Raw genomic sequence first — 60,948 nt, 5'->3', positions numbered from 1 at the left:
GGCCCGGACACTCCTGAGGGCTCGGCCCGGACACTCCTGAGGGCTCGGCCCGGACACTCCTGAGGGGCTCGGGCCGGACACTCCTGAGGGGCTGGGGCCGGACACTCCTGAGGGGCTGGGGCCGGACACTCCTGAGGGCTCGGCCCGGACACTCCTGAGGGGCTCGGGCGGGACACTCCTGAGGGGCTCGGCCCGGACACTCCTGAGGACTCGGGCCGGACACTCCTGAGGGGCTCGGCCCGGACACTCCTGAGGGCTTGGCCCGGACACTCCTGAGGGGCTCGGGCGGGACACTCCTGAGGGCTCGGCCCGGACGCTCCTGAGGGGCTCGGGCCGGACACTCCTGAGGGGCTCGGGCCGGACACTCCTGAGGGGCTGGGGCCGGACACTCCTGAGGGCTCGGGCCGGACACTCCTGAGGGGCTCGGGCGGGACACTCCTGAGGGGCTCGGGCCGGACACTCCTGAGGGGCTCGGGCCGGACACTCCTGAGGGGCTGGGGCCGGACACTCCTGAGGGGCTGGGGCCGGACACTCCTGAGGGCTCGGGCCGGACACTCCTGAGGGGCTGGGGCCGGACACTCCCAAGGGGCTCGGCCGGGACACTCCTGAGGGCTCGGGCCGGACACTCCTGAGGGGCTGGGGCCGGACACTCCTGAGGGCTCGGGCCGGACACTCCTGAGGGCTCGGCCCGGACGCTCCTGAGGGGCTCGGGCCGGACACTCCTGAGGGCTCGGCCCGGACGCTCCCGAGGGGCTCGGGCCGGACGCTCCTGAGGACTCGGCCCGGACGCTCCCGAGGGGCTCGGCCCGGACGCTCCCGAGGGGCTCGGCCCGGACGCTCCTCAGGGCTCCCGGCGGTGACTCGCAGCCGCCGCCCCCGCCATTTCCTGTGAGGGGCCGAGGAGGGGGCGGAGCCCGCGCGGTGGGCGGGGCCCGCGCTGGTCACGCGCCGGGCGGCAGCGGGCGTGGCGGGGCGCGCAGGCGCGGTGCGGGGCGCGCGCGGCGCGGAGCGGGCGGCGGGCGGGCGCTCCCCTCGCTGGCAGCGCTCGCTAAGATGGCGGATTTCCTGCCGTCCCGCTCCGCGCTATCCGGCTGCTTCCCCGGCTGCCTCCTCACCAGCGGCGAGGCCGAGCAGCAGCGCAAGTCCAAAGAGATCGACAAGTGCCTCAACCGCGAGAAGACCTACGTGAAGCGCCTCGTCAAGATCCTGCTGCTGGGCGCGGGCGAGAGCGGCAAGTCCACCTTCCTCAAGCAGATGCGGATCATCCACGGGCAGGACTGGGACCGCGCGGCCCGCGAGGAGTTCCGCGCCACCATCTACAGCAACGTGATCAAGGGTGGGTGAGGGCGGCGGGGCCGGGCCGGGGAGAGGACAGGAGAGGAGAGCAGAGCAGAGCAGAGCAGAGCAGAGCAGAGCAGAGGAGCGGCGGCTCGGGCGGGTCCCGCGGGCCGGGGCAGTCGCAGCGCCGCCGCCGCCTCCTCCCCTCGCTGTCCCGGCGCCTCATCCTCCCCCGGGGCCGGCGCTCAGCCCCTCCGCGCCCGCGGGGATGTCACCGCGCCGCTCGGGTGCGGCCCCGGCCCCGGGCAGCGCTTTGAGCCCGGGAGGTGCCGGCCTTTGCCGTTCGCCGCTGCGCTGGAGCGGGGCCAGAGAAGGGCAGCGGAGCTGGGGAAGGGGTTGGAGCACAAGGGGGTGGCTGGGGGAGAGCAGCTTGAAGAACAGGACGCTCAGGGGTGATCTTATCGCTCTCTACAACCGCTGAAAAAGGACTTTGTAGCCAGGTGGGGGTCGGGCTGTGCTCCCAGGGAACCGGCGATAGGATGAGGGGATGGTTTTAAGCTGCATCAGAGGAGGTATATGCTTGACATTAGGGAGAATCCCTTCACTGGAGGCACGGGAATGGGCTGCCCGGGGAGGAGGTGGAATCCCTGTCTCCGGAGGTGTTTCAGACTGGACGTGGCACTTGATGGCAGATGTGGTTGACAGGGTGGTGTTCGGTCATAGGTTGGACTGAATGATCTCAGAGGTCTTTTTCCAATCTAATTGATTCCGTGATCCTGCGATTTCCTGGTAATGCGGGTGCGGTACTGAGCGGTAATGGCTGGGGGGAAGATGCACCTGGAAGTGTGTGAGCAGGAGCCCAGCCCCGTGCTCTCAGCATTTCGCTGCCGTTGTGTTGGAAACTCGGCTGACACATCAATTAACAGCAACCCGCAGGCAGAGCCTCTCTCCATAGATGCGTTGCCAAAACCTCCACACATGGTTTGGGGGAGTAGTGGACGCTTGATTTCGCTGCTGTCATCCTGACTTCATTGGCCCGCCTCGCTCATTTTCTCTCTTATCTAAATTACTCACTGAATTTTCGGTTTGGACTGTGTAATAGTCGGACAAAATCTTAATGGAGTTTCTCAAAATAGCGAAGTGTTGCCAGTCTCAACCCCTGAAAATCCAGCCGTCCTCAAAGAGAATTGTTTTACAAACCTGCTGATGAATCAAGCCTGGAAAAACTATTGATAGCAGTAGAAATCATGAGCATGTGTGTCACACAGGTTAAAGTTTATTAATAAAGCTGTGACATACACTGTGAAAGTACACACATAGGAGCTGCACATCTGTGTGGGAGGTTGTTTTCATGCAGTCACAGGTAGATTTGACAGATACCTGCCTTTGGCAGAGAGGAAAGTCATGGAAAGGGAGTGAACCTTGACAGAACACTTTAGCACTGAACGAGTGTGTTGCTCTACAGTCATTTGTTGCCACATCTTAATTTCCTTAAATCTCTTCCAATGCCTTTACAGTTGCTTGTTCTTTCTGGAATTTTCTTTTTACTTTTCCATCAGTAAATTTAGTACTAGAAATCATTTCCCTGCATTTACCTTATCGATGTGAGCACAGTGGGTTTATATCCTTCAGAAGGACTTCAAAAATAAGTTTAAAATAATCCTTTTCTTATAGAGAATATTTACCAAAACAATCACAGAAGTGTAGGGAAGCCTTTAGGTGATACAACTCCTTCTGTACTTAACCTTTAGAAACATATTTTTATCAAGTGCAATGATTTTAATATGTGTCTTAGTCTCTCTGAAAATATTAAAGGCAATAATAGAAATACTCTTAGTGATAGAGATTCTTTGTATAATTTGATACAACTGGATACCAAGTTGATAAGAACACAAAAGCTAGAGAACCTTAAAGCAGGACATCAGGTGGTTTAACCACCTGATATTTTGAAATATTTGAATTCGAAATATTTTGAAATAAACTTTCATTTATTGAAACAAAAAGCATTAAAAATACTTTGTCATGTACTCATGCCTTGGTGGCACAGGCTGGATAAACTTAGTAATTAAAATTAACACTTTTTCAGGAGTTGAGCTTGCACTGTGGATATCATCCTGTTGATAGTGCTCACATCCTTGAGACAGCAAACCTGGCCTTTGATATTACCTGGAAATGCAGTGGTTTGAGTCAGTTTTTTGGGCGATTCCCTACTGTGGATGTTCCTATTGAGCTTTGTGCAGAGTGGGTGCATTGTTCGGCCTCTCCGCAGATCCACAGGCCGCTGAAACAGTAGAAAGCTGAGAAACTCCTCTCACAGTGCTCTTCCTTGTCCTCGCAGGCGTGCGAGTCCTCGTGGACGCCAGGGAGAAACTCCATATCCCCTGGGGAGATCCTGCCAACCAGAGCAACGGGGACAAGGTGATGGCTTTCGACACGCGCGCCGTCACCGTGGCGCAGGGCATGGTGGAGACCAGTGTTTTTTTAGACTACCTGCCTTCCATCCGAGCCCTGTGGGCAGACAGCGGCATCCAGCACGCCTACGACAGGCGCAGGGAGTTCCAGCTGGTAAGAGCTCGGCCCTTTCTGTGTCTCCGACTGCCCCGTGTGTGATTTTTGTTCCTGTGCTGCTGCTTTGTGAAACGCCCACCCAGCCGCTTCCTGACGTGGTTCACCCGTGCTCGGTGGTGTTGCACACAGCTGCTTTTAGCTACTTCCCCCCACCCCCTTTTTTTTTTTTAATAATAATAATAATAATAAAAGATTCTGACGTCATCGTCCTCATTTCGTATGTGGGAAAGCTGAGGTATTGAGGGCTTTTAAGTTTTGTAACAAAGCTGGGAGCTTCACAGGATTTTTAGCCTATGGTTATTATTACCCTTTTATTAACTGGTGCATCGACTTCAAAAACCAAGCCAAACAAAAAAAAAATGGTTTGCAATAGACAGGCTTAATAGTAATGTGATTTTTAAAGAAAAGATATGCATGGGTTAATGAGAAGAATTTAAAAACCACTCCCTTCTCTATTCCAGTTTGAGCAATCTAGCAAACATTCCCTCTGTATACTTCCTGTTTAGTTTTGAATGTCTGTGTTAATACTCATGTAATGAGATTTTTGTTACATTGAAGTTCTCAGCTGAAGATGGAATACACAATTTAATAGTGGGTAGAGACAGAGTATACAATTCAGTAGTGGGGTTGGAAAGGAAAAAGAAACTTCTTGATTCTTGAGCTGCAGCTCAAACTTTCTATGATAGCTGAGCTCCCTTTGCTCCATTCCCATGCAAATGCTGTAAAAAGAAATGAAAAATTCGAGTTAAATTTGATTGTTGGTTCACAGACTTGTGTATGCCAATGGCATGGAGTTTTATGGGGGTGGGGGTTGAGAACCTTAAAATAGATTAAATCTGTTCTTGTAGGTCTCTCAAACATAAGTGGCTTTGTGTTTTTATGTCTTAAAAATAACCTTTGTGTTAGTGTGAATCCAAACAATAGCTCCTGATGTCTCCTGTTGAGCCATTATGAATGGTTGTGTAATCATAGGCTGACTTAAAGAGGTTGTGTAAATATTCTATAAATATATATTGCCCTGATCATGGAATGTCTTCTGGAGATTGCAGAATGGGCAGGTGCTGCAGTGACCTATCACCTGCCCAGCCCTGGGCTGAGCTCTGTAAATAAGTTCCTAAGGAGACCTGTTGCTCCTTGAGTTTCACCTTCAAGTGATCATAAAAGAGTAATTGCTCTTGTGTAGTCAAGATTCTGGTGCAGATGTGACTTCTGTTGGTGTAATGGCTGTGCTGGAGGGATCTCCTTTAAAATCCCTTCAATAAAACAGTTTTGATTAAACACGTTTAGTGACTTGAGGCTGTGTAGCGAAGGGAAGGGAGCAATTACTGTTCTGTCATCTTTAGGCTCTGGGAAGTGGGTTCTTTCCATAACTGAAACATGTGCAGAGTTTCACTTTGAGTGGGTTGTGAAAAATTTGTTCTTCTGGACCTTACAGAAAAAAAGCTGTCGCTTTCTTCTATAAATCTCTAAATCTGTGCAATTATCTGTAAAATACATATTTATCACATTGTGCTTTAGGCAGAACTCAGGAGTATTTTTTAGGTGCTCTTAATAGTTGAATACTATCCTAATGATTTTTGAAAGCAAGGTAACTGCTTTATTTGTACTTATATTACTTTATTTCCTAAATCTTTTCAAAGTCTCAGCTGGACATATTTATGCCAAGTTATAAACATGAAGGGGGGGGGGGGGAAAAAGGCAGCAGAATGATGTCATTGTGTTGAGTGCAGGCAGTGTGATCTGTGCTGGCCAAGGATGAAGTCTCAGTTTTACCCCAATAACCTTCAGCTTAACTTCTGCCAGAGCTCCATGTGGGCAGCAGAGCAGAGGGAAGCTCCTGGAGCAGTGTGGTTTTGCTGTACCTGCTCCAGGCTTTGCAGGAGAGCGTTCAGGTCTGTGCTGTGACAAGAAAGGAGGACACAAATGGTTAAGGAGGGAGTGACAGGCGTGTCCCAGTCAGGAGGTAGAGCAGGAGGAAGTTGGGACAGACAGACAGTTCAGGCGTGTCAAGTACTGACTCTTGAAGTGAAGGCTCCAGACTAAAAACTTTTCCTCTTTTCCCCCATTCTACAGTGTCAAAATACTGCTCTGATTCCAGTTTGGCTGCTGGTGGCAAAAAAAATATGATGAGAGATAGCAGCAATCATTAGATGAGTAGGAGAAAGGGGAAAGTGGCACAAAAATAGTGTAAAGCACTGGGACTGACATGGTGGAGGAGCATTATTGGGCTGTTTTTTATCTGCTCTAACTTCTTTTCAGACTGTTGAGTGAGTTTCACTTTTCACTGGGCTGAAAAACATGGCTCCCACTAAGAGAGCCCAGGCAGGAACAGTGGGGACGTGTTTGCCATGGGAACAGGACACTTTGGGACAGAGGTGGAGGTGAGCAAATGGAAAACAGAGCAGTGATGGGTAAGGAGGGAAAAATCTTAAGATTTACATACAAATTCTGGAGGAAAGGCAACAAGAATATGTAGTGTAAAATCCATTTATAGCTTGGGCAGATAGGAGGAACAGACAAAAAGGGTTTAAGATTAAAGTTTCTGCAAGAGTCTGGTTAAAACTTCAATATATATGCACAGCATATATGTATGTTTGTGAGGGCTTGTTAAGCTGCTCTTGCTTTTTTCGTTTTTCTCCAGGATCTTTTTCTGATGATGTTGGGAGACTGAGGAAACAATGTGATCTTTTTATAGCAGCAAAAAAGAAAAACAAAAAAAGAACTTGGTTGTATTTTAATGGAATTAGGAATCAGCGTTTCCATGTCTAGTTCACTGGAGTGTCCTTCCTCATTTTGTTAACTCAAGTGGTCATGGGATAACCAATATGATTTATTTTCCTTGGTATAAAAATAGGGGCCTTCTGGCCACTAGCAGCAGCATTTATGAAAATTCATTAGGTCATGCTTGTGTAGCTCTTTAAAACTGAAAGGAGCTAATTACAGCTTGGTGCAATATGTGCCACTTCAGTGCTTCCCAGGTGGTTAATGTTATAATCCCTCACATTTTATTACAAACCAAACTCATTCAGGTGATTGTTCCAGTAGCACAGGTCCCTGCAGACTGTCCTGCCTCTGTAGCTGAGGCACTTCTGTAACTTACACTGGAGATTCTGGTCATCCTCAGGCTTCCTCTGCTTCGTTTCTCCTCTGGCCTCTCAGGTGGCTGACAAGGAACGAGTTCCAGATTTAATCTGAATCAGCCCAGCACCTTCTGACACCTCATTAACATCTCACATTTCCTGTCACTGCTTTTGGTTTCCGGTAAAAATCTCCTGAAATGACTGGGATAAACACAGCCATTCTGTTATTTCTGCAGCGTGCAAAGTGACTTACCTGGGCATTCCCTAGCTTTTCTGTTTGTGCTGGTGAGCTGCTCGGTGTGTTTGCTGTTCTCCCGGAGCTTTGCTCCAAGGCACTGGCAGCTGAGCAGTGTTTGGTGCTGTGGAGCACTGAGCAAGGCCCTTGTGAGTAAGAGCAGCCTTGTTCTCCCCTCTCAAATCAGTCATTTCTTGAACTTGCTGTGAGGGCTGTTAACAGAGAAGCATTTTGAAGTATTCTCCAGGAGTTCTCCTTGTTCTCTGAGAATGGAAGAGTGTGATGAGAGCCAAGTTGCTCAGATGCGTGATAAGCTTTGAATGTGTTCAGGGTTTGTTCTTGTTCAAGGTAACTGCTGGGTGGGTTCTGATCTTTGCTACCAGCAGTTGTTGATCTTCAGACAGATACCTTTTGCCCTACTTGCAAGTAAAACTGAATGTTGTTGGGAATTCTTAATGCAGAAAGCTGCAGAGGAAGAGATGACCCTTTATTTTTGTCCATATTTGCACAGAACTGCAGACACAGATGGTGCAGTAAGGATTATAGGATATGCACTCACCTCTGGATCACAAGTTTTTCTGTGACATGTCTGCAAGTGCTAGATCAGATTATAGAAGACAGGAAAAGGCGTGTTCTGCTTGAAGTTTCAGTGATAGCTTTGTAGCAGCTTCCATGGAGCATTTTTCTGTTGCAGACGAGTATTTTTGGCAAGGATTGTTCAGTTTGCTGGAAGACTGTATTGTATTTTGTCTTATTCTGCTTGGGCATTTCAGGGTTCTGCCTGAATGTTAGTGAGGGTGTTGTACACACAAGGACATTAATGAAGCTCTACTGAAAAGCTGAGTCCTGAAATGGATGCTGCAGAATATTAGGGAAGTTCATTGTTCTTTCAGGTGCACAAGCAGCACATCTTGAAATGTGCCTGATTATAGAGCACGATCCTGCAGAGGTCAGTTGTGTGTGAGGCTGGGCTAAGTTGCCAGATGTTGGAGGGTGGATTCCCATCCTGTGGGGCAGCTGTGAGCTCAGTGCACAAAGTCCCTCTGAAGTCACGAGTGCAGAGCCTGGGAAAGGAGTGTCTTACCTGTCATTCCTTAAAGTGACTACATTGTCTTGGTGACAGTGACTTTGAGAAGCCTTTGAGCAGTTTCTGCAGCGTGTTGATTTTCCTCCCAGTGTTCATCTCTTTAACCTCCCCACAGCCCTGCACTGGGAAGTAGGCATGGCTTTCCCCTTGGATCCCGTGGATGTGGGATTGGGTGTTCAGTTGTCCCACTCTGCTTGAAGATGGCAGGAATTACTTCTGTTGGGACATGACTGGATAAACTGTTGGGAGAAGGGTTCTGACACTGACAGGAAGATCTTAATTTACAGACATGAGATCCAGTCACCTAGCATTTCTCTAAACATTGACTATTTGGGCATTTAATCACATAACTCAGAATATAGTGTTGTAATTAACACTGACTATTGCCTAAATTTCTGTGTGGAAAACCAGAAAGCTGCTGCTTTCTATATGTTGAAATATGAACAGTTTTTTTCCCCTTTCCCCAGTCAATGCTTTGCCAAACATCAGGTCACAGAATGGCCCTTGTACAGTGAGCATGACTCCTTAAAGCCCTTGCAAAAGGCTACTTGCCATCTCTTGGTCTTAAGGTGAAAAGGATTTATCAAGGATTGTTGGAAAGAAAAGTGCTTTACAAATTTATATTTTAAAATGAGCCATTCGAATCCTCAGAAGAGACTTGGATTTTCTGAAGATTTCCTGGTTTTCCAGCCCCAGTGACAAGATAATGCTGCTTTTAAGTTGGTATTAATAGGACTCCTTATAGGGATTAACACTGGAGTCCAGCAGTAGAGGGTTGAATGTCTTTACTCCAGGTTTGCCAAAAACCCTTCAGTGTGTGCCAGTGCTTTGGTAGTGGGGATTGACTGCAATATTTCAGTCAAGCTGAATGATCTTCAGGTGAATTATACTAATTTAACACAAAGTGCCATTTTTTGTCATTTTCCAAGTTTGAGATTAGGATTTCTGTTTCAGCCCCTGAGAGCTGAGACGCTGTTTCTGGGACTGCCTTCTTCCCTTTCCACCACTTTTTCTTTTCCTGCCTGGTGACTTCTTGTTAGCAGCAAAATATTGAAGTACCTGGAGAGTGGACTGGTCTTTATTGCCACTTGGTGCTGGTCTGGTTTTGCTGGAGAACATCTTTGCCGTATTTTTTTCAGATTGTTGCTGTTTTTATTTTTTTTCTATTTTTATTTTTTGTTACTGTTAAGCACAGATGTGGTTCTGGAACTGAGAGGTCTTTCAGCAGGAGCTGTCATGATGTAGACATGTTGTGCCAGACCAAAGCAGGATGAGTTGTCTTCCAACCAGGAATGCTTTTGGAGTCCTGTGTGTTACACTTGGCTTGTAAAAGCCTATATTTTCTGCATGGTGTCAGTGCAATCTCTGAGGATGGAGTTCTTAATTCAAATTCAATCCAAATATTGAGTAACCTGGTCTCGTGGAAGGGGTCCCTGCCCATGGCAGCAGGTTGGAACAAGGGGATCTCTAAGGTCCCTTCCAACCCAGACCATTGTGGAATTTTGTGATCTGTTTCTGGGGAACCAATGCTTTTAAAATGCAGACTTGCACAATGCACTGTGGGAGCAGAGGTATGTGTTTTTGTGCATATTCTGTCTCCAGCAAGCTGTGTTGTGTTGATAGTCATGTGCTTTAGTTTCCTAAACATTTGGTTGCAGGAGAGTAGAAGGTGACCTACTTCTTGCAAAAAAGAAAAGGGAATTCTATAACCAAGCTGTGGTTAAATAAGTATAAAATACAAATGCCCTTCTGAACATGAATATTCACGTTTTGAGTGTGAGAATCTCTTCTCAGCAGGTTGTTTTAAATCTCTGCAAATGTGTTCGAGGAGCTTTTGCTGCCTCTGCTGTGCAGTGTAACATGAGCCCTTGGTACAGACATTCATTCCAGGCTCATTTCCATGCTCTCTACTCACCTGCAAGGTGTTACTTGTTGGTACCTGCAGAGCTGTCTCATGACAACCTTTGGAATTTGCACAGCTCTGCCTGCACCACTCTGTGTCCATTTAGAAATGGCTTCCTGCACACAAAACCCTGCTCACTCCCAGCACTCGTAGCTGTCAGCAAATCTCCGTGTGGTACAAATGCAGAGTCATCTTCCACCTCAGGCAAAGGATAGAGAGGGATCTTTTTCAGCTGTAAATGTGGGATCTTTCAGGACAAAGGTGCCACGCCAGAGGCAGTGTTGATTTGTGCTGCTGTTTCCTAATTTGAGTTTACAGTAACAGGGCTTCAGCCTTAGAGGCCGGTGGAGTCTGCTCTCACCAAGCACATATTATCCCTGGGTTGTACTGGGTGACTGTTTTGGCTCTTTATTGTCCCAGACTTCAGTGAGTGATGAATGCTTTGATATCTTCTGGGTTCAGGCCACACCTCTTACATGGAACTAGCAACGGGGGTAGGAAACTTCAGCTTCTAGTAGCTGAGGAAGTTGCTTATGAAAATGTGAGAAAACCCAAAGTGCAGCTGACCTCACTACATAAGAAAAGCAGCAGAATAACTGTAGTTGTGGGAAAGCAAGATAGTCTCTGTGCCAGCATTGTGTCTGCTGGCACTGTTCTTTGCTAAGGATCTGAATTATCAAATTCAGTTTTCAGTTGAGAGGGTGCAGAACCTGCCCTTTTACAGAATAACAAGCTGTGTGCTCACAGTGCTGATGGAGGCCGCTTGATACCAAGTAGTATCTTGTGTTACTCTGGAATATGAAGCCTTTATTTATATCTTAAAGACGAATAAATGAGTCATAAAACATGGTATTGGTTGACTTGGCAGCCTCAAACTGTAAATAAAGAGTATTTAGTTCAAATAAAAATCTGAATAATCCTGGAGACTAACGCTTATATTTTATCCTAGAGTTGCCTGATGGGTCGAATTTAAATAGTGATAAAGAAAATGTTTAAGAGCACATTAACAGCTAAAGGAGTCCTAAATTACTTCCAGTATCTTCTCTACTTGCATGTCTGCGTTAACAAGAAACATCAGGTAATAATAGAGCTGGAAAAGTTGAGGAATTTTAAATAGAGAAAACACCCTGAATTATCATCACAATAACTGACAGCAACTGCTTCAGAAAAGGAAAAATTTGAACAATAATAGGGAGTGAGCTGCCTTTTACAGCACACAGTTCACTGTACCATGTTGCACACCTCTCCACCATGGTCCTTCCTGCCTTAAATTTCTTTTCCTTCAGAGTCTTTTCAGTTAATAAATGAAAATTGAAGTGTTCATCTTCAAAGACTTAACCAAGGAACTGAAAATGCTTTTTAAAGAATCAAGGGTGCCAGGAATGTGTAATACTACATGAGCTTCTGTTTCTTTTTCCTTTGTTTAAAGATGCTGGGGAAATTATTTTAAACAAAATGCTGGGATCTCTGCAGCCAGCCTGGGAGCACTTCTCTTTTTGGGCACATGATGGTATTTTATCACCCACTGGTGACCAAATCAAGAGGATGCAGGATTTTCAGGGCTGGACACAGTGCACTGTTACTGTCTGTATTTCAAAATATCTACACAAAATTGTGGGGGGAAAAAAGTAATGCAGGGTGATTACTGAAATTTTGCATGTGGGTGGTATTGGGATCTTTAATTGGTTTCAGTAGCAAAGTTATATTGCTTCCCTAGTAATTAAGTTATATTTCTTTCTAGTTTTAGTTAATTTGTACTACCAAATTCTACAAGTGGCATGAAATATTTTCACTCTCTTGCTGCTTTTTAGGGAATCTTTTGTGCTTTGCTGTTCCTTTGAGCTCTTTTAGAAACAACTTCTAGTAATTTTTTAAAACACTAATATTCAGCTAATGATATGGGCAGATCTTTCACTAGACCCAGTAAATTATCACAGGATCTTGTCAGATAGCTTGGAACAAGAGCTGGTTTCTGAGTGCATCACTGGCTGCAAACAGAAATACCAGAACTTAATTGAAATGGATTCTTCTGATTGAGACAGAGGAAGGAACTAAAAAGCTTTTGGTCATCTGGATTTCTCATGAGGCTGAAATAGGAACCAAATGTACTTTAAAACTGAATCCTAGAGAAATGCATTGGGATCCAGTTCAGGGCTCTGATTTTGAAATGTTGTGATTTAGTGCAGAGTTTATGCAATAATGGACTTTTCAAGCATCTTCAAGTTCAGCATGGCCAGTTTTATGTGCTGATACATTTCCACATGCCAAATATTTGTCATGTTTTTGGGAGCCTTTGCTGGTCTTGTACAACTTGGAAGCAAGTGGAGCTCTAAATGATGGATGGCAGATTTGCAGACTCACCACTGCTCCAGCCTTAGATGAAATGCAGTTGGAGTTGCAAACACATGAAGTCATGGAGCCAGTGGGTCAGTGCTCTGAAAGAAGAGCAAATGTTTACAGTCTGGTTCCAGTCTGTTTTGTGTGCAAAACATCTGAGGTTTATAGAGATGCTGCCCAGAGTGTAAATAGGAACTGGGAGGTGGCAGTTTCTCCTTGGTCAGTGCGTGTTTTCGTAGGATTTCTAGGTCTGGATGTTCTGGGGCCTGGAGGATTGGTTTCATCAATGAAATTTGAAAATCTTCTGCAAAGTATTGATGTTTTTCCTCGAGTAAACTTAGTGGGAGAGGAGTTTGGATTGTAAATACCTAGGGAGGGAGTAAAAAGACCTTTGAAGAAACAAAGTGCACTTGATCCTTTGCTTTCATGGGTTAATTTCTGTTCAGGTTCTGGCAAACAGAAGCCTTCTGGCTGAGTGCTCTGGGTCTGTGGTGTGTCCCATGTGCCAGTTCCTGTGTTCCTCGGGCTGGCTCTGATCTCCAGAAAGGGCTGCAACAACCTTGAATTTGCCTCCTCTTTGAAAGCATGGTGATCCTGAGGAAGATCATGGAATCTCAGAATGGATTGGGATGGAGGAACCTCAAAGCTCATCTTGTTCCTCTCCCAACCTTCCACTATCCCAGAGTGCTCCAAGCTCTGTCCAGCCTGACCTTGGACATTCCAGGGATGGGCCAGCCACAACCTCCCTGGACAACCTGTGCCAGCACCTCATAGGGAAGAATTTATTCACTCCAGGATTAATGCTGTGGGCTCTGAGGGTTTTTAATTGTTGGAAGGAGTTCCTAGAATATGTCATGTTCTGGTTTTCAAGGAGTCTTGAAAATTAGAAATCCAATAGCAGGATGCCTGGTGTGGAGAAATTGTAGTTTTGCAGGCTTTAATGGAATGCTGTTTCCTACCTAGAAGCTGTAGTGAATTTGCATATTTTTGAGCAATTAAATTCCACCAGGAGAAGGGAGGGATACCTAACTAAGAAAACTGAGATGGATTTCTTCCCTCTTAGGAAAGTAATTGAAAACTGGAGCAGTTTGCTCTGTGGTATACTGGTATGCAGATTAACTCCTTTTTAGAGTTTAATCATGTCCTAATTAATTTAATTGGAGTGGCATGGTATATATGAAAGTGTGTAAATGCTCTGCTGATGGAAGACAGTCTGAGTTGTGTGGGTCTGGCACTTTGAAGGGAAAGCACTCCTGAACTGGGTGCAAGAAGGAGCAGCAGCTGATGCTGGAGCCTTGTTTGGAGCATTTAGTTGAGACTGGCTTGGTGACATCCTTCTGTCCCTCTCAGGGTATGGCAGATGTCCCCAGCTTGCAGGTGCTGCCAGCATGTCACAGTGCAGGCCCTCAGGTTGGCGTGCTCTGTCTCCCTCCATTTGTTATCCACATTTTGAGAATTATGGATTAATTGGATTACACGGTAAATGGGGGATAATAGATTAAAGGGATATTATTGGGTTAAACCCCTTCCTAAACCCCTTCACCTTCCTTTGTTAATACTGTTACGCAAGATAAAAATGTCAGTCATGAAATAAACTTGCGGTGACTCCTCCCTTGGTGCTTTTGGAGCTGAGCACCCTCCAGCCAAATTGATCCAGCTGTTGCAAACACAAATTCTGCTCTGCCAGCAGGTTTTACGAAAGATGGCTTCTGTGAGTCAGGACTTGAACCTTTCCTTTTTTTTCTGGGGGCAGATGCTCAGCTTGTGTGACCAAACACGGGGCAGGTTTCACTTCTCTACCCCATGTGACGCAGTTCTGACGGCTCTGAGAAGAGACAAATGGGGCTGGAGGTGCACACAGTGAGCACTGCAAAGGGGAAATGGCTCTGTGCTCCCAGGGCTGGCCTGAGCTCTGACGTATCTGTGATGTGTATTGATGAGGGGCAGCCTTATTTTGTCCTCCTCTATCAGCAGCTGCCTCTGAACTCTCCGTTCTTGCGAAGAAACAGGGATTAATCTCAACGTGCTGGATTTTATCTCTGGAAATGGGCAGATCGGGTTTAAACGACTATTCACATGGTGGAGCTGGGAGGTGTGAGGTGTCTTGACACACACTATCTGTGCTTGAGCCCTTTGAAGGCTGCTCCATTCATTTTCCAGCAGTTTGCCCTTGGGTTTTGGAGAGTTTGGGATTCGTTTCCCATGGAGCAGTAATGCTCCTGTGGGCATAAATGGGGACTGTGGGCCACAGTTAACAATTTGAGAAAGGAAACCTCTCTCAGAGAAATGTGCTTTGTGTTAGTGCACACTCAAATATTTTGACCCCAGTTTGCAGCTTGGGAAGTAAATGTCCTATTGCTTACCTGGGCCTTTTTCCCCAAATACCTTCAGCATCATTGTTAAAAATTAGTTGTTGTCTATTCTTATTGTAAACTTCCAGAATGCTGCTAATACTGCTCAAAGAGTGACTGTTAAATCAAGTATTAGAGCATGGAGTGGCAATTCAGAAATTAATTGTTTCCCCTCACCTTAGGAGCTACCAATCAAGTTGCTGGATTGCTGCTATAAAGCAGTGAAAGTATATTTTTAAAGTTTAGTTCCTTGAGTAAACATGTTATAGGTATGAATGTGGGGGCTATTTGGCTTAGTCTATTGACTTGGGCATGTCTGAAAGAAGAATCCTCTTCAAAAAGCACTGAGAGGAGTGACTGGAAAGAGAAATTGTAGAAACCTGAAAGCTGTGAGAGAACTCAGGTTGTTTCATTTACCTCCAAATCTGAGACCAGCAAAAGAGACCAAACCAGTTGAATGTCTCGACATGAGACTTGGTTAAACCTGCTGGTCTAACAATCAAGACAGTTGTGGATTTGAGCTCATTAATGTAATTAGGATATGCATTCATGGCATAAATATATCATCTGGATGATCTCCCTCCTTTGTGTCATGCTGCAGATATTCCCTGTTTGGGTGGAGGAGGTTGTGCCCTCTAATCTCCCTTCCTCTGGGGATCTGCATTGATTGATTTGATTGAAATGTTTCTCCATTCATTATCCCTCTGTTTATGACTGTCATTTCAGAAGGCATCTGCTAAAACTTCAGTGGCAGCAGTATTGATTTGTAGTCTTTTAAATCAGCTTAGGGTGGGGTGGCAAGAAAAAAAAAAAAGCTTGTTAAAGATTCTTTCCTTTGCCAAAATCCTCAGCTATGGATTTCCTTGGATTAAGCCCCTAACAGAAAAACACCCTGTACATAATGAAGTGTGTGCTGTAAGCATTACTAGGGTGCTGGAAAATGCAGATTTTTCAGACTCTGCTTATTTCTCTATCATCTTCCTTCAAGCTGATTCTCCAGTGTTATGGATGGTTTGGTTTGCATATTTAGGCATGTACACACCAGCCTAAAAACACTGCAGTTGCCTGTTCTTATTCTAAACTAGGCTTGTAAAAAAGCTTATTTATGGTGGTGTTTTTGTTTCTGGTGTTTTTGTGGGTTTTTAATTAAATAAAATAGGAAGTATTTATTTCCCTTCCTTGAGAAATTCAAGTAAGGTCAGGAAGATAAAATGTTTGGTGATTCTTAAAGTTGTAATATAGAGCTACTAAGTTATAGCTCCTGTTTTCTTAAAATATCTGATTTATTATTTCAGATACTTAATAAGCCTTGTCAGTTCAGTATGTTCCACTGAACTTGCAGCCAAACCTAGATGGTTTGATAAATTGTTTCTTTCTTTAAACCTTGTGATGACTAAATCTTTATTTGATGCTTTTTTCCTCTATCTCTTTTTTCTTTTTTAAGCAATTGCTGGTGGAAAAAATGCAGTGTCCCTGATCCCCTTGAAGAGCTAAAAAAGCCATTTGGCTATGCTAAGGTTTCAACAAACCATATTTACATCTCTGACATTGTTTTCATGGAAACCAAATAAATTGGTGCTTCCTGGGTTTAAAAGATGTGTTCATCTGGTGTGTATTTCATGTAGGTTTTTTTTTTCTTTCTTCCCTCCCTCAGAAATATTTTTATGGTTACTTTGCTTGAGGCAGTAAGCAGACAGTGATCTTTGTGCTGTGTTTTGCTCAGAAAAGATACCTGCTTGTAAAAGATGCTCTGGTTTACTGCAGCAGACATTGGCCTACATCTGACTGACCAACTCTGCTGTAACCACGTCTTTGTAAAAAAGAATGAATTATAAAACTGGAGATACTTCATTTGACAAGTAGTTAAATACAAAGTTGTAGGGGAAGCTGTTGTAATGTCAGGCACCTTGATAGGAGTAAGATGTCAGTGTTTTCTTGTACATTCATGCTGAAGTGGCTTGGCTCTCTGAGGGAGGATCACAAGGCTCCAGGAGGCACAGGCTGATTTGACTCAAACCTTTCTGAAAATGGAATAGTTGACAGTTATGAATAAAATTACTTAACAGTCGACTTCCTGTGGTTTGCATGCATTTCTGAATCAGGAGGAGGCTGAAGGGCCACAGCTGAGACATGTATATTCCATCTGAACAAAAAAGGGTGCCTTTCTCAAGCATTCAAAAGGGATTGCTTAAAAATCCGATATCCTGATAGAAATTAATCAAGTTTAAAGCAGCCAAAGCACCCTCCTGTAACACCAGAAGGTGCCTGAAGCTGATGTGTGGGTTGTTCATTCTGCTGTATTGGGGTGTGCTCCAGAGGTTTGCTTTATTGCAGTCGCTCAGTACTCATTTGAGATGTGTGCCCAAGCCTGGTTTTTTGGGTTTTGTCCTTGTATTGGCATCTTTGGGCTGTCCTTGAAGGGCAGGAGAGGACTTGGCCTCCGTGCCATGGTTGGTTCCTACAGTGTCACTGTTGGACCTCCAAACTGCTCAACTGCACTAATTACTTCAAAATCTGCATTTTAAAAAGAAGACTATCACACAGAACCGCAGAATGGTTTGGGGGACACCTGTCACTACCCCAGGCTGCACCAATCCCTGTCCAAGCTGGCCTTGAACATTCCCAGGGATGCATCATCCACAGCTCTGGGCAACCTGTGCCAGTGCCACAGAATCCTCAAAGTAAAGAATTTTGTCTTGATAACCAATCTAAACCTGCTTTCCATCAGTGTGAAGCCATTCCCCTCTTTTCCTCTCACTCCAGACCCTTGTAGACAGTTTTTCCACCTTTTCCTGTGTGCTCCCCTCAGGTACTGAAGGCCACAGATAGGTGACCCCAAAGTCTTCCCTTTTCCAGGCTGAACATTCCCAATTCTCTCAGCCTTTCCTGGTAGGAGAGGTGCTCCATCTCTGTCATCAGCTTGGTGGCCTCCTCTGGATTCCTTCCAGCAGGTCAAGGTCCTTCCTGTGCTGGGGGCATCACTGTATTTTTAGCTAATTTTAAATTTCCGTCCTATGTACTCACAGAACGTGGGTGTGAAGACAACAGGAGTGTAATGGAGAACTGTGGGGAGTTTAATGGGGGCAGATCCTTCAGTTTCTCATTTCTCTCTAGCTTTTGCCTTTGGTGTGGCTCCTTTGTGGCGTGACACCACAAACTGAGTGCTGAGCAGCCACGTGGCAGGGCTGGACATGGTGAGCCACACTGGCGTTGGTGGGACACAGTGGGGAAACCCAGTTTCTTTTTTCCAGTCATTTTGGGTAAACCAGAGAGTTGACAGTTTGTTAGAAGGGAAATTTTAGGTGACAGCTGTTGAATACAGCTATTTAAATCTGGTCACTGTCATGGATTTACCGAGTGGGAGCTGGTTCTCTATGTACCAGCCTAAAGCAGCCTAACACAGAAGCTGTCTTTAGGGCTATTGTTGTACAGGGATGTGAATGGATCCTTTTCTGACTGATTTTTTAAATATAGGTGTCATTAAGGCTTTCTTCAGTTATTGTGTGCTGAGTTTTTCAGCGTTTCTCTTCGTTATTGTATAAAATAAAAAACTTAACCTTTTGGGAAAGGATTGAAGCTTGGCTGCTTTGTAATGCTGCCTCTTTGAAACTTGTTTAAATGGGTCAAAACTCTCTGGTTCTCCAGTAGTGCATTCTGATAACAATCTGTTCAGTGAGATAGTTAGCTGTTCAATAGTGTCTGTGGTTAGCAGAGCTCAGTCTGCTGATAGCAAAGTGTCCAGGCCAGACAGAAAATTACCACTGCTCAGGGCTCTGGGTTGTGGCTCTGTGGTGTGGATGAGTGGCTGGAGTGGGGTGGAAGAAGAGATGGTGAATTTGAAGCTGTTCTAGGTTTTTAATTGGTATGCAGATTGGTAAAAAGCAGTGAATGAACAACTTTTATCCTTGGTTACAGAGTTGAGTCATGTCCACATTACTTGCTGTCTGAACAGATTTTTATGAGGGGAGAACCCAAGCAGCTGAGCCCGTGGTGTGGAGGAGGGAAGCTGGAATGTCTCTACTTAATGAGCTGTGTTATGGTGTAACTGATGGATTTAATAGTTCAGTCTCTCCAGTTTCTGCAGGGCCACTTTGATGTTTGTCTGCCATTGGCTCTGAGAGGGGCCAGCCTAGAAGTGGAGTTGGCATCTCAGTGTTCCCTGGCAGTGGCTCTGTTGGATGCGTGGCTCTGCAGTGTTGCTGTCGCTGCAGCCCTATGCATTTTGCATTTGTGATTTCAGGAAATCCCCTCTTCTGGAAAGCAGCTTGTGGGGATGTTTGGTGACCTTTCCAGGCTGTGGTTTGCTTGTCTGCTCCAACTTTTCGATCTATTGCAGTAGCTGCAAGCCCTGAGACCTAAAGGAGATGTAGTAACTTCCACATTAACTGCAGAGTTAATGGTTCTTTAGGGAGTAGGTATTGCTGTAAGTCATATAAAAAAAGCTGTCTAGGATTAAAATGCACGCTTGTATGCACACACACACAAATTCAGCCTCTGAGGCCCAGGTATTCCAGAATAAATACCTGCACTTACTGACTCTGAAATCTGCCTGCTTGGTATGTAGCCAGCCCTGTGGGGAAGGGAAGGTTGCCAGCTGCTATTGGCACCTAAAAAAGAAATTAAATCTGACCTTAAATTTTATTTTGCCTTAGTATTTGGCTACAGACAGTGGTTTTAGCACTTGGAAGGCCTGAATTCTGATCCCGTTACTCCTTGGGAAGCTTGATGGATTCATGCATCTGTGAAATAGGAATTCTCTTCCCTGTGCACCTTCCTTAGAGCATTGAGAACAGATGCTGCAAAAGATACAGTTGTGCTGTCACTGCAAGCACACAGTTGCTGCAGTGTGCTACTAAAATGATGTTCCTGCTGCAGTTTGTCACCCCAGAGAAAACCAGCACAGCTGAGGCAGCCAGGAGGTGAAATAAGGTGGTAGAGGCGTGTTGGGCTCTCTTCCTGCAGCTGTGTTGAGCATGAGGCATGTTCCAACCAGAGTCCCAGTCTTGCCTCATTAAACGTTGATGTTCAAATTGCACACTTAAAGGTGTGGTATCTAACTTGTATTATGTAACTTCTTTGAGTGCCTGGAAAACTTGCAGAGGTGCCTTGCTGATGTGTCTGCCAGGACGCTTTTTGGCCTCTCTTTTACCCTGATCTACTCAGGGTAGATGCTCAGATGGCACAGTTGAATAGTGAGGTTTATATTCTCCCTAGATAAGTTTGCAGGGTTTGGATTGAAGCGAGGGGAAGTCATTATCAGGGTGTAGTTCCTGTCCTAATTCACTTGTGTGAATTAGGTGTAGTCACCCCAGCCTCAGATGCTGCTGGATTTTGTCATCAAGAAAGCTCAGTCTGAATTCCTGCTCTTCCACCTGCAGAGTGAAAACACAGGTGGTTTCTTTTCTGCACTTCCTGTAAAATGCAGAAGTTACAGCTGGTAATTAAGAGCTTCCAAAAGGAAGCAGATCTGTGCTTCTGTGAGGGTGCCAGGGACTTTAAAATGTGCTTTCCTCTGCAGTGAATTCCATCAGTACATTCCTACTGCAAATGAACTCAGGTGCAACATGCAAGAATTCCTGCTTAATCCCAGCACCCTGATGGAGTTGTGCAGGGTTGACTGTGGTTCAGGTTTACCATGAAAAAATCATTCGTTCCGCATTACTGGAGGGATTAAAAACTGCAGTTACCCTTTGCCAGGAGAGGGATGACTTGAATCCAGAGGATAAACCTGGATAGTAAATGTGATATCATGCACAGCAGCCTGGAGCTGTGCTCATCACTCAGAGTAAGATGTTCTGCTCCAGCTTGGTGTCTGATGGGAAACTTGAGTAAAATGCTTTATCTGGTGTAGTTTCTCATCCCGTGTTCTGCTCATCCCTCACTGTGCTCCGGGGAAGTACCTGTGGGAATGAGTCCTGTGGCACTGCAATATAAATGAACTTTTCTCTGGTGATTAATCCCTGCACCTGAATGCCTGTGTGTGCACACTCTGCAAAGCCTCAGAGGAATTGAATGTTTCTTTTCATAATGAAGGTGTGGCTACTTCATTGATGCTCCCTCTGGATAACACTTGGATTTATTTATCAAGTCTAAACTTGGAAAGAATGTGACTATTATAAATGTGCCTTTTATGCTTTTAAGCTTAAATATTAACTGGTCTAAGAATAAATCATCAGTTGTGTTCTTAGGATAGCTGCTTTTAAAAATGGCAGTGATTAAAGCTTACAGTGCTTAAATGTAGGTTTCGATAAATTATCTGGACTTCAGAATGTAAACCATTGGGATCAAGGACGTCGCTTATTTAAATAACTGTTTGATTTGTTTTTTAGGGGGAATCTGTAAAGTATTTCTTGGACAACTTGGATAAACTTGGAGAACAAGTAAGTCCTTTTTTTATTTTTCTTTCCAGTCTTGAGTTTTAAGTAGTCTTTGTGATCTCTGGGTTTTAAATAGATGAAATGTAATTAGTGTCTACTCCGATAACTTTATCTTTAGTTAACTTGGACTGTCGCATTATCTCAGCAGTTCATCACTGACATGTCAAAAACACAGGGCAATGCAAGGGCCAGGAGACTTTCTGGAAATAAACCTTCTGTCAAAATTGAACAAAAAACAAGTTCAGATGCTTGGCCAGGCAGGAGACTGGTAAAGTAGCTTTTCAACACTAAGTGACATCCAAAACAACTGGGTTTGGGGTTACGTGTCCAGTTAGGAACTCTGAGTTAAATCAGTCACAGATCACTGAGCACCTTCCAGTACTGGCCACTTTAACATAAACTCAGTAAAGAATAAAGTCTGTTTTCTCTGGAGAAACACCTGAAATTTCTGTAGAGCACTTTTTTAATAGAACTGTTAATTAGCACTTGAATAATGGATGTATCTGCTGATGCTCATCAGTTGTGGATTGCAGGAATGACATGTGGAAAAACTGCCTTTTAAACAGGAGTTTTAATACTGTGCTTTAACTCGGTGGGGAGACAGTTTCCCCATGGTCATTCCCAGCTGATGGTAACAAATGCAGGAATCCAAACCACTTCAGTGAAACCCTGTTACATCATGCTTAATTTCAATTTTCTTTTTTAACAGATTCAATTTTAAGCCAGACTATTTTTCTGCTTTGAACTGTCATTGTTCTAACTAAAGCACTTGTGGTCATTGTGCTTCCCAGATCTCTGACTTGAGATCTCCAGCACTTGGTCTCTGAATTTGGATTTGGTCTCGAGTTATAAGACCTGTGCTTAAGAGGAGGAGAACTGGACCTACTCTACTCAACTGCTGAGCTCTGCCAGTGGTGGATTTCTCATGGTCTTTGAAGCCAGTGCCTTTAAGTTTCACAGGGCTTGGATTTTTCCCCAACAATATCAGATAGAGTTTTGCAGCTCCATTTCAAAGTTCTTCATGGAGAAACTCTGGTCCATTCTTGGATTAAAGTGTGACACTTAGTCAGGAGTTGGTTTTTTTAATATTTTTATACATAAACACACTGCAGGTCCGATGTTGCTGTGGGAGTGCTGTGAATTGCAACTTTCCTGGTTTCAAGTTGGACCAAATGGTGTTGAGAAGCAGAGGAACTCATCAGGATGTGCTGTTGTAAAAGTGTTAAGTCTTTGAGGAAAAAAAGCTCTAGCTCAGTTTTGTTAGTGAAAGATTTGATAGGTCTTCTGGTTTATTCTTATCTATATGCAAGATTGTCTAATGAGTGTTTCCCCAAACTGTAAATAAAAGTATTTGTTCTTATCTGATGCCACTGGGCTGACTTGCAACTAAATTGCTTATAGAAACACATAAATCTGCATTTCACGTGCCCTCTTGCCAAAAGGGAGCTGATAACAGCACCGAGGGAAAAGAACTTAGTGTTCAGATTTAATCAGATCAGCAAAATAAGAGTATCTGACAGGCAGACGTGCGTGGGATCTCCTGGATTCCTGCAACTGTGTGTTGCTATTTCAACTGCCAGTGCAGACTGTATGTGTCCAAAATACCTCACAGAGAGACTTGGCTTTCCACCTTGTGATTGGATCTTAGTCATGCCTTAAATTGTAATTTGAACTAGGCAAACAGTGCTGTGATAGCCAAAAGTGCTACTGATAACCAAAGGAACTCCTTTAGAAGGAGCAGAGTGAAGTGAGTTTGAGGAAAGGAGATAGGAAAAGCAGGAGGAAAGCACATGTTCCAAATCAGTATCAATGTGAGGATGCTTGAGGGTAAAAAAACCACTTCTTGACAGTGGCAAAACGTTGAGAGAACTTGGAAAATAATACTCAGTGCCATCCAAGGAAAATACCTGATGCTGTAGTCTTCAGGCATGGAGAATGGGATAAGTACTGAGAAAGGGGCAAGCTGCTTGTGTTCCAAGGATTTGGGCATGAGGGAGAAAACATAACTGGCCTTCAGAAAGAGAACTAAAATCCTGGGAGAGTTCCTGGGAGAGTTCCTGGGAGTTGTTGTGTTTGGTCTCCTGGAGCCAGATGGTGGCTGGATACCAGCACTGAACTCACAGAGCCCTCATTTGCTGCCTCTTGGATCACAGCAGCCAATATCCAGGATAAAACATGGAATGGTTTGGGTTGGAAGGGACCCTGAAGATGCCCAGTTCCATGGTAGAACTTCTGTGTGTGTAGGATTAGAAAGCACTTGAAAGGATTCTCTTTATGGCCACGAGTGTGGAAGGAATTTTCAATGAGTAATAGTACTCATAGAGAGAATTTGTCAGGAATTCTGGGGCTAAGCTCCTTGTTCTTAAAAGCTTTACTGAATAAACATTACAGGCCAACTCCCTAGAAAGTTTGCTTTGTGCCCTTGTTTCAATACTGAAGGTGCATGTGGCTTTGCCTATTGTATTAATTGGTTTTGTGTACGTAATTCAGTAATTTCAGTCACTCCTGAGCTTTCCTAGGAATTTCTGGGTTTGTTCTGAGAAGTTGAGGCTAACTTCCTGAAGAACAAAAGAATACACGTTCCCATTTGGAAACTGGAATGAGTGTTGAACCTGTGACACTCTTGCCTGCTTGTTGACAGTCAGCTTTGCTCAAAATCCCTTCACATGTGCCCAGTGACATTCCATACTGTCCCTGCACTGCTTTTGCTGATTGTTTTCCTCTCTATAATTTCACTAGAAAAGACCCAAGACACATTTAACAAAGAGAAAAGTCATCCTATTACCCTTTAAAGTTGTTTATTAATCAGACAAGGGAGTGTCAGCACCTCTTCTGGTGAGTTTGGAGGGAACTGGATGTAGCTTTAGCAGTTCTCCTCCCCTCCAGATTTCAGTGCTGTGGGGTTTGGATGTGTAACAGTGCTGCAGCAAAGGCTGCAGGGTGGGGAGCCTGTGCCTCAGAGCTGCTTTGTAATTTGTGCCACGATAAAAATCAGTGCCTTAGTCATGGGCAGCTCAGGAAAAGGAACCAGAGTTCAGACAAAGCCCTCTCTCTCTAGTTTCACTTTGGAGCTTACAGGCCAAAGCCAAGTGATCCTAGAGTTTTTGGAATGGTGCACTCACTTTGGGATTTTTAGATTTTTATTTTTGTGGTTTGAACTTGCCCAGCTGCCTTAAACTTGGGATAAAAGTTCTAAAATAGCCGTGGTGCTGTGTGCTTGTTCCCCCACCCAGCTGACTGGTTGAATCAGACTTTCTGAACTATGGTCTTACACTTCTTTATTAAAGCTCCAAGTGTGGGAATTGGCGCTGTCAAAGGAAGATCATAGATCATTCACTTTTTAAGAAGAGACTGTCATTCCAAAACCTAAATTGCTCTCTGAAATGGTGAGAAATGCTGGAAAAATGTGAGGAAGGGTTTCCTTAACAAGTGAACAACAAGGTTTTAAAGTCCAGCACAGGCAGCTGTGTGGTAGAGATGCACTTTGCAGATAACAGAAAGACTTGGACTGTAGACAAAAGTGTAATTCTAGGAATGAAGAAATCCCCAATCTGAGTGTTGAATTTCATGCTGTCAAAAGCTGAGTAATAAGAATTCCTCTTCCTGGAGCATCTGCATCCATTGATGATGTTTATGTAACAATAGGGAATAAAAAAAGTCTCTTGAATGCCTCTTAAATTCTGGGGAAAGGTGGGCAGGAGAACTCCAAGACAGAGCTGTCTGTGCCCCCCAGGCTGGAAAAGGCACTGCTGTCCCCAGCTCTCAGCTTCTTCCCCTGTTCCACTCACTGCCCAGTAAATTTTGGGCAAAGTCAGGCAGTGTGAGCTCTCCAGTGTGCACTGATACAGCAGGATGCAAAGATGCATGGCACAAACACAGGAAGTTGCTTAGGTTTTAGTTCTCAGGCATAAGTGATTGCTTTAAAGTTATTTCGTGGAGCAGCTGGTTTGTTTCTGGAAGCAGTCATGCCCTTTGCAGGAGAGCATGGGAGGAGTGGAGAGCCCACAGCTGGCATGGGCTATCCCCCAGTTACTGCTTTGAGAAAGCTGTTTCAGAAGCCATTTGCTGCATTGTGGCGTTAGCAGCCAGCGCTGTGCGAAGAGAATGAGCATGGAGTGATCCAGAAGGAGGGAAACTGGCATGAGGAGTTCTGGTTCACCTCCGAGGTTGGTTATGGATCCTTGTCACGTGGCAAAGGGAAAGCTGAAGTTCTTTGGGGTACGTGTTCTGATTTAATATCGGGCGTGTTTCCTGCTTTGAGCTCCAGCTCTTCATGGCAATCCACATCTTCTTAGGGCAAACCTTGTCCAGTGCCAGCTGCTCTCTCCACTGCAGCTCAGCCGTACCCACGCTCATATCCTAATCCAAAACCCTCTCCTTATCTCTGTAGGATTACCTTCCCTCCCAGCAAGACATCCTGCTGGCACGAAGGCCCACCAAAGGCATTCACGAGTACGACTTCGAGATCAAGAACGTCCCGTTCAAGATGGTGGACGTGGGCGGGCAGAGGTCGGAACGGAAGCGGTGGTTCGAGTGCTTCGACAGCGTCACATCCATCTTGTTCCTCGTGTCCTCCAGCGAATTTGACCAGGTGCTGATGGAGGACCGGCAGACGAATCGCCTCACCGAGTCCCTGAACATTTTTGAGACGATAGTCAACAACCGGGTGTTCAGCAACGTCTCCATCATCCTCTTCTTAAACAAGACGGACTTGCTCGAGGAAAAAGTACAGAAAGTCAGCATCAAAGACTATTTCCCTGAGTTCGAAGGGGATCCCCACTGCTTAACAGATGTCCAGAAATTCCTGGTGGATTGTTTTCGCACGAAACGCCGGGACCAGCAGCAGAAGCCCCTGTACCACCACTTCACCACTGCTATTAACACAGAGAACATCCGGCTAGTGTTCCGTGATGTCAAGGATACCATCCTGCACGACAACCTCAAGCAGCTGATGTTACAGTGATGTGCAAAAAGACTGGTTTATTTCAGTAACTCTTGTGTGTTGGTTTGTTTGGTTTTTTGTTGTTTTTTTTTTTTAAACTAGAAGTTTACAGCAGGAATAGAGAAATCCAGATCCTGTCAGACTTCTTGATATGTGGCTAAAAGCTGCTGCTGAACACATTATTGCCAATTTCTGCAGAAATTCAGGCTTAATCTCTTCCAGTGTAGCTTCAAGTTGACCCAAGTTGTAATTTTATAGCAGACCTATGGCTAAGTTACCTGTAAAGTGGTAAATTTGACCTTTTCCGAACACGTGTATTATCCTAGAAAATCCAGAATTCCAAGCTGAAACTTCAGTGAAATTGTTGCAATTATTAGGCTGTGGCGGTAAGTTAAGGTGGGAGGGGGAGAGAGAAACTTTTCACATCGAACTTCATTATAAAGACTGTGATCCCATAGCTGACTTATGATTTCTCAGGTCTATTTTTGGTTAGAAATCCCATCAAATCCCTTGCTGGAATCATCTCTTTGAGGCGCCGGTTCCTGGGTGTAACTTCCCTCCTGTTTAAGTATAAATCATGGCATCGGGTTGGAATAGGAGATGCTTTAAAAATACTTCAGATCAGGAGTTTCAGACACATCCATCAGGAAGTGCTGAGTCCAGTGAGGAGGGATTAGTGGTTGGCACAGTACACGGATCCGCTCCAGAGGCATCCACACGTCCTGGAGCCGTGGCAAAGCACAGAGCACTCTGATCAATCAATCCTCTTGGCATTCTGGTGTGGGAAGGGGGGAGCAAGCTCAGCTTGTGTGGTTTTTTTTTCTCTTCACTGACCAGGTGTTACCTGTGGGTCACCTGTTCTGGAAGCTCTTTACCTTAGCACTGGTTTATTTGACCTCCCTGCCTCCTTCCCAGGTGCCTCCTCTGAGTCAGGAGCATTTGGTGGTGGAGAGAAGGACTTGCAAACCGAAGTGCCTCCTTGTGTTCTGTCCTCCTCTGGCATTTTCAGTGGCCTTACGAATTCCCAGCAGAGGCCTTTGTGTAGCTGACACCGTGCAGATGAATGTTCTCTTCTGAAAAGATTCAAGACCGTGTCCCAGCAGAATGTGCTTCAGCTGATGAGGTTCTTTCTGAGACTTTCCAGTTGGGTCTAAGCAATCCTAAGTGTACTTGAGCTAAATAACGTTGCACAGCATCTTTCAGAGTGCTGCTTGTGACTGTTTTACCCAAAGTCCTTTTGCAGTTTTGTTTAATTTTCTTATGGGGAGTTGTTAATGTTGCCGTGTGATTAAAAAAAAAAGAAATGATAATAATAATGAAAAGGAGTGAAAATAAAGCAATCCTGATGTACCCCACAGCACACTGCAAAAAGAGAGTGAGACTGTGATATGAAAATCAGTGTCCCTGCCACGTTTCCCCCAGGCTGTAGTGTGGTGTGAGCAGTTCAGCTGCCACTTTGCCCCGTGGAATTGGCCAGTTCCTGTGGATCATGCTGGTGGCCAATCCTTGAATCCATTTTTTTCCTCATCCCACGAGCTGGGGGTGACATGAGGGTGTCACTGCTGGGAGCAGTGGCCCTGCCAGGACATAGGAAAGCTGCCTGTCTCCTGAACTTAGCCTTTACTTACTGTGACTGTAAGTTGTATTAACATCTCTGTACCTCGTTCTCCTGGCAGTAGAAGGGGAATAGTGTATTTTTATTTAGTTAGGTGCTGTGAAAGACCTCTATTTTTTTATATCATCCAGTGAATAGTCATAGGTTAGTCTGCGATTCTGGCCATCAGGCACTGTTTGGGGAGGGAAGAATTCTGAAAAGAGCTTGGGAGAAGTCACAGTGCAGAGTCTAAACATAATCCTAAAGTCTGGATGCAGCACTGATGTCAGGAGGGTTAATAGAATCTTGGATGGGGATATTTAATGTAGATTTTGCCTCTCCTGGAAATGGATTATTTCTGATTTGGTTTGTTCAGGTTATTTGTGAGCAATTCAAGGAGGAGTATGAAGCAGAGACCTCAGGAAAGGCTGGTGAGGTTCTCTCAAGGACTGAACAACACACTTGTGATGGGAGCAGAGGTTCTCCTTTGGGCTATAAACGCTCCATGAGCAGACACAAACCTCTGGTGGCTTCCAAGTCCAGTCTTGGAAAGCAGAAAACAAATCCATACCCTTGGTTCTCAACAGGAGGAGGAGTTGGGCTGGTGTTTCTTTTGCTGACAGTTGTCTGAACAAGTGTCTTTTCAAAACAGTGACTTACCTCTGATTAAAACAGTTGATCTGGAGAGGTCTGCAGTAGGTGCTTTGGAGGGTGTCAGACCAGATGATTGCAGAAAAGATTAAAGGCTGGTAGGGGATGATAGGGTGACTACCAGGGATTTGTCTGAACTCATTTATGTGAAGTGTTGATGAATATTTTGTCAGTGGAACCTGTTAGTTTACTGAAGATCCTCAAAGCTGATGTCAGTCTAAGGATGTAGCCAGGATCAGCAAGGCACTGGGCACTCAAGTGGGGAATCCTCAGCAGCTTCTCCCCAGACCCAGCACAAAAATCCCTGGTCTGAATCCTTTCAGATCACTCTCCTGTGAACCCCAGGGCATGTGAGAGAGCGAGGGGCCCCAATGCTGAGTCACTTGTAGGCCCTGGTAGATAAAGCACTATATGAATCTCAGGCAGAAATGAATTGTTTTAATGAAATAACTGAGTCAAATCACTCGGGTTTCCCACTCCCGGTTTGTGAGAGGGGTGAGGCAATGCACCTGGATGTTCCTGTTTACATGGTTCCTGTGTTACCCTACAGCCAAAAACCCCAAATCCAGCCTTGTCCATCTGCAGGCTCACTCTTCATGAGCTCCCTGAATGGAGCACACCTTGGACTGTTGTATTTTCTGTTAGATTTGGTTCTAAATGTCATTTGTTTATAGCAGGACAGAAATCTGGTACAAGAGCTGAAGGGTTGATGCTCTGAACAGGCTGAGTTTTGTCCTGAAACAAGCAGAATTACAGTTTGCTGATGAGAGTGAAGCTTCCTCATGGAGACCAGTGTGTGGTACAAAGTTGGGATGTATTCCTAGTGAAGGTGGGAAAGCAGATAGAAAGTGAAGTGTCCCAGAAAAATCAAGTTTCCCCAAATTCCTTAGTTCTCTTTGCTGGAGTGAGCTGTGTTCTAAAGATCACTGACTGTATGGAGATAAACCACTGTCCTGTACAAGCTGTACTTGAAGGTGAAATTGGTATTTTAGCAACTGTTCCCTGCTGCAGAGTGTTCAGCTGAGATGATTGATACCTTAAAAACTGTGGCTGTTCATCAGGGCTTTAAAAATGTTACTGATATTTTTTTTTTCCCTATATATTGTACGTGGGAGCATAAGCCATCAGTTTGTGTGAAACTTCAGCTTTCCTCTACAATAACTGCTCTTAAAAGAAAAAAAAAAAAAAAAAAAGTCAAGTCGATCTCAAAGGCTGTTTCTGGGGCTTGTTTGTGAGTAGCTTTCAGTTCAGCATTATCCAGCAGAGTGCTGGGGTGAGTGTTCCCAGATTCCTGCCCCTGTCCTGGGGCTGGTGTCCTGCTGGATCCCAGCCCCTCGTGCCCATGAACAAACCCCTGGCAGTTCCTCCTCCAGGACTGTTGCAGAAGGTTCCTTTTCCAGCACCACTCCTGTTCCACACCCTGGGGAAGTCTCCTGCCCTGCAAATCGTTCAGCAGTTCACTTTACAGGTCTTGTCTCTCTGATGGTACCGTTAATGTAGTTTTTAATTACACAGCATTGCAATACAGTGCCATTTTGCAATTTCTTTGCATTGTACTTGAAAAATAAATTGAATTGCAGACTATTTAAAACTGCTTTCCTGCGCTTTCAGTAGCAGTGAGAGCTTACCTTATGTGAAGCCTTTATGTAAAAATATATTTTATAACAACCTCATAGATCTTTAACAAAACCGAGATTTGTATTAGCTTTGTATAAATGTTTGTGGCTTACAATTTTATATGTTTAACTTTTTATAAACTTTCCAGGGACTACTTTTTATTGTAAATTTTTTTTTCCCCCTCTCCTTGCTTTAGTTTAAGATTGGCAATAAATTATTTCTAAGGGAGGTCTTAGAAGAAAAAAAAAGCATCACTTCTTTTTTATAAAACGGTTAAAATGAATTCATAGTTTCAAACCTCTTACTCTTGCTTGTACATTGCTCTGTACATACTCTTCCCAAAGCCTTGCCTTTCAGCTATTAATATTTGCCTTGTGTACAAAAATTACTGACGATGAATAAACATATACAGCCTCACGTTTGGTATGATGAAATCATTATTTTATTTTATTTTTTTTCTGTTGAAAAATGAGCAGAGGCAGCCAGCTGACTCTTGCTTGGTTCGCTCCTGCAAACACATCTTGTGTTTCAAATAAAATATGTAACAGAGTCAAACAAACTCTGCTCAAAAGGCTCCTCCAGCTTCTGCTCAGCCTGAAGACTTTGTCCCCGGCAGGGAGGCACCAGGAAATCGCTGACTTGCACTTGACAGCCACTTTGGTGCTCAATATTTAAAATATTGATGGCACTCGGGTGTGTTCTGTGACAAAGCTCGATGAATTATGGATCTTGATATAGCAGAGTTGATTTTGGGGTGGTTTTTTTTAGCTCTTTTTGACTAAGCCAACTTCTTCCTCCCGGAGAAGAGGCTCACTGGCTGCAATATGAAGCGGGATTTTGCAGCAAAACGTTGATTTTTCTCATCAGTTTCTATAGGCCTGAAATGCTGCTTTTCCCACAAGAGCCCTTGGGTTTGGCTGGCATCTGTGGACACTAAATCCCTGGAAATACTCGGCCCAGCTCATCCTTCTTTATGGAGTTCTGGGGCTGCCAGTGGGAGCCCAGGAACTGCAGGAATTCTCCGTGTGGATGTTGGGGTGCTCCCAGAGGCATCTGTGAGCACTGAAACAGCTTCAAAACCTGCCAGATGCCCTCATGGAGCTCAGCTCTGTGCAGTTTGCTGTCCAGGTCCTGCCCATCCCTTCTTCACTCTGGGAAAATCACACCAGCTGGACGCTGGGATGTTTCTCTGACTTTGAAATCCATGGGCTTTGAAGCCTTTTTTTTTTTTTTTTTTCTTTTAATCTTATTTCCTGAGATGCCACCTGAGGAGTTAAACCCATCTAGAACTCAACAAGTCTTGTTTGTTGGGTTTTATAACCCAGCTATCACAGTTGCATCACTTTGACCTGGGCTTCTGGTGAAGCTTTTGGGGACTAAAGCCTTGAGCAAACTGGTCTAGTGGGAGGTGTCCCTGCCCATGGCAGGCCTTGGAACTGGATGAGCTTTAAGGTCCCTTCTGACTCAAACCATTCCATGAGTCTGTGATAATTCTGTGAAATAATGAATAACATATAAATAACTAATTTAGATTTCTTCTTAGGAACAGGTTGGTGATGAGCCATCCTGGGCTCTGATCACCTCACCACACTGATGTGCTGGGGGCTGAAGTGGTGGGAAGAGCAGAAATGGAAAAAAAAAAAAAAGAGTTCCAGGATTTACTTCCAGGAGAAAGTGGAGTTTCTCCCCGTTTGCAACACTTTGGATTTACTGAAACACGTCCTTGCAGTGCTGACTGTAGGCTGGGTGCTCAAGCCTCTTCCTTCCTGTTAAAGTAACTGGGTGATTGCACAATAACCGACAGGAGCGATTAAAACTGCAGTGAGGCTGTGCCCAGAGTGTCCCCAGCTGGTTCAGAGTTCAGAGCTGACCTTGGTCCCGTTCCTTCCGGGGAGCAGAGGTGACCAGAGGAGGGCAAAGTGCTGAGGAGCAGCTGCCAGCAGAGATCCTATGGGGAATCCGGCTGGAAATGGCTCAGATCCTGCTGGGTTTGCCCTCTGTCTAACCCAGGTGATGGCAGGGAGCTGCTTCTGGTACTGACCACTTGTGTTTTCCACAGCAGCTGCACTGTTCTCAGTGTGTGTGAAATGGGAATTACTGGATTAAATTGATAGGAAGGACCCAGATGGATCGAGTCCCACGAGTGGTGGTTTTATTTGTGCCTAAATCCAGATGCTCTTGGATTGCCTTTCTCTGCACAGGAGGGGCAAGATGTTAGCTCCAGCTGGAGTGCAGCTCCCACCAGCGTTTTCCTGGGCTCTGTCACTGCTGAGAGCAGCTCCTGCCATTTCCACAGGAGCCCTGCTGCAACTGGGAAGCGCAGGGATGTGGCAGAGCCAACCCTGGGCTCAGCAGCTGCCTCTGAGATCAGGAATTGAGGGCAGAGCTGCCCCTGCCCAGGGAGCCGAGCCTTTGATTCATTGCTGAGCACTGCATCTGACAAACCTGGATTTGGGGCTGCCGCGGTGCTTGCAGCTCCTGCAGTTCGTATTTAAAGGCTGAGCAGTGCCAAGCTGTGAGCAGCAGGTCGTGTGTGCTGCTCCTGGGGCAGGGAGGGCTCCAAGGCACTGCAGGGGAAGGCAGGAACGTGTTTGTCAGCAGGTCCACGACGTGAATAAATCCCACTGCTCTGCCTGGAAACGTAGTGACCCACTAAGATGATGCTGATCAGTGAAGACTGGCTTTTTTATTAATTTAGGACTTGCAGAGCAGGAGGAAGCACGAGATCCTGTGCATCCAACAGTATCCTAAGTGAGTTTTTCCCACTCCCAGTGTTCAGTAGTGGGTTTTGCCTGGATAAAAGATGCTGATGCCTTTCCCAGGATTCTGCCCATCGACAGGTAACATCTTAGAGCCCAAACCCCTGCCTGATGTCCCACTCTCTGTCCTGTCCAGCACCAGGCCAGCCTTGGGTGGCTCTCAGCCAGGCTGCAGGTGCTGTGCTGTCCTCTCTGCTGCTGCCTGCAGCCTGGAACACGAGCAGCTTCTCTGACGTAGCAAAAAGCCGCCTCTTCATCAGATCCAGAGGGGAAGCAGGAGTGGAGAAAAGGACAAGGACATCTCTGCGGCATCCCCATTCCCCCAGACAGCCTTTGCAGTGCTTAGGGGCTGAGTGGCTGTTTCCAAGCTGACCAAATTCCCTGGCAGTGACGTTTGGGGGGTGACAGCAGCCGTGAATAACTCAGGTCCAGGGAGTGACCCCCCTCCAGCACTCCCTGCGTCTGTGAGGTTCAGCTCCTCTGTGCACCCCCAGTTCTGTGCCTGGGGGCTGCGTGTTGTTTTCAGCTTTTACTGGAAGAAAAGCCAGCATCTATCAGTGATACTGATCTGTTCTGGGGTTGCCTAGGCAGAATATTTTGCATTTTTTCTGTATGAGCTGATTCTCTTGTATTGATCCAGAGTCTAAGGGTGGGAGCAGCTGTGAATTGATGACTGTTGCTTGCTGTAGCCTCCATTTTCCCTGCAGAAAAGGGAAGCAAATGAAAGAGTTTCAGTGAAAGCAGCATTTTCCCAGCATTATTAACATCAGGATTTTCAGGGGGCCAAGTTGAGCAAGAGTTTAGCAGCATCAGCCTTCTTACATCACGTCTGGCATTTGCTGAAAAATTGTCTAAAATTAAGGGGAAAACTTCCTCTTTTGTTCTTGCAGATGACCCACTCAGACTCCTTCCCTGTCTCTCCCACGCCCACTTACAAAACTTGAGGAGAAAAGGGGATATTTCTCATTTTATCCTCTGCTGTGTTCCACAAGCTGCCTGAGAAGCAGAAGCCACTCCAGTCCCTCCCTGTTGATGGTGTTGCATCTTCTCCCTCAGCAGCAAACCCTTCTGCTGCTGCCCCTCTCAGCTCTGCAATACTCAAAGTGAAATATTATTGAACACTTTTTGTTTGGTTGGTTGGTTTTGGGGGTTTTTTTTGGCCAGCAAATGGCAAATCCTAAATCCTCCTCTGGTGTCCAGTGAAGTGTTGGCTTTCCCTGTGCTGTAATGAAGCAGTGAGGAGTCATCTCTGCTGCTCTTTGGGGATGCCACTGGAAAAAAAAAAGGAACATTTTTGCACGTGCAAAAGCAGCAGCAAAAGGTCCGTGGCTGTCTCCTTGTTCAGCTGATTGACACCACTGCAAGAACCGGATTGTGGTCTTCCTGGAAGCAGCCTGAGGGAGAGATGGAAAAACACTATTTGCATGGGTCTGGAGTGCCAGGACAAGGGGGGATGACTTCAAACTGACAGAGAACAAGTTTAGATCGGGTATTGGAAAGAAATCCTTCCCTGTGAGGGTGGGCAGGGCTGGCACAGGGTGCCCAGAGAAGCTGTGGCTGCCCCTGGATCCCTGGAGTGTCCCAGGCCACGTTGGACAGGGCTGGGAGCACACTGGGACTGGAAATTGTCCCTGCCCACGGCAGGGGGTGAAACGGGATGAGCTTCCAGATCCCTTCCGACCCAGCCCATTCCACGATTTCTCCCTTTAGAAAAGCGACCCCAGTTGGCTGAACTGGAAGGTTTGATATATGGAAAGTATTTAGACATTTATTATTCAAATTAATTGCCAGGGGGAGCTCCTCTCTGGAAAGCTTAGCCAGGTAAAGTGTTGTTCTCCCCTCTCCAGAGCAGCAGGGATGGAATATGAAAGCCCCTGGCAGCCATCCAGCCATCCCTCTGGAGCCAGCCTTCCCTCTCCTGTCTCCTGCCCTGCCTCCTTCGCTTGCAGCAGGACAAATGGCTGTGGTGATGCCAAGGCAAGGAGAGCAGAGGAGGAAAACCCAGCCTGCCCTGCCTCTCCAGGATGGAAATGCTGCCAGCTGCCAACTTCCAGGGGCACCAGGAGGGAGAGAAAGGCACCTGCAGAGAGCAATCCTCAGCCTGAAATGTGTCCCGGGTCTGTGGGAGTCACTCCCAGATGTGCCAGGCTCAGCATGGTCAGTCAAAGGGAGACCACCTCCAGCCCACAGCTGCCCCAGCTCCGTGCTAAGGGCAGGGTGGGTGGGTGAGGTGGTGCAGAGCAGCAAAGATCATTGCAGGAAAGGTGCAGACTGTTCTTGCTGAGGGGGATTTGGGCTGGACTCTCCGTAAAATCCATTTGTGGCAGGATTTCATCTGTCCCATCTCCATCTTCACATTTGTAGCACTCACGAACCTTTGTGTTTAAAGGACTCCCGGTTATTTGTTTGCATTTAAATAACTCCTCCTCCTTTGAACAGCTCTTGGCAGCGCTGTGGGACATAACCCCACATATTTACACATCCTGTAAAGCAAAAGAACAACTAAAACCTCTGAAACGAAACTGAATTTCCCGTTCCTACAGCTCTTTGGATCTCACATTTGTTTAGCACAGGCTCATTTTCTCCTCCATCCTCTGGTCAGATGGGATTTGTTCATGGGGCAGGAATGTCACCCCATCCTTATGTGCCAGGCTGTTTGGGAAGAGCTCCTAATGCAACGTCTGTGAAAAATACTTCAGAGCTGAATGTATTAGTAGAAGAAACAGATTTTTGCTTGGCTGACATGACCAGAGTATTGTCTGCAGCCACTTCTGTGTCAGTTTGCAGCTTCAGCCCAAACCATTGTGGAGGAGCTGGAGGGGCAGAGTGAGGACCATGATCCATGTTCGTGCTCCTGTGCCATGGTCCAAGCACAGGATGGATTCCAGGAACATCAGAACATTTAAATATGTTTAAATGTTTAAAAATGTTTAAATGAGCTGTGCTTGCTCAGCAGCTCCGGGTCCAGCAGGCCTACGGGGAGCTGTGAAATTCAGCCTCAATCACCACATTAACAACGTTCCTGAGGATTCCAGGATCCCTCTTTTCCCTGCTTTATGTCCCTTCGAGATGCTGCAGAAAGTAATGAAATTATCAGGGGGAAAAATAAACCATTGATATATGGCTGTAGGAACCGTGGGCTAAAACTCTTCCTTTGTTTCCAAACACAAAAAGCCTCACACGAGTGAAAATACTGGGGCTTTTATTCGTTTGGATTTAATAAAAACCCCCAAAGAGCTGTTGGGTGTGCTGAGGAGATGCTGCTCCTGAGACACCTGTACAAACCAAACTTTTCCTAGGAAAAATGCATGGATGCAGGTAACTCCCTGAGAGTTTCAGCTCAGGGCTGAGTGTGCTCATGGTGCATTGTCATTCATGATGCTTTTCCTCTCAATTTTGCAAATTCTACCCAAAATCTCCTGCAGAAAGAGTGAGGCTTTTTAGGTCTCATTACTGACACCTCACAATTGTCCTTCCCCTGCTGCTGCTTTCCTGCAGGTCTCTTAAAACTTTTAAACGAGCTGGATTAATAAAACATGCTCTGTCTCTCTCCTGCACACATTTGAAATGAATCATGGCAATCCCGCTGTGAATTCACGCTGGAACAAAGCAGTCCAGCACAGCCAGTCCTCGTGTCCCCAGCCCGTGTGGCCCTGTCCAGCCTGTCCCTGCCAGCGGCTCCCCGTCCCACGTGTCCCCACCCTGTTTGTCCCTATCCAGTATGTCCCAGTGTCCACATCCCCTGTGTCCCCATCCCATCTGTGTGTCCGTGTCCCGTGTGTCCCCACCCCGCCTGTCCCTGTCCCTTATGTCCCTCTTGTCAATGTCCGATGTGTCCTCGTCCCGCCTGTCCCCATGTCCCTCCTTCTGTCCCTGTCCTTTCTGTCTCTGCCCAGTGTGTCCCCATGTCCCTCCTGTCCCTGTCCCTCCTGTCCCCTCCGTGTCCCTGTCCCCTGTGTCCCCATCCCGCCTGTCCCCATGTCCCTCCTGTCCCTGTCTCTTCTCTCTGTCCAGTGTGTCCCCATGCCCCGGCTGTCCCTGTCCTTGTCCCTCCTGTCGCTGTCCCCATGCCCCGCCTGTTCCTGGCCCGCCTGTCGCTGTCCCTGTCCTCATGCTCCCGCCTGTCCCTGTGCGTCCTGGCCCTGCCCAGTGTGTCCCCATGCCCCGCCTGTCCCTGTCCCTGTCCCTGTCCCTGTCCCTGTCCCTGTCCCTGTCCCTGTCCCTGTCCCTGTCCCTGTCCCGTCTGTCCCTGTCCTTGTCCCTGCCCAGTGTGTCCCCATGCCCCGCCTGTCCCTGTCCCGTCTGGCCCTGCCCAGTGTGTCCCCATGTCCCTCCTGTCCCTGTGCCGTCTGGCCCTGCCCAGTGTGTCCCCATGTCCCTCCTGTCCCTGTCCCCCTGTCGCTGTCCCCAAGATCCCGCAGTCCCTTGGGGGGCCGGCAGGGGGCGCGCGCGGGCCGCGCAGCCGGGGGTGTGCGGGGACACGGAGGGGACACGGAGAGGGGACACGGAGGGGACACGGAGGGGACACGGGGAGGGGGACACGGGGAGGGGACACGGGGAGGGGACACGGGGAGGGGACACGGGCAGGAAACACGGGGAGGGGACACATTGGGGACAGAGGCAGGGGACAGAGGCAGGTGACACGGAGGGGACACGGAGGGGACACGGGCAGGGGACAGAGGCAGGGGACACGGAGGGGACACGGAGGGGACAGGGGCAGGGGACACGGGCAGGGGACATGGAGAGGGGACACGGGGAGGGGACACATTGGGGACAGAGGCAGGGGACACGGAGGGGACATAGAAGGGACACGAGCAGGGGACAGGGGCAGGTGGCAGAGGCAGGTGACACGAAGGGGACACGGGCACCTTCCCCCGGCCTGTCCCCGTCCCCCTGCTCCTGCCACCTCTGCATGGCCCCAGGTGGCGCCGGGTGACAGCCCAGGCACCCCGCAGTGCGGGTGTGGAGGGACAGAGGGAGAGGGACACGGGGGGCGATGGTCCCCCTAATGCCACATCTCGGCCCCTTCCTGCCTCGGGAACCGGGGGTGGGTTTGGGCACGGCCGGGGGATGTAAACTGGAATGGAAAATGGAATGGGATGGATTGGAATGGGATGGGATAGAATAGAGATAAGAATAGAATAGAATAGAATAGAATAGAATAGAATAGAATAGAATAGAATAGAATAGAATAGAATAGAATAGAATAGAATAGAATAGAATAGAATAGAATAGAATAGAATAGAATAGAATAGCCTGAGTGGGAAGGGAAGCACAAGGATCATTGAAGTCCAGCACAGACGCCCCAAGGACCCTGGCAGCTCTGTCCAAAGGCTCCTGGAGCTGTGGCAGCCTCTCCCCATTCCCTGGAGCCTGGGCAGTGCCCAGCCCCTTTCCCTGGTGTCCAGCCTGACCTGACACTGTCACTGAAGCTTGGGGCTGCCACTGGCTGGTGTGACAGCAGAGCCAGGGCAGGGAGCCTGGGCACTCTCACAGGCTGTACCCAACCTCTTCCTTCCTCCCTTCCGCAGCTCTGGGGCCACATGGGCTCTGGTGGCACCCAGAGTGAGCCCAGCCCCTGCCCTGCACAAACCAGTGCCAAGGTGTGAGGAGCACCTCTCAGAGCCCACAGCTCCACCATTCCCACCACCTCCTGAGGGTGTCCCGTGGCAGAGGGGGATCAGCAGGACACTCTGGGCAGGTTTTTGGTCACTCTGCCTCCCTGGAGCCTCGTGCCTGGCTGGGTATGTGTTTGTCCCTGACCTGCTGGGTCCTGGGAGCCCTACCTGGCTCCTGCTGGTGTCACCTCTGCCTGGGTGACACATCCCCTCACACCTGAGGCTGGCTGTCACCCCCAGCCCTGCTCTCTGACCCTCTCACAGGACGCATTTCACAACCCCTGCCTGGGGTTTGTGTCTCTGTTGCTGTAGATACCACCAGCTTCTGCCTCTGTGTGTGTGTTTACTTGTTTTTCTCCTCTTCCTACAGACATCAAAACTGCAGCAGCACATAAAGTTCAGGGTTTCCAAAGGAAGCTGTGGTCTGAGACACGCAAAGAAATGTCAGTGGTGGAGGGTTACACTTGTGGTTGGTGACTGTTTATTTGTTTTGCTGAGTAGAAGCAGGTGTCCAGAGGGTATTTGGGGAAAGAGGAGAAGGGTTGTGCTGCTCAGAGGCTTGAAAACCTTCTCACCAGTGTTAACTATTGTTTTCAGGCACAAGGAGCAGAATGCAGGGGGGAGAGAGAGAGATTTGCTTTGGTCTTTCAACACGAAGATTAAAATTTCAGCTTTCTCCTTTCATTTTCATTTCGTGTGTTACAACTTGAAAACTTTATTATCAAGGGCTGCACAGGGATGATAGTGGAGCAGTGGCAAGGACCCCAAATGTGCTCACCAAAACCCCTGCAAATGTTCAAGAGGAACCATGAGAGGTTATTAAAATGCCTCGAGGTGCTGCTGCAGGATTATAAGTTATATTATAAGTATAATAAATGCAGAAAACTTGGTGTATCTCAAGGGTCACTCTCTGCCATTTACTATGGACCATTTTAAAATTTACTGTCTGACAGGGAACTACCAGTGCACTAAAAATTCTTCTCTGGAAAGCTAATGTTTGTATCTCTTGGCTGACACCGGTTGCTAACATGATGCTCAGTATTTGGTCTGTGCTGAAGCTGCCTGTATCCAGGAATGTTTGTCTTCACCACTCCTGAACCCTCCTAAATCGAGTCTGGGGTGTGCTGTGGATCTGCCCAGGGAGAGCAGACAAATCTGGTTGCATCTAAAATATTTCATGATGTTCAGGTGAAAATGCTTTGAATTATTTCAGGTTATTTAAATAGTTTCTCTCTCTCTCTGTCTTTTTTTTTTTTTTTAATTTATTTTTAAAATCAAGTGCACATTTTTAATGGGTGCTTTGTGTGAGAGGTTCAATTTCCTGTGTCAGGATGTTATTTGTCATTGCTGTAACCAGGATTTGGGCAGGTTTCCGTTCTTTACCTCTCCCAGGTAGGACACTTCCTGCTCTGTGCTGGCAAATTGTCTCCCCTGTACCTGGGCCCCAAATCAGGCTGACGGGGCACATTTCCCACTGTGCACAATTTTCAGGGCTAATTTTTGCTCTCAGCTTTACAGATCTGCTTTTTGTTCTCCCTTCCTGCCCTCACACACTGTGAGCAATTAACTCCTGTAAAAGCACGTGAATTTTGCTATTAAAAGTCCACACCAGAGAGCATCTTATGTGAATTAAAAAAAAAAAATAATAAATTACTCCTTTGAAATGGAACCATTTATGCATTTTAAGATTTACTACTATTTTTTCCCTTGGTCCACAAAATAGGATTTTGACATGGCTGCAAGGTTGATGTCCAGTTCCCACTTTGCACACTGAGCACTTTGGCCTCTCTGCTGTGCTCAAGGGGCTGTGAACCGAGGAGAACTGCACAGGTAGGTCAGGCTGCAGGGTCAGTGCCTCATCCTTGAAGACAAACACTGAGGTTGGAATTCTCCACTCACTCAAAGCTGTGCAAAGGAGGCTGAATAAAAACCTTGGAGATGTGACTGTCAGTGTAGCTCTGGAGACTTTTTGTCTCCATAAAAACACTTCCTGAGCTAAAGCATGAAGGGAGGGTTTGTGATTAATTATTTGGGGGATCTGTTTGCACCAGGGGTTGCTGAGAGGGCTGATGGGGGACTGGGTTCAGCTGCCGGGCTCTTTGTGCCACTGGCCCAAGCTGGGGACAGGCTCTGACCTCTGCCAGAGGAGAAGGGCAGCAAATGGGGGAAGACACAGGAGAATTCCCTTTGTGCCTGCAGACCCTTCGCAAGGTACAGTCTGTTTAATATGGTTTTTCATCTGGGTGGGGAATTGCTGAGAAGGGGGAGGCTGTGCAGGGCCAGTGAATCTCTCTGGATGCAGGTGGGAGGTTTCTGTGTGGGCACACCAAAGCCCTGCCTGGGCTAGGAGCAGCTGGTATGGGGCAGAAAATGGCCAATATGAAAGGTTTGTCCCCATGGGAGAGGACGTGGGGCCAGCCCTGCAGGGGCTGTGATATCCCTGCTATCCCCAGGGCAGGGCTGTGCCTGCCCAGGGCTGATAAGGCTGTGCCAGCAGCCCTGGGGTGAGGATGACGCTGATACAGGGAGTGTTTGGGGCACAAGGATGGTGAGCTCAGGGCTCACAGCACGAGCAGGAGAAGGGAGTGATTTCAGGGCAGTCTGTAGGAAGGACATGGCTCTTCTGGGGCTCCTCTCTCAGCTTCTTGTTCCCTGTTGTTCCCTGTTTCCTGATCCCCAGCACTGCAGTGCTTGGCAAAGGCTGGCTTGTCCCCCTGCACTGCTTTTGTGGGAGCAGCAGAGGCACATCCCATCCTGCATCCATAGAAATTCATCCCTTCCTGCACCCACAGGGATTCATCCCATCCCATGCCATCCCATCCCATCCCATCCCATGCCATCCCATGCCATCCCATGCCATCCCCTCCCATCCCATCCCCTCCCATCCCATCCCATCCCATCCCATCCCATCCCATCCCATCCCATGCCATCCCATCCCATCCCATGCCATCCCACAGCTGGGCCGGGCTGTGGAGGGCACTTTGCTCTGCTCTTCCCTCCTCTCTGTGCACACCGGGAGCAGCTCCCACTCCTGGTTCCCCAGTGTGGGAATGTCCCGGTGCAGCAGCTGCTGTGCCAGCTCCTGCCTGTGGCCGTGTGTGTCACAGTGTCCCCACACCCTGTGTGTCAGTGTCCCCACACCGTGTGTGTCACAGTGTCCCCACACTGAGTGTGTCACAGTGTCCCCACACCATGTGTGTCACAGTGTCCCCACACTGAGTGTGTCACAGTGTCCTCATACCCTGTGCTCACACCATGTGCGTCACAGTGACCTCACACTGAGTGTGTCACAGTGTCCCCATGCTGAGTGTGTCACGGTGTCCCCACGCCATGCATGTCACAGTGTCCTCACACTGTGTGTGTCGCAGTGTCCCCATGCCATGTGTGTGTCACAGGGTCCTCATACCCTGTGTGTCACAGTGTCCCCACACTGAGTGTGTCACAGTGTCCCCACGCTGAGTGTGTCACAGTGTCCTCATACCCTGTGTGTCACAGTGTCCCCATGCCGTGTGTGTCGCAGTGTCCTCACACTGTGTGTGTCCCAGTGTCCCTGTGCCAGGAGTGTCACAGTGTCCTCACACCATGTGTGTCGCAGTGTCCCCATGCTGTGTGTCCCAGTGCCAGGAGTGTCACAGTGTCCTCACACTGTGTGTGTCATAGTGTCCTCACACCATGCATGTCCCAGTGTCCCTGTGCCAGGACTGTCACAGTGTCCCCACGCTGTGTGTGTCACAGTGTCCCCACGTCACCGCTGTGCTGTGGCTGCCAGGGCGGGCTCTGGCCAGGACACGGATGTCACTGGCACTGTCACTGCCTGTGACCATGGGAAGCAGCGTCAAGGAGCTGTGAGGGAAGGTTTGGGCAGCCAGAGGGCTGTGTGACAACAGGCTCCAGGGGCAGGTTTGTCCCTGTGGGTGCCAGAATCGAGCCTTTCTGTGAACCTTCCTCCACCCCTGCATTATTTGGTCATTAATTTCCAGTTTATACCCACTGAAGGTAACCTCCCCTCCCACCAGCACTGAGGTGGGGCGAGGGCACAGTGAGGGGAGCTGGACTGTCCCCTCCATGCCCAGGACAGTGCCTGGGAGGACACTCAGCAGGAGTTTGGAGTGTTCTCACCTCGGGCAGGAGCATCCCCCTGACCCTGTGATGGGCAGCAGTGGGAATGGAACCCCTCCCAGCCCCAGCAGCGCTGTGTCCCCTGTGCCTGTCCCCTGCCACCCCCAAGCCCCAGGTACAACCCCACAAACCTTCGCCCTTGTCGCGGAATTTGCGTCTTTGCCTCATTTTGCAACGTGGCGAAAAATAAAACAAAAATACCTGTTGCATCCCAGCAAAAGGCAAAAACCCAGAAGTGCTTAAAATCCCTAACAGTGATCACTTCCCCTAGCCCAAGCCCAGACTGGTGGGGCTCAGAGGGAGCCAGTGGAGCACAGAGGCAGACGGGAGGTGCTGGAGCAGGAGCGCAGAGTGATGCTCAGCCCCTCGGTTTGCCCTCACCCCACTCACCCCTTCTCTCTGCTCTCAGGCTCTTTGGGGCTGCTTTGGGCTGCTCCTCTGCCAGGCTGCCCGTGGCCAGCACCCAGCGGTGGACGAGGCACAAGAAGCGTTCACAACATTAATGAAAGCTCTGACAAAGGGGAGCGAGGGGAACTATTGTCTCCTTGGCCTTCTCCTCAGAGCGGCTGCGTGTAATGAGACTTTGGGTTATGCTTTGTGGCTTCTGTGACAAAGCTGTGATTTAAGGGCTGCCTGTTCCGAGGCTGAGCTGCTCACACGGGCCAAAGTGCTGGTGAGTAATATTTTACCACAAATTGTTGTAACTGGAGCTCGACGACTGCAGTAGGAAGGAGGCGGGGGGACTGCGTTTGATTTATTAGATGGCTTGGTGCAATTTGCAGGGTGAGCTTTGTGCTGGTGCGGCCGTGGGTTTGCAAATCCAGCAAGTAAAAGTCCACGGGAATGGGAGTGGGGAGGGGAAAATCCGTGGTTTGCTGCCACGATGTCCAGAGGAGGAGGGTTGGATCTGCAGGAGGCTGCCAGCCACCTTTGGGGACCAACAGCAGCTGGGTGCCAGTGTCACCCATGGAATCACAGAATCACAGGAAGCTTGGAAAACATGTCCAAAATCGACTCCAAACACCTGTTTATCAACCAAACCAGAGCACTGAGTGCCATGTCCTGGCGTTCCTTGGCCACCTCCAGGGATGGGGACTCCAAACCAGCCCCTTCTCATCCCTGGCCACCCTTTCCACGGAGAAATTCTTCCCTGAATTCCTTCCTGAAGGCTCCTGCCTTTTGGCATGGCCACCACGTGTAAAACAACCCCTCAAGGAGCAGAAATTGGAGGGATATTTTCCTAAAGCCAACCTTTGAGGCATCTTTGGGATGAGTTTTGGGGAGGAATGGAGGGCAGGATGCTGCTGGGCTTGCATCACTGTGAGAATTCAGGTCATGTTTACTACAGGCAGCTGGAACACGATGATCTCAGATGGTAACAAGTAACATCTGAGGGGACGCGTTAAAACATTCAAGCTGTTTTGTAAGCACCTACTTTGCTTTCTTTCCAACCCCGGTTTGGCTATTTGCAAGGATTCATCTGTCCCCTTAAGAGCCTGGTGTCATCTTGTTGAAATAAGTGAAAAAGAACAAGAGGTTCCCCTTCCGTTTTAATTTCAGAAGAAAAAAAAAAAAAAAAAGATTTTGTCTTTTTTTGGTTGGTTGGTTTTTGTGTTGCTGGTTTTGCATGGTTTTTTGTTTTTGGGGTTTTGATTTTTTTTTTTTTGTCTTTTTGTTTTGTTGGTTTTTTTCTTTTTTTTTTTAGGGGGAGGTTATTTGATTTTTTGTGGGGGGTTTTGTTTTTTTTTTGGGTTTTTTTATATTTATTTTTTTTTTTTTTTTTTTTTTTTTTTTTCAAGTCCCCAGAAGAACCAACCCAACCCCACAGCTCAGCTTCCTTTCTGCTTCAGAAAAGACAGATACCTACGGTCTGCGGGCTTTTGGCCTCTTGCAAGCTGACCTTGTGTAATTTCCTCTATTTACATTTGGCCAGCACTGGCCTCATTGACTGCAAGAGTTTATCCAACCCCTTTGGAGAGGAATACCAGGGATGGCTGAGGCACGTCCTGCCCCACATTCTCCTATTTACTGCGCCGCTAAATAGACGTACTATTAATGAATAAATATGTCCTTATCCTATTTTGTTCTGGCTTTAATGCCTTTGTAGCGGGCTAACAGAGAAATGTCACAGGCAATTAATTTAAACCAGGTGGGAAAAAGGCCTCTCAGAATCTCTCTGTGCAGGGAGACATTTGATAGCGCTCCAGTTCAAATGTGCTTTTATTTACGTGAACTCTGGGCAGCCTTTGTAACGCCTTATTTTTTATTTTTTTTTTTTTCGAGGGTTGTTTTTGAGGAAACTGTTGCAAATGATGTTTGTTCACTGCTGTAATCGAGCCAGAGTCAAATTTGGAGACGGATTATCTTCCCTGGACTTTGGTGTTGGCGTTGCAGCCTGCTCTGCTCGCATGCACGGCTCACCTCTGCTCCAGGACTTATTTTTTGCGAACAGAATGGAAACAGCTTGTACTTAATACACATCAGTGTGGTGATGATTCCCTCAGCAAGCAGAGAGCATTTGCAAGGCTAATGCATGCAGTGGTTTTTTGGGACGTGGCAGCTCCTCGTAGGGTTTGGGGATGCTGGGCAGGGAAGGGCGAATCCAAAAATTTGGTTTGAGGGGGAGAAAATTGGCTATTTAGCAGCTTTTGGGTCGGTTTTTTTGTTTTGAAGTAGATTTTTGTGACACACGGGTTGCTGAGCCTGGCACGGAGGAAGCATTCAGCAATTCAGCGGTGATAAAATAATTACATGATTGCGTGCTTGGGGAAGACACGAGGGTAATGCTCCCAAGTGCCACCAATCGAGGCACCACTGGGGAGAAGAAAAAGGCTCCTTCTAATCAGGGCTCCCGGGGTGAGGGTTTACAAGAGCACCCTTGAGGTCAGCACTAATCCACGGCTCCAAGGCAGTTAATTTAAGGAGCTGGGATTGCCCAACCTGCAGGGAAAGCAGGGCCACTTCAGGCTGCAGAAATGGCATGTGACAGCTTCCCACAGCAAATCCTGAGATGGAGAAGAGGGAGAGAGGACAAGAACTTTCTTCACTGTGTTTATTATTAAAAAAAAAAAAAAAAAAAAAAAAAAAAAGGGAGAAAAAGAGAGGGAGGAAAAGAAAACCAAAAAAAACACAACACCCAAAAAACCCAAAAAAAGAAAGTTTATTGCAAATCTCAGTGTTTAAGAGTATTTCCAGAGTCCACTCGGTAACGGTACAAAGGAATCAGTAAATCCTGCTTGTGCTGTGCCCTCACACACACACACTCACCACTCGCTCCCCTGCTCGTGCCATGACACACACAGGAACAGAAACGGACTGTGAGGTCAGTGACAAACGTAGTATTTGATCTGGATTGGAAACTTGGTTAATTAAAAAAAAAAAACAAACCCCAAACTAAATACAGTAGAACCTCGCAAATCTGCAGAACAGGGAGCTTCCACACACACGCAAAAACCTGGAGGCCTTATTCCACTTCCAAGCAGTTGTAAATAGCAAAGTGCTGTAGTGAGGTCTCAAAACAAAGACTTCAATAACCTTACGAGGATAGGCTACAGAACATTTACCAGAACGCTTGAAGTATCATAAATTAACAATAAATTAAAGAGTACAACGTAATGCAACGTGGTCATTTGTTCACTGATGGCCGATTCACACGACTCTAGTTCTCTGCAAGGGATCTTCCAGTCCTGGGTGCAACACAGCGAGGTTCTGCTGGCCGTGATAAAGTGCTGAGGCAGAGGAAGGACACGAGACCACAGGTCCCGGGCAGTGAGGATGAATTGCTCCAGCCACTTAGTTGCAAGAGTGCCTGTTTCTTTAATTTATTTTTTTTCTCCTTTTTTTTTTTTTTTTTTAATTTTTTTCTCTTTTTTTGGACATCTAAGACAGGAAAAAAAAAAAAATCAAGCACCTTCCCAAAAAGAGGTTGTTCTTTTTTTTTTTTCTTTTTTTTCTTTTACAGATTGTCCCACGTTTCTATGGCTGGTAAAACACAGACAGGTCAGTGTAGCAGTTAATGGATGATGCCACTTCCACTTAAGTACACAGAAATGATGGTTTGGGGTTTCTTTTCCCCCCTCAAACCAGAACAGACTTGTTTGATTTGTCCCCCTGAGTTGCCTAGAGGCGAGAAGATGCATATAGGTGGGGTAAGCAAGCTCGTGGCACTGTGAGCAGGAATTTCTCCCATTAAGACTGAATGAACAGCTCAAACGTTGTCTTTTATCCTTCCCTTCATGCACAGGCTCCATTTCTCACTGGAGTCAGCAGCAAACATAAAAACAAAACAAAACAAAAACAAAAAAAAAGCCCCTTGCTGCCTTTAGGGGAGAGCTGGGGAAGGGGGTGCAGCTCTGCCTGGAGCCCCGTGGCTGGCAGGGATGGGGAGCAGAGTGCCAGGGGAAGGTTCTGAGGGGGCCACAGGCAGCTGGGGCTGCAGCAGAGATTTCCTTGTGCACCTGTGAGCCAAGGTTTCGGGTACATTAAGACATCCTGGGCCAAATCCTCCCTGCAGGGGTGGGCTGGGTCTGGCAGCCGTGCCAGGTCCGTGGGCACCAGCTGAGCCTTTTTCCGTGGAAAGAGATGCTGGATCTGTAGTTCATTGTTTTTGTTTTGTTTTTTTTTTTCCTTTTAAAATAACTGGGTTATTTAAGACTTACCTAATGAAAACAGCTACACTTTATGCTGTAAGAGTAATTTTCCCAACAATTTCACAAGCAATACAAGATAGGCATCGAAGAGATTGATGTAAAGACAGCTTTCCGTTATGCAGAAGATCATTTTTCCCCTCCAGTTATTTAAGCTAACCTCCTTTAACAATCTCAGAATAAATTAATAAATACTAGTTAAATTAGAAACAGTACATCAGGTCTGACTATCAACAGACAACAGTTCTAAGGATCCCAGTTGGGAGAAGAAAAATGATCTTAGGAAATACGTGCAGTAATAACTGGCCATGAAGACACACGGAGCCTTTGATTTCCCAGCATTTGTGACATTCAAGTTAAGATCATTAGCAACGGTTTCTAATTGTCAGCTATCTAGCCTAGCCTCCTCCTCTCCAAGCTAAAAGGTGAGTCTGTATCCCCCCAGAAGAAGATTCAGCTGGCTACTGGTGGTGTATGAAATGCTCATCTCCAGTTCGTATCGTCGGGTCTGTGTGGAATTTTGGCAGGGGATGGGTGACAGTCAGAGGCTGAGCTGCTTCTGCTGTTGCTGTTGTAAGTATTTATGGGATCAGTTGGATTTTTTACCTATGCTTGTTATCAGGAAAGCAAGTGTGCATCACATCTTCATGCTAAGACAGAAGTTATTCTTACGTGGCTATCCGTATTGTCTATGGAGCTTTCCACTGTTGGTTAAAAAAGTTCTAATATTTAAAAAAAAAAAAAAAAATTGTTGGTAGCAACTGTTCACATTTAAAATTTCACATTCCCTTTAGAATGGAGTTTTAAAACGTGGAGCAGAGCTGACATTTCCCCCAGCCTTACACTGAGTACATTAGGTGGAGAAGGAACAGGGTTTTTTATACCACGCTGTCGGAGCCTTTTCCTGAATTTTCTGCTTTTCCAATATCCATGTCTATAAAGTCATCTGGTAGTTCTGGTGGTGGCCCCGCTGTGCTCTCCTCCACCTGCTGCTGCTGCTGCTGCTGCTGGCACAGCCCAGTCTTGCATGGCCTCACCAGGGCCAGAAACATGGCCCCCAGGACCATGCCAGCAGCACAGGAGTAGAAGGCTGAGCTGTAGTTCTTTGTCGTATCCACTAAGACACCTAGAAAAAAAACATTGACAGCAGTTAGCCACAGCCCACTCCCCCCCTGCCCTGCCCTGCCCTGCTGGAGGGTTTTAATCTGCATTTTATCTGCAGCCAAAACTCGGGGACAATCGGATGCCACGTTAAAAAAGCAAACCCATATTGCTCTGGGGTACACAGTGTCATCTCCAGGCGAGTCAGAAGCCCCTGGGCACCGCAGGGATGCTGAGCCTGAGATGCATCAGGCATCTGTTTGTTCTGCCAGGCTTCACCTTTCTGCAGTGCGTGGCACAGGCACAGCGAGAGGGATTCGCCTCTGCTTGTGCCTGAAGTGGTGCCAGGTTTGGGTTTCTATCGGGATCAGGGCAGCACTGCAGCATTTCCCTTCCCTCAGAGGTTCCTCAGTGCCTCATCCGTGGGACTCTGCAGAGCTGCATTGCAGTCTTCTGGCTCTGGGAGACTCCCAGCAGTGGTTTGCAGGGCTTTTAGGGGAGTGCTGTGATTAGCGCTGCCAGAATACCTTCTACAAAAGCTGGCAAACACCTCCAAAACAAATTCAAGCCCGAAGGTGTTACCTGCAAGGGGTGGTCCAGCCAACCCAGCTAAGCTTTGAATGAAGACGTAGACTCCAGCTGCAGAGGACATCCTCTCGATGCCGACCACGTCGTCTTCAGCCAGGAGGGGAATATGCGTGCCCGCCACCGTGCCGAGCATGAACCCAAAGTAAACGCTACATATCATCAAGCCCCAGAATCCAGAGGCAAAAGGGAAGGCAACCAACGCTACCGACAGCAGGACGACGCAGATGAGCTCGATGTAGATCTTGCGGATCGGCTTCTTGTTGAGGACCCAGCCCGCAAAAATCCTCCCGAAGACCTCGGCGATGGCCATGGCCGACAGGATGTAGGCAGAGTGGTCTTTGCCAATGCCCAGGCTGCGGCTCAGGGGGATGATGTACAGGGAGGGAGCGAAGAAGCCCAGGGTTGCAAACAGGCCAAAGAATGCATAACAGATAAAGCTATAGTCTCTCATGACAGAGAAGTCCAGTAGTTTGGTTTTTGGTTCTGGAGGGGTGCTGTTATTGTCAACGGGATTCTGTCCGTGTTGCTTTGGTTCTTCACTTTTCGGCTCTGCTTTGGTTTTTCCAGGCACATTGCTGGGTGAGGTAGTTATATCGACTCCTGAGTCTATGGACTCTATTGAGGTGCATGTTTGCTCGTTTTCAAGCATGTACTTTGTCTCCGTGGACTCCTCTGGAGGCTGTGCTTTCACTTCTTCCTGCTCTCTGATGACAATGGGGCGCAGCAGCGATCCACAGACGGCGATGCCGAGCTGCAGCACCCCGACAGAAAGCATGCTGTACCTCCAGCCAATCTGCTCCTTCAGGGCCGTGATTGCTGAGGGAAGAGGAAAAGTGTAACTGGGAAAAGCCTGTAGTTACACCAAGGCATTGAATTTACAGCCAGGGAAGGGACTGGAGGTTCGCCACTGGAGGGTTCCAGGCACCTCTCGAAAAGGCTGAGTAGGGGTCCCTCCTACCCAGGGGTCTGCCACCCACCTTCCTCCCCTCTGCTGCAGCAGACAGAAGCCAAAAGCCGCGTTGACCACCTGGCTAGCAGATGCCACCCCCTAGGTGAGGTTTGGGGACAAAGGGTGTGCTGTTTTGAGTGAAGGAGAGAAAACTCATTGCTAGAGTTTCCTTTCTCAGCTGCCCCCACCCTGAAACCAGCTAATAGGGGAAGTCTCTTAGCTCTGCTCAAAGGTGCACGTCACTGCTTAATTACCAGCCTTCATTTGCACCCAAAGCAGCTTTGCAGTGAGTATTAGCCCAGGGCAGAGCAGACCACATCAACCTCCAAGGGCGGGCGGTGACAGGGCCGTGACACTTGGGGACACCTCCCCAAAAGGCTGGAGCACTTTGGCAGCCCGTGCTGAGCACAAGCCCAGTAACCTTTAGGAGCAGTTCTGTGCACTGTGTGTGTGTGTTTTAAATAGCTGAAGTTTCTCAGGCTTATTTTTAGCCTGCCAGATCTATATAGGGAGCCCGACGGGCTGCGTATCAGCCAGGCATGTCCTGCTCTGGCACACGGCACCCGGGCACTGTCACACCCGTCCCTAGGACTGCCTGTCACTCTCTGCCCGCTGGGCACCAGTGCCACGGGCATGTGAGCAGCCACTTGTGGGCACTGACTGTGGCTGTTTGCTTGGGGAAAGGATGGCAGCAGCCTCTGGCACTGCCAGCACACGGTACCTGGTGCGAAGGAGAAGACGGCGAAACATTCCCCTGTGGATGCCACCGCTGTGACCAGCGAGCGCCTTTTGTCAAAATACTGTGATAAAATGGTGACAGTCGGGAGGAAGGAGAGGCAGTATCCCAGGCCTGTGAATAAATGCCAAAAATTGCCATAACAACAAGTAAAGGAGGGGGAAACACCGATGCAAGAGCACGTTAAGTCGGCTTTCCCGGCGGTCATTACAGTATCATTTCGGCCAACTCAGCAAGTCACCCTGGAAGAAAATCATTGGGGAAACCAGAATGTTATTTTTTTTTTGTAGATTGGAAGGGGGGAAAAGAAAGAAAAGAAAAAAAAAAAAAAAAAAGGAGAGTAAAAACCCAAACCAAGAGACCCAGCCTCCCAAACCTGCTAGATAATGCCTTCTGCTCCCAAACAGACAGCAGGGTCCACTTTGAGGACCTCATCTGCTTAAGGGTATTTGAGCCTGTAGCAACTGTTCCCCTAAGCAAGGCAAGCTCCTGGCCATGGACATGAACAGGACAGCCAGGCCAGGCCGGAGAGGGGGGAAAGTATCAAGGAGAAGAAACCAGAGCCAGAGGGAGAATCAGAAGATTTGATCTTGGGCACAGCTTTGGTTTCCCCAGCGATCCCAGTCCATCAGAAGCAACCGGTGCGAGCGCAGGGCTGAGCCCAGGGTGGGACAGGGCAGAAAGCCAAGCCTGGGGCCCATCCCCACTGCGGGATCAGCTCAGGAGGGGCAGCAGCAGCAAGCACACCCCGTTTGTGTGTGGGGAGCCCCGTGGCTGGCAGCAGGGAATGTGGCAGCAGGGGACAGGAGGGTGGCTCACCGGAGACGATGCCGATGGTGATGTACATGTCCACCACGCTGCGGGCGAAGGAGGCGATGACCATGCCAGTGCTGACCAGCAGCCCCCCGGCCATCACCACCAAACGGTGGCCGAAGCGGTTGCTGAGGACCGTCGACAGAGGAGCTGGAGAGGGAGAGAGCCGTGGTCAACACCCACCTCAGCAGCTTCACAGCCACCATCTCCTGCAGAGGCTCTTCTCATACTCCTGCCCGGGTCCCCGCGAGGTGCCACCTCCCTGCTCAGCACAGCATCACCCTGGAGCCACCCTCGGAGCACTGCACAGCTCACAGCATTTAGGACGTGCTAAAAAATCACCAGAACAGACTTAAAGAGGAGCACGTGGCAGCCTGGGACAAATCTGCAGCCACATGCCCAGACACCACTGGATTTCAGCAAGGCTCAAGTTATTTCTAATCCTTTGCACTGTAGTGTTTGGTTTGAAAACTGGTTTTTGTCCCTTGGTGGTGAGACCTGAACAACTGGGTCAGGCTCAGTGACATGGACCATGTCCCTGCACCACCCACAGATATGAGTTGGGGCTCAAAGGGACTGCCAGGCTGAGACAAATATTTCTTGGCATTTGAGGAAGAGCCTCTGAGCTTTATGGCTGTGATTTAATTTATAATGCAGCCATTTAAAGGCACGAAAGTCCCAGGTGCCAGGTCCTTGCACACTGAGTCAGCAGCACCAGTGCCCCTTGCACCCGCACCGAGCGCCTGCTCCTCTTACCTGTGAAGGTCTGTACAAACACACATATGGATATTATCCAGGATATCCTGCTGTTGGTTTCGTCAAAGCTTTCCATCAGGTCGTTAAAGAAGACTCCAAAGGATTTGATGATGCCGTATGTCAGGGCTTCCACAACAAAGAACGCAAAAGCGACCGTCCAGCCCCATCCTCCGTCAGGCACTTTAGTATAAACGTTTGCAGAGGTGCACGGCATCTTTACAGCTTTGACTGTCATTGTGGATCTGCAACAAGAAGGGAGAGGGAGCCAGGCATCAGTTTAAGCTTGATTTTGCTGGAGGAGGCACAGACTGGGAGCTGTAGCAGCCTTAAGGCACCGTGAGCAGGACGCTGCTCTGCTGAGGGATTAGGTGTGGGAGTTGGGCTGATGTTTCTGCCTCTGTCCCTCCGTGGGCTCCTTCCTGCTGTGCTGCCCCGCGAGCCCAGCACCAGAAACTCTCAGCTCAGCACCGGGGCGAGCTGTTCCCGGCAGCCAAGGCCGGGAGCTGGGAGCTGTCATGTCTGTTGGTGCATGGGGGCGGATGGATGCAGTTCGTGAAAGATCCACCGCAGCCTGGGCTGGTGGAGCTGCAGGAACCCCTGGGGCACCCATCCTCCCCAGCCTGGCCGTCCCCAGGGCTGCCCACGCCTCAAAACGGGGCGTGGGGACACCCCAGCTTCCACCAGCTCACCTGCAGCCCTTGGCACCACTGCTGCCCCCCAGGGCAAGGGGGGGCTGGATGGGATCACCCCATAAGACATGGGGTGTCCTCAGCCCTGCCCCGTGTCACCCGGGAGCTGTGGGGGTGCAGGGTGGCTTTGGTCCCTCATGGAGCCCCCCCAGCACTGCCACGACTGCACGGAGGGGACAGTGCCAGTATCACAGTCAGGGGGAGGACACTGCTGAGGTCACCGCCACACCCTCAGAGAGGGGACAATGTCAGGGGGACAGCCCTAGGCTCACTGCCACACCTGCATGGGGGTGACAATGTCAGGGTACAGCTCTGGGCTCACTGCCACACCTGCATGGAGGGGACACTCTGCCAGAGTCAGCACCACACCCGTGCAGGGGGACAAGTGCCAGGGTCACTGTCACACCTGCACGGCGAGGAGAGCACTGAGCCGAGGCCACTGCACCACCACACCTGTGCACTGTGCAAGGGGACAGCGACAGGATCACCCGCACCGTGGGGTCTGTGCCGGGCTCGCCGCCACCCCTGCAGTGTGTCCCGTGCCACGGTCACCGCCACCTCTGCTCGGGGGACAGTGTCGTGGTCACCGCCACCCCTGCTCAGGGGACAGTGCCGTAGTCACCGCCACCCCTGCTCAGGGGACAGTGTCGCGGTCACCGCCGCACGTGCGCTGGGGGGGGACACTCCTGGGGTCACCGCCACACCCGCTCGGGGTGGGGACAGAGGCGGTGTCACCAGCGCACACCTGCCGGGGTCCAGCCCGAGGGGACAGCGAGCGGTGGCCGCGGGCAGCCGCCCCTCGTGGCGCCCCGTCCCGCCCGGACCTGCGGCTGGGCCGTGCGCTCTCCCCGCGCCGCCGGCGGCCACCAGGCATTTCCCTCCTCCATTTTACACTCGGCTCCTCGGCACCACGCTCTCGGCGCGGGGAGCTCCGGCCGCGCCTCCCCGGGGAACTTCGCACGGAGCAGCAGGCGAGTGCGCGGCCCCCGAGGGAGCCCGGCCGGGCTGCCAGCCCCGGGGGTCCCCGAGCTGGCCAGGGGGGTCCCCACGCCGTGCCGTGCCGCACGGCCAGTGCGCGGCTCCCGGGGATCCTCTCCGGCAGGGATGGAGCGAGGCGTGGGCTCCCGCATCCCTGCGCTGCCGCGGCCGAGGGGCACGGGCGGGACCCCCGAAGTTTGTGGGAAGTGGCCGGAGATCCCCGCTCCGAGCCCAGACACGGGGGCTGCCGTGAATTCCTGTGTCACTGCACAGGGAATAGGGGGGGAAAAGCAGATCAGGAGGAAGCGCGCTTAGGGAACAGAAAAAAAAAAAAAAAATAGATAAGGAAAGGAAAAACAACCCGGCGAGACCGCAAACCTGGGCGTATGGTTGGTACATTTAAAGATTAAAAGAAATAATGATGGCGGGGGGGGGGGGGGGGGGGGGGAATTGGAAATGAAAAGCCGGAGCGCAGGGGCCCGGCGTTGGCCCCCCCTTCCCTGCATCACTTTCCCAACATTTCAGCCTTGATTCCTGCATCGCCGGGGCCGCGGGCTAAAAATACAGGGATGCAGGCGAGGGGAGGTGGGGAAGGAAAACGCTGGAAAAAAAAATATATATATATATATATAAAAAAAATTTAAAATACCGTTAAAATTGCCTCAAAAGAAGAGGGAAAAATTAATAAAAAAAAAAAAAAAAGGGAAACAAAGCCCTCCCCCACGCCCAGCTCCCCCGGAGGGAGCCCCACTCACCCGGTGCTCAGGGGCTGCCCATGGCCCGGGAGGGCGAGCGGGCGACCCTCGGCGAGGAGGCGGCCCCGCTGCCCGCCGGCCTCCGGCCGCTGCTGCTCCCGCTGCCCGCGGCGGCGGCTGCTGCTGCTCGGTGCTCGCTCGCAGCCCTTTTATACCGGCTGGAGCCGGTCTCCGCCGGCGGCTCCGCAGCGCCCATGTGCGCGGCGCCGGGCCCGGCTCGCCCAGCGGCGGCACCGCGTGTGCGGGAGGGGCGGTGCAGCGGCCGGAGCGGGGCGGCCCCGAGGGCTCCCGAAGCTCCCGCAGTTCCTGCAGCTCCTGCAGCCCCCGGCCCGCACCTGTGCACGGCCGCCCCCGCCGGAGCGGGTCCCGAGCATCCCTGGGCTGCGGGGTCTGGAGAATCCCCTGTGTGCGGGATACGGAGTATCCCCTTGTGCAGGGTCCGGAGTATCCCCGTGTGTGGGGTCTAGAGTATCCCTGGGGTGTGGGATCTGGAGTATCCCCGTGTGCGGGGTCTGGAGTATCCCCTGTGTGCGGGGTCACAGTATCCCCGTGTGCAGGGTCAGAGTATCCCTGGGCTGCGGGGTCTGGAGAATCCCCTGTATGTGGAGTCTGGAGTATCCCTGGGGTGCGAGGTCTGGAGTATCCCCGTGTGCGGGGTCTGGAGTATCCCTGGGGTGCGAGGTCTGGAGTATCCCCGTGTGCAGGGTCTGGAGAATCCCCGTGTGCAGGGTCTGGAGAATCCCCTGTATGTGGAGTCTGGAGTATCCCTGGGGTGCGAGGTCTGGAGTATCCCCGTGTGCAGGGTCTGGAGAATCCCCGTGTGCAGGGTCTGGAGAATCCCCTGTATGTGGGGTCTGGAGTATCCCCGTGTGCGGGGTCTGGAGTATCCCCTTGTACAGGGTCTGGAGAATCCCCTGTGTGCGGGATACGGAGTATCCCCATGTGCGGGGTCTGGAGAATCCCCTGTATGTGGGGTCTGGAGTATCCCTGGGCTGTGGGGTCTGGAGTATCCCCTTGTACAGGGTCTGGAGTATCCCTGGGCTGTGGGGTCTGGAGAATCCCCGTGTGCGGGGTCTGGAGTATCCCCGTGTGCGGGGTCGGAATATCCCCTTGTACAGGGTCTGGAGAATCCCCGTGTGCGGGGTTTGGAGTATCCCCTTGTGCAGGGTCCGGAGTATCCCTGTGTGTGGGTTCTGGAGTATCCCCGTGTGCGGGGTCACAGTATCCCCGTGTGCGGGGTCTGGAGTATCCCCGTGTGCGGGGTCTGGAGAATCCCCTGTATGTGGGGTCCGGAGTATCCCTGGGGTGTGGGGTCAGAGTATTCCTGTGTGCGGGGTCTGGAGTATCCCCGTGTGCGGGGTCTGGAGAATCCCCTGTATGTGGGGTCCGGAGTATCCCTGGGGTGTGGGGTCAGAGTATTCCTGTGTGCGGGGTCTGGAGTATCCCCTTGTACAGGGTCTGGAGTATCCCCGTGTGCAGGGTCAGAGTATCCCTGTGTGCAGGGTCTGGAGTATCCCCGTGTGCGGGTCCCCCCAGTGCAGTTCCTGGAGCATCCCCAGGCTGGGCTCACTGGTGGGATGCGGGTGGGATGCAGGGAACACATGGCAGCCCCTCCTGCCCCACCACGGTGCTGGTTCAGCGGGTGGCACAGTGTGTTTGTCCCCTCCGAGCTGTGAGTGCTGCTCATGATGCGGTGTCAGGGGTGATATGCCCCTTACTTATATTTTTTCAGGACAAAACATCTCCTTTAGTTGCATTTCTAGGGGGAAAAAACCCAACCCCGTCTCTCTTGGTTGTATTTCTAGGGAAAACCACCTCCTTCAGTTGTACCTTTAGGGAAAACGGTCTCCTTTGGTGGCAGTATTAGGGGAAAACGTCTCCCTCAGTTGCATTTTCAGGGCAAACATTTTTCTGGCTTGAATTTTTAGGGGGAGCCATCTGTCTTGGTTGTGTTTTTAGGGGAAAACATCTCCCTAAGTTGCTTTTTCTTTTTTTAGGGAAAAACCTAACCCTTCGTTGTATTTTTACGGAAAACATCTCCTTTAGTTGCATTCCTTGGGAAAAACATTTTCCTCAATGAAATTTTTCGGGGGAACTGTCTCTGTCAGTTGCATTTTAGGGGAAAACATCTCCCTTGGCTGTATTTTTTGGGGGAAATCATCTCTTTTAGTTGGACTTTTAGGGAAAAACGTGCCTTTTGTAGCATTTTTAGGGAAAAAAAACCATCTCACTTAGTTGCATTATTTTTTTAGGGAAAAGCATGTCCCTTGGTTGAGTTCTAAGGGGAAAACATTTCCATTGGTTGGATTTCTAGGGGAAACCAGCTTCCTTTGTTGCATTTTTAGGGGAAAACAAGTCCTTTATGTAGGAAGCTTAAAAAGTAGGGATTTGTGAGTCAAATAAAGCAGGAGAGACCAACTCACTGCCTACAGGGATGGGGAGGGAAGGAGCAGGGGTTCAGTCATCCTAAAATCACAGAACATCCTGAACTGGAAAGGACCCACAGGGATCATTGAGTCCAAACTGCCTCTGCACAGACACCCCCAAAATCCCACACTGTCCTTGAGAGCATTGTCCAAATTCTCTTGGAGCTCTGGCAGCCTCAGCTCCCTGCTGCTGCAGCATCCTGCTCCTGTTCTCCGTGTGCTGGGCACAGAGGGATGCTGCCAGGAGGGTTTGGAGCCTTGCACCATTCCTTGGGACGTTTGAGCCGGTGATTTCTTCCTGCAGGGAACAGCAGAGGGGTCAGAGTGGGTGGGTGACCACACCTCTCCTCACCTGCCCTCCCGGGATCTGCCCACTGTGCTGGCCCAGGACCCCGGCACAGTGTGCTGGGTTAATGTGGAACCTGCCGATCCTGGTTCATACGCCTGGAAAAAGCTCTCAGGTTAAAATGTTCCTGCACTGCAAGGGCTGCTGTGTTTGGTTTGGCCAGAGTCCCTCCTGCTGCTGCTTTACCTTCCTTTGTCCCAGCGGGATTGCCAGGGGGACAACACAGTCCAGGGCATCAGGTAGCAGGGCCAAAGTTCTCCAGATTCCCCAAAATGAGGCAAATTGTTGCCTTTGCTCAGGGACTTCGGGAAAGCTGCTGCTGGTTTCTCTTGGCAATGCTGGTCCCACAGCCACTGCCTCCAGGAAGTGCTGGTGCTCTCAGGGAGGTTTCAGCAGCTTCACTGCTCACAGTCCCCTCCTGAACGAGCTGAAATCCTTCTGAAATCCATCAGAAATCCATCAGAATTCTGGCTACTCAGCCATGGGAGTGTGCCCTGAGAGCCTCCTATCTCCCTGCCCTACAAGAAAACCCTTCCCTCTGAGGGAACCTTTGAGCTGCTTGTCCTTGATCCCTGCTCTGCCTTCCAGGGCTACAGATAAAGGGTGACCAGCCCTGTGGCCTCGCAGAGCCAATATCCCGTTATACAAGCTTTTCCCTGGGAATGGGTCACCCTCCCCGTGCTGAAATTCTGCCTGGTAGCGACAGTGCAAGTGGCTGTGGGACAACAAAAGAGGTTTGTGCCTCCAGGGGAGAAATAAGAATGCAAATATCTTTGGCACGAAAAACCCCAATGCGATTTGCTCCTTGGTATTTTCTTGTCAGCACTTTGCATCTGGCTGTGCCTCACCTTCCCATTCCTTTCCTTGGGGCTTTGGGGAGCCATGGGGGCTGCAGGGGCCCTTTGGGGGGACAGGGAGAGAGGCTGCAGCCTCTCCAACCCCCAGCCCCACTGTAAAACCCTTTTTTCCCCAGATGGTTTGCCCACTTTGGGGAGATTTCCCTGCTGCTGGGCTTGGCAGTGCCCGGCTGGGATCCTGTTCCCCGTTGTGGCTCTGTCCCGTGCCTGGCAGCGCTGGCACCACGACGTGCCTCTTCATCATCCCGGGAGCTCCAGCAGCCCCAGGAGCATGGCTGGTTGTTTGAGGGCTCTGTAATCCACAGGGAAGCAGAGCAGGCGTCCTGTCCTGGCTGTGGGCATAAATCAGGCTGGAGCTGGAGAACAGGGAAGAGCAGGGGAGCGCGGGCCCCTGCGCTGAGCCGCCGGATGGCTCAGGGACTTCCAGTTCATTTATTCTGCTGGGGTTTGCCCAGCCCTGCTCGGCATGTGAAATGTTTTCTCTGAAAGACCCAGCAGTGAGATGGGTGAAAAACATTCTCCTGTCCCAGGAGCTGGCAGAAATCCTGGTAAATCTGCAGAAGTATGTTTTTGTCGGTGCTGCTTATTCTGCGAGGAGAACGAGTATAAACTCTTCCAGTAGAAAACCTTTTTTCCTGGAATAAAGTCCTGACTGTGTTCAAAGCATTGTGCTGGGAATGGAGCTTTGCTGGTAAACATGTCAGCACTGGGGAGGACCAACAGGGCAGACAGAGCTCCTGCCCCTCTGCCCCACTCCTCACCAGGTACCTGCTGCCCTTCTCTGCCCAAATCAAAACCTCTGTTATCTGAAATTGCCAACAAAACATAGATTTCTTTCTCTGCCCCCTGAAAGCCTGTCTGCCCTGCCATCCATCCTCTCCAGGCTGCGGATGGACATCCCCCAAGGTGGGGGACCAAGAGCCTGACCATGGGGTTATGTCCCCATCCCACGTCACTCGGCCCCTGTGGGGTCAGCACAGCCTGGGTCATCACTTCTGCTTGCCTGCCTCAGTTTCCCTGACCCTAGCTGCCACCAGGGGTGACCCTGGGGGCTCCTGGGGTGGCCCTGGGTGACAGCAGGTGCCCACTCAGGTTTGAATTTCTCATCCTGTGCTGTGTCCTTTTCTCCCTGCTCCTCGTGGCCGGGATGGGGATCCTGCTGGGACTTTCAGCAGGGCCACTGGGGGCTTTGGGCTGGAGATCAGAGCTGGGACACCCCGGGTGGGTTGTGAGCCCCGGGAGCTGGCAGGGAGGCAGCTCAGCACAGCTGAGTGTGCTTCAAAGGGCGGCAGGTTTTTCTGGGCTCCAGCCACCGCTTTGCTCTCCAGGCAGCCGTGAAATGCGAAAGAATGTGAAAAATGTGAAAATGATCATGCCGGCCCCAAGATTTGTAAACTTTCCGGTTAATGTGTAATGAATACATGACAGATGCTGCCAGTGCTGTGTGGGTGACCCCTCCGTGGTGGCACTGCCAGCAGTGACATCCCAGAGAGGCATCTCCCCTCCTCTACACCGGGGCCAGCCCGGGGTTGTCCTGCTTGGAGAGGCTCTGGGGCTTTTCTAAACTGGTTTATCTGGTTTGGACTTCTCCAGGTTCCTGTAACCACCTTGCCTAGCTTGCAAAAAGCAAGGTTATTTATTTGTTCAGTCCTCCCCTGGTACAAGGTGCGTGCTGTGACGCCCAGGTGCGCCCTGTCCAGCTGAGGAGCACGCTGCCAATGTCACTTTTCCAGAGGCCTTGGATGCTGGGAGGGATTCCTCCCAGGTACAGCTCATCCAGCCACCTGTGCAGTGCTTCCTGCTTGGCACAAGGCGAGGTGCTGCAATGTTCCTGCCACAGGCAGCCTGGAGAATCTCTCCTGAGTCATCTTTATTTTTATTTTTTTTTTTTTTGCAGAAATAGCTAAAAAGTTCCTTGGTCAGCCCTAGGTGGGTCTGGCTGCAGCAAAGCTGGAGGAGAACAGAGGTGCTGCAGGCCCTGGTGCAGTGGTGAACAGGGGCTGGGATTTATCCCACTTCCTCCAGGGGGATGTGCACAGCGTGGAATTTGAGCTGAAAAGGGTCAGAGAGGGCTCAGAGGGCAGCGGAGCTGATGCCAAGGGATGGCCTCACACTCACAGATGTGGTCTGGATGTGGACAGTCCATGGGCTGTGTTCCTCGCCTTCAAACAGCCTCTGAGCATCAGGGATCAAGAAGTTTTGTCTGATGCTAATGCATGAATTTGAGCCCTGAAAGACTTTCCCTGTAATTTAGGGAGGAGAGAGTGTCCTTTGAAAATTGTTTGGGTTGTTTTTGTTAGCTGTGTCATCCTGGCATCCCTCCCCACAGTAAATGGAAGGGACAGAGGTTTGTGGGTTCGGCTGCTTTGGGGTTTTTCTGTGTGGCTGCAGGTGCAGCTGGGGGGTCCCTGTGGGGTGCAGGGCCAGCCCCCAGAACCAGGACTGGTCTGGGATGGTGCTGCTGGGAGGGTGTTCGGGGAGGCTGGGATTTGGCACAGAGACCAAGCTCAGCCTGGGAGGGGCCGGGAGGTGCTGGATGCCAGCAAAGGTGCCAGAGGGCAGGATTAGGTGATGTGTCTTCCCAGAAACCTGAACACCACCTGCCTGAGGGGCTCAGCTCAGGTTTTGGTGCTTTATTTTTCCCCAAATCCCAATTCTAGCGGAGGGTGATATCCTGCTCCATTGTGGAGAGTCGCAGACAGGGGACTGGGATGGGGCTGGACTGGGGCTGGGATGGGGCTGGGATGGGGCCAGACTGGGGCTGGGATGGGGCTGAACTGGGGCTGGGATGG

At 49.1% G+C, this 60,948-nt stretch overlaps 2 protein-coding genes across 3 annotated transcripts; one reads left to right on the top strand and one right to left on the bottom strand.

The window, feature by feature from the left end:
* The first annotated feature begins 1,003 nt into the window (after nt 1-1,003).
* GNA13 (G protein subunit alpha 13) lies at nt 1,004-30,437 on the top strand. Its single transcript, XM_066332341.1, has 4 exons — nt 1,004-1,336; nt 3,617-3,843; nt 21,169-21,219; nt 25,607-30,437. Exons 1-4 carry the CDS (start codon nt 1,054-1,056, stop codon nt 26,177-26,179), a joined length of 1,134 nt encoding a protein of 377 aa, XP_066188438.1. The 5' UTR covers nt 1,004-1,053; the 3' UTR covers nt 26,180-30,437.
* Nucleotides 30,438-45,655: 15,218 nt separating this feature from the next.
* SLC16A6 (solute carrier family 16 member 6) lies at nt 45,656-52,347 on the bottom strand. 2 transcript variants are annotated; one of them, XM_066332346.1, is made up of 5 exons: nt 52,106-52,347; nt 51,356-51,499; nt 50,522-50,650; nt 48,846-49,667; nt 45,656-48,288 (listed from the first exon to the last, which is right to left on the bottom strand). In XM_066332346.1, exons 1-5 carry the CDS (start codon nt 52,338-52,340, stop codon nt 48,041-48,043), a joined length of 1,578 nt encoding a protein of 525 aa, XP_066188443.1. In that variant the 5' UTR covers nt 52,341-52,347; the 3' UTR covers nt 45,656-48,040. The 2 variants fall into 2 exon arrangements, with proteins under 2 accessions (XP_066188443.1, XP_066188444.1); XM_066332347.1 differs by lacking the exon at nt 52,106-52,347 and having other exon boundaries at nt 50,522-50,778; nt 51,356-51,505.
* Nucleotides 52,348-60,948: the final 8,601 nt, after the last annotated feature.

The sequence above is a fragment of the Sylvia atricapilla genome, chromosome 18, assembly GCF_009819655.1.
Source record: "Sylvia atricapilla isolate bSylAtr1 chromosome 18, bSylAtr1.pri, whole genome shotgun sequence".
In the NCBI taxonomy this organism is placed as follows: Eukaryota; Metazoa; Chordata; class Aves; order Passeriformes; family Sylviidae; genus Sylvia; species Sylvia atricapilla.
Note: the sequence above shows the minus strand (reverse complement) of the source record. Positions and strands in the feature narration are given on the sequence as shown.

Excerpts from the sequence above, each read along its gene's own strand:
- GNA13 (XM_066332341.1), top strand. The coding sequence starts at position 1,054 with ATGGCGGATTTCCTGCCGTCCCGCTCCGCGCTATCCGGCTGCTTCCCC. Across the intron at positions 3,844-21,168 it reads GGCGCAGGGAGTTCCAGCTG|GGGGAATCTGTAAAGTATTT; the intron begins GTAAGAGCTCGG and ends TTTGTTTTTTAG. Across the intron at positions 21,220-25,606 it reads TGGATAAACTTGGAGAACAA|GATTACCTTCCCTCCCAGCA; the intron begins GTAAGTCCTTTT and ends TTATCTCTGTAG.
- SLC16A6 (XM_066332346.1), bottom strand. The coding sequence starts at position 52,340 with ATGACAGTCAAAGCTGTAAAGATGCCGTGCACCTCTGCAAACGTTTAT. Across the intron at positions 51,500-52,105 it reads GTTTGTACAGACCTTCACAG|CTCCTCTGTCGACGGTCCTC; the intron begins GTAAGAGGAGCA and ends CTCCCTCTCCAG. Across the intron at positions 50,651-51,355 it reads CACCATCGGCATCGTCTCCG|GCCTGGGATACTGCCTCTCC; the intron begins GTGAGCCACCCT and ends ATTTATTCACAG.